Source organism: Triticum urartu, chromosome 2A (genome assembly GCF_056163025.1).
Source record: "Triticum urartu cultivar PI428250 chromosome 2A, HENAU_Tu73, whole genome shotgun sequence".
NCBI classification, from domain to species: Eukaryota; Viridiplantae; Streptophyta; class Magnoliopsida; order Poales; family Poaceae; genus Triticum; species Triticum urartu.
In genome coordinates this window covers 452,253,231-452,325,319 of record NC_141874.1, presented here as the reverse complement: position 1 = coordinate 452,325,319, position 72,089 = coordinate 452,253,231, and the positions used below count along the sequence as shown (strand labels likewise).

General features: G+C 46.1%; 2 protein-coding genes across 2 annotated transcripts; both read left to right on the top strand.

Moving 5' to 3' along the window:
• Positions 1-35,280: 35,280 nt before the first annotated feature.
• Positions 35,281-38,265, top strand: LOC125537795 (amino acid transporter ANT1-like). The gene is made up of 3 exons (XM_048701106.2): positions 35,281-35,716; positions 36,593-37,231; positions 37,474-38,265. The coding sequence occupies exons 1-3, from the start codon at positions 35,486-35,488 to the stop codon at positions 37,864-37,866; spliced, it is 1,263 nt and encodes a 420-aa protein (XP_048557063.1). The 5' UTR covers positions 35,281-35,485; the 3' UTR covers positions 37,867-38,265.
• Positions 38,266-38,385: 120 nt separating this feature from the next.
• LOC125537796 (GDSL esterase/lipase EXL3-like) lies at positions 38,386-40,255 on the top strand. The gene is made up of 3 exons (XM_048701107.2): positions 38,386-39,046; positions 39,239-39,369; positions 39,510-40,255. The coding sequence occupies exons 1-3, from the start codon at positions 38,746-38,748 to the stop codon at positions 40,149-40,151; spliced, it is 1,074 nt and encodes a 357-aa protein (XP_048557064.2). The 5' UTR covers positions 38,386-38,745; the 3' UTR covers positions 40,152-40,255.
• The last annotated feature ends 31,834 nt before the right edge of the window (positions 40,256-72,089 follow it).

Sequence of the window (72,089 nt, the reverse complement as noted above, 5' to 3'; positions counted from 1 at the left end):
CTGAATTATGTGGCTTAAGTCGTCGGCATCCGGCGGTCGCACGTAAGTGCCCTGGAAGTTGTTGAGGAATGCGGCTTCCAGGTCCTCCCAAGAACCGATTGAGTCTGCTGGCAAGCTGCTAAGCCAATTCCGGGCCGGTCCTTTAAGTTTGAGCGGGAGGTATTTGATGGCGTGTAGATCATCGCCGTGTGCCATGTGGATGTGAAGGAGATAATCCTCGATCCATACCGCCGGCTCTGGGATTTTATGATCCATTACTTCATTCGTGAAGCATAGCGGGTGTGCGGTGCCTCTGTACTGGGCTATATCACGACGCAGCTCGGAAGAGCTATGTCTGTTGTGTTCGGCCCGGCCGGATTTGTTGTATCCGGCGTGAAGATCATTGCCACATTTCGTAGGGCGCCTGCGCGATCCGTAGATCGATCTTGTTTGTCTTGCCTTATCCTCCAGTATGTCTTGCAGGTCGGGCGCATTTTCCCGTGCCTTAGTTGAGCGGCGTCGGGGCATGGCTTGGGTGGAGGGCCGAGAGGCTTCTCTGTCGCGGCCGCGAGGTGGCCGGTCTGCCATGTCATGCGCTGGTGATGTAGGTGCTTCCTCCTCTGATCGGGGTAGCGGCCTGCGCTTCGGGTAACTCTTGGAGGGGCGTTCGAGTTCATACTCTTCGGCCGCAAGGACTTCAGTCCATCTGTCAGCTAGCAAATCTTGGGCAGCTCTAAGCTGTTGCTGCTTTTTCTTGAGGCTGCTTGCCGTGGCTAAAAGCCTGCGTTTAAAACGCTCTTGTTCGGCGGGGTCTGATGGTATGACGAATTCGTTGTCATCAAGGCTTGCCTCGTCTTCGGAGGGAGGCGTATAGTTACCATTCTCGACCTCTCGGTCTACCGCTCTCTCATGAGGGCTGGCTTCTCCATCTTCCTGTGCCGAATTTTGCTGAGGTGGGTGTTCTTCGACGCTATCCGGGGTAGTATTATCTCCCGTGCCGAAATCACCGTTTTTGCTTTGGCGGGATTTAGAGCGGCGCCGCTGACGCCGGCGCTTTGGCTATTTCTTGGGGGCGTCATCCCCCACTGTTCCATCGCCATCTCCATCTTTTGGAGTATCCACCATATATATGTCATATGACGAGGTGGCCTTCCAGCGCCCTACAGGTGCTGGTTCCTGTTCATCTCCTACATCGTCGTCCATGCCGTCGATGTCTTCAGAGCTGAAGTCAAGCATGTCGGTTAGATCGTCGACAGTGGCTACAAAGTGGGTGGTGGGTGGGCTTTGAATTTTCTCATCGTCCGTATCCCACCCTCGCTGACCGTAGTCCGGCCAGGGCTCTCCTGATAAAGAGAGAGACTTTAGAGAATTCAGGATGTCGCCGAAGGGCGAGTGCTGAAAAATGTCCGCGGCGGTGAACTCCATTATCGGCGCCCAATCGGATTCGATCGGCAGGGGCGTGGGGGGCTCGGAGTTCGGAGAGGAATCTGACTCCTTGGAGTCACGGGCCATGCGGAGTGCGGGGCTGGAGTACGGCTCGATCGCCTCTGAGATCGCAGCCCCTGAGGCAGCATCCAACCGCTAATCCTCGATCGGCGCAGTAGGCTCCGAATCAATGGTCAAAACCGATGCGTATGCGGCCTCCAAGGCGATGTTCGGCGGCAGAGCTATATCATGCCCATCGAGACAGTGCGGCGCGCTTGGCTGTGGCTCGAATCCGTCGAAGATCAAGTCCCCATGGATGTCAGCCGTGTAGTTTAGGCTTCCAAACCTGACCTGATGACCAGGGGCGTAGCTTTCGATCTGCTCCAGGTGGCCGATCGAATTGGCCCGTAGAGCGAAGCCGCCGAAGACGAAGATCTGTCCGGGGAGAAAAGTCTCACCCTGGACCGTATAGTTGCTGATGATTAAAGGATCCATCAGGCCTAAAGGCGACGACATAGAGGAACTCTCAATGAAAGCACCAATGTCGGTGTCAAAACCGGCGGATCTCGGGTAGTGGGTCTCGAACTGTGCGTCTAGGCCGGATGGTAACAGGAGGCAGGGAACATGATGTTTTACCCAGGTTTGGGCCCTCTTGATGGAGGTAAAACCCTACGTCCTGCTTGATTAATATTGATGATATGGGTAGTACAAGAGTAGATCTACCACGAGATCAAGGAGGCTAAACCCTAGAAGCTAGCCTATGGTATGATTGTTGTGTGTGGAGTTGATTGCCTATGGACTACAACCCTCCGGTTTATATAGACACCGGATAGGGTTAGGGTTACATAGAGTCGGTTACAATGGTAGGAGATCTTGAATATCCGCATCGCCAAGCTTGCCTTCCACGCCAAGGAAAGTCCCATCCGGACACGGGACGAAGTCTTCAATCTTGTATCTTCATAGTCGAGGAGTCCGGCTGAAGGTATAGTCCGGCTACCCGAACACCCCCTAATCCAGGACTCCCTCAGTAGCCCCTGAACCAGGCTTCAATGACGACGAGTCCGGCGTGCAAATTGTCTTCGGCATTGCAAGGCGGGTTCCTCCTCCAAGTCCTTCATAGAAGATTGTAAACACCAAGAGTAGTGTCCGGCTCTGCAAAATGAGTTTCCACATATTGCCATAGAGAGAATAATATTAACACAAATCAAATCTGCTACCGTATTCCGCAGTGCGTCATCACACTACGTCCAAGTCCTTTACTCGAATCGTTTTTACTTTTCCACCCCAGCATATTTTGCGAGGCGGTTTCCTTGGCACGTCTTGTCAAAGCAGAGATTGTGTACCCCCTTTGCGGGATTCTCATCAATACGGACGTGGGTAACCCAACCGCGCCATTTATCACGGCGCTTGGGAGGCAAGCGAGTTTCACCAGGCTGGTGGGGACGCACAACCGCATCCGCCCATATAAGGGGATAAGGATCCACCTTTTTACCTACGCCTTCTTCCTCCTTTGCCTATCCATCTCCTGCGCACTCGAGCTCCAGCACCCAAGCCCGCACTTCCCACCTCAACCTTCTCCAGCAATGTCCGGAGCGGGAGGCAAGTGGATGGTCTCCTCCATCAAGGAGGGCCATGTCAAAAAGCTAAGGAAGGCCGGATACTTGTCCAAAAACATCGCGCACCGGCTTCCCAAGGACGGGCAGCTTCTCCCCACCCCAAGGCCCCATGAGAGGGTAGTATTCCTTCCCCACTTCCTCCGCGGACTGGGTTTTCCACTCCACCCATTTGTCCGGGGGCTCATGTTTTACTATGGCCTGGATTTCCACAATCTGGCCCCGAACTTCGTCCTCAACATCTCGGCGTTTATCGTCGTGTGCGAGGCTTTCCTCCGCATCCGCCCTCATTTCGGCCTCTAGCTCAAGACCTTCAATGTCAAGCCCAAGGTGGTGTGCGGCAGCCAGGAGGAGTGCGGAGGCGCCATGGCGGGCAAGATGGCCAACGTCCTATGGCTTGAGGGCTCCTTCGTGGAGACCCTGAAGGGGTGGCAATCGTGGTGGTTTTACATCACCGAGCCGCGTGATCCGAACTGGATCGCAGCCCCCGAGTTCCGATCCAGACCCCCCACGCGGCTTATGTCCTGGAAAGAGACGGGCCTATCATGGGGTGACGAAAAAGAGGTGACCGGACTACAGACATGCATCCAGTCCCTGGTGAACAAGCCGATCAAGCTTGTCAATGTAGTCCAGGTTATGCTCGTCCGCCGGATCCTCCCGTGTCAACAACGGGGCTTTAATCTATGGGAGTTTGACTTGGCGTAGCACCAAACCCTTAACCGGATCTTCGACACGACGTATGAAGACGTCTGGAAGGTGCTAACCAAAGGCGCCGAGGCTCCCACATCCGCTTCCGAGGACCGCGGATACAGCTCGCGGCGTCACGCCAGCGAGGTAAGCTATTTTCACCTTTTACAGGATGTTAAGTTTCTTCATAGTTTGACTCTATGTGGGATCTAAACTCCCTCACCTTTGACAGGCTTGGCAGGCGCAGTCCGGATTGATTAATTGTCCGGCTCCCTTGCCCGAAGACCCAGCCCCTGCTCTCCTAGTGAAGCTGCTGGTTTCGGTGCCTTATGTGGTGTCGGAGAAGAAGGCCAAGAAGAAGAAGGCCACGGGGACTCGAAAGAGTACCCGTAATGTGGTGGTGTCGGACTCGTCATCCGACAAGTCCGAGACGCTCTCCTCCCGTGAGAACGAGGAGGAGGAAGAAGAACACTCTCCCCCTCTAGCGGGGGAGGAAAGAAAAGGAAGGCCGCCCCAACGGGGGAGGCCGAAGGGTCCAGGAAAAGGAAGACCCCTCCGCTGGACTACGCCCCCAACGCCGAAGAGGGCAAAGAGGAGTGGCCAGATAGGGCCAAGCATCCGGCGAAATCGTAAGTATTCAGATATCAGAGTAACTCATGACGTTCCTTTGTCGCACAGCTTTCCCTAATGTCGAACATAATTATGCAGCCCGCCCCGGGCCGAACTCAACGAGTCGTCGAGCGGCTCCCTGGATTCATCGGACGTGAACTCAGTTCCGCCCGCTATCTCCCCCCGCACTGCGGACGACGCCGAAGTGGCCTCGCAACGAGCTCCGGGGCAGGAGGAGGTGGTCCTGGAGGAGCCGCAAGGCGACCTCCCGGACCCCAGGAGTAAAGGGGACAAGACCCCCCAGGGCTCCAAGTACGGCTTCGTGCCGGACACCGTGCCGGAATCTTCAACAGTTCCGGACCACGGTAGGCGAACTCCTTCCAAGAGGAGCAAGCCTTCTGAGCCGGCGGCCTCCGTCCAACCGGAGGTGCCGGACAATCTGCTGGAGGTGCTTGACGGCGCCTCCATCGACGAGGAGCACCGTACTATTATGAGTATGGTGATCCAAAAGGTTCGGTCCGCCAAGAGCGGACTGAGTGAAGCTTGCGCTAGCCTTCTAACAGGCTTCGAGGTAAGTAAAAAATATGTAAGAATATAACCGCATAGATAGTAGCCCCTGATGCTCTGTTTGGCGTTCGGAAAGAAAAGCCGAATAGAGGATCTATTAAATTTCGCAGGAGTCTAACAACAAAGAGTCAATATGCGTATGCAGGCTTCGCTGCTAGCCACCGCCGCACTGACTGCGGAGGTGGGTGCCCTGAAACAGGGCCTCGAGCGGACCGAGCAAGAGCTCGGCATTGCCAAGCGGCAGCTCGAGGAGAAAGAAGGTAAGAAATACCTTACAGAAAAAGGTGCCTATAAAAAGGCTTGATTGCAAAACGAGTAACAGGATTGTACTGCTTATTGTAGGGGCCACGGCTGAGGTGGCGACCCTCAAGCAGGCGCTATCTGAGGCCGAAAAGAAAACGGCCGCGGAGCGCACCGAGCGAGAGAGACTTGGGGCTCAGGTCGGCGAGGTGCAGCAAGAGCTTCAGGCTCTCATGAAAAAACATGAGAGTTTGGAGCTTGAGTCAAAGGCGCAAGCATCTGAGCTTGCGACGGCCCTTGAGACTGCCAAGTCTGCCAAGGCCGAAGCCCAAAAGGCCCTCCAAGAGTTGGAGGAGATGAGGAAGATAGCAGCGGGTAAAGCATTCTTTATGCAAAGCAGAAATATGAAAGTAAACTACTTGTTACTTACCCGAATCCAGAGTTCTCCAAGGGCATTCGCAGATCTTCCCCGCAGCGTATCCGATGCTGCCGCATTCTACCGAGCTGAAGAGGGCAGCTCGACGGAGAAGGTGTTCTGGTCTCAGTATGCTGAGGCCGGACACCCTGTGCCCTTGAGCGACCAGCTGAAACAGCTGGTCGAGCTCCACAAGGCGGCTGAACAGGCCGTGAAGGGCTTGATAGTTCGGCTGTGGCCCGGAGAGGCCCTGCCTGGGAGCTACTTCGGGCTGGTGCGGCGGCTGGTGGAGGCCTGTCCAAGGCTCGAGGTCATCAAGCGCTCCGTCTGCATCGAAAGTGCCCGTCGGGCCCTTGCCCGTGCAAAGGTGCACTTGGGTAAGCTGGACGGTGAGAAGCTTGTGAAGGACGGGCCGCCGCCGGGGAAGGAGCATCGCAAGCCCGAGAACTATTACAAGGATGTTCTTGCAGGTGCCCGCCTTGTGGCGGATGAATGTACCAAGGATGTAATTTTTGAATGAACTCGCTCGTGTTTATCCTGTGCGCTCAAAACTTGTTCATATGCGCTAAGCAATGCTTATTGAATTTAAAATATTGTTTTCTGTGTGGCCGTTTATCAAAAATTGAGAGATGGCCAGTCGTCGGCTTCTGCCCCCATGCCACTAGTGCTGGGGTGTTCGGGATAAACCTGAGCGCTCTTTTTCCCATGGTTGGGTCCTTCGAGGGAGGCGCTCAGCACAATGAACCAGGCAATCGGACTGTACATTAGACAGCCTGTTAGATGGTATAGAAGAGGAATACAATCAGTCAGAATGACTATGTAATTTTGAATTGACATGTGTAATGCCTTCTAGCCGGATTGTAGATCGTTTGTCGTTGCCGACCTTTTCGCTTGAACCTCGGGACCTGTCGGTCTGGAGTGTGTCCGAATACCATAGCGGTTATATAAGAACCGTGGTATGCGTGGAGACCAGGCGTAGGGGTCATTAGTGCTTTATCAGACAAGTGCCCAACTAGTTATGTTATATTACATGGTTAGTAAGAAACATCTTCCAGAGAGAATAGTTCCGTTAGGGGTTCCTTTCGCTGGGAGGCATGCCCTAAAGTGCATGTCCGGACTGCGTAAAAAGACGCAGAAAAAAGCATCTGGGGGCGCATAAAATGAGTAAAAAGATCATCTTTTATCTCACCGACCGAATATTCCCTTAAGAACTCTAGCTTTCGGCTTCACCCAGTCTGAGGTACACATCCGGCTCACCCAGCAGTAACAATCGCAGAGGTGCTCCCTTTACCTCCTGGCCGAACAATTGGGAACGTAGGGGTAAGCACAGGAGCCAGGCAACCCAGCTTGGCCAAAACTTAAGTCATATCGATGCATATAATGGTGAAGAAAAAGGTACATGCGGAAGTTTGACGCATGTGTTGGGCGTGAAGCCCGTATAAATAAGCTTCTGTTAAAGAAGCCCCCAGGTTTAATGAGCGCGAGTGGCGCGTCACTAGATGAGCCTTTAAGGGCAGAGAGGCTATTTATCAAAGCCAAACAATACAAATAGTGCGGTAAGCAAAAGATATTGGACTATTCAGTATGTCCTGACCAGGGGCAGGCCGCGGAATTGCATTTGAAACAGGTATACCGCTCGTAAGAGAGACCACCTGGGAGTTCCATAATGCGGCATGGCTTGTCTGCCTCCTTGGATCTTGCATCGTTTGTGCGGAAGTCGAATTGCCGAACAGGTCGTCCGAAGTATGGAGTCCTGAAAGTAAGAAAAAAATAAAAAAAGAATCCGGCATCCCCTAGTACGTTTTAAGCCGTATTTTGGGCGTGCCGTTATTGTGCCCCTTCCCCTGTGCCCATGGTATTTCAAGGGCATAGTTATGTACGCGAGGTACTGGTTTCGCTATGTCGCGAAAGCTGGGGTTGGGGCCGCATTGCTAATCTTGCTCAGAGTGTGCCAGGCGGTCCTGCTGTGGGTTACTCCGGGCGCGCTTGGCAGTGTCTGGCTTTTTAATGGCCGGACTGGAGAATTGCCTGAGAAGGCTACTTTGTACCTCCGCTGCGAGAGCCGCCGTATGCTCCTCCGTACGGAGGGAGCGTTTGGTGTTTCCGTTAACCGTAATTACTCCTCGAGGGCCTGGCATCTTGAGCTTGAGATATGCATAGTGCAGCACCGCATTGAACTTTGCGAATGCGGTTCGTCCGAGCAGGGCGTGATAGCCACTACGAAACGGGACTATATCGAAGATTAACTCTTCACTTCGGAAAATGTACGGGGATCTAAAGACCACGTCAAGTGTTACTGAGCCTGTACAGTTGGCTTCTACACCTGGTATAACGCCTTTAAAGGTCGTTCTTGTGGGCTTAATCCATGAGGGATCTATGCCCATTTTCCGCACTGTATCCTGATAAAGCAGGTTCAGGCTACTGTCGCCGTCCATGAGGACTCTTGTGAGATGAAATCCGTCGATGATTGGGTCGGGAACCAATGCGGCGAAGCCTCCATGACGGATGCTAGTGGGATGGTCCCTTCGATCAAAAGTGATCGGGCAGGAGGACCATGGGTTGAACTTTGGGGCGACTGGCTCTATCGCGTATACGTCCCGTAGCGCACGCTTCTGCTCCCGCTTGGGAATGTGGGTTGCGTATACCATGTTTACCGTCCGCACTTGTGGGGGAAAGCCCTTCTATCCATTGTTGTTCGGCGGCTTGGGCTCCTCGTCGTCGCTGTGCGGCCCCTTGTCTCTGTTTTCGGCCCTTAACTTGCCTGCCTGCTTGAACACCCAACAATCCCTGTTAGTGTGATTGGCTGGCCTTTCGAGGGTGCCATGTATCTGGCACAAGCGATCGAGTATTCGGTCCAAACTGGACGGGCCCTGAGTATTCTTTTTGAATGGCTTTTTCCGCTGACCGGATTTATAGCCTTTGAATCCGGCATTGACTGTCGTGTCTTCATTGCTGTCGCTGTTAACGCGGCGTTTTTGCTTATTCCGACGTGTCCTGCCACTTTTATCCTTGGTATCCGAATTACCAGGGTTCTTTGATAAGTTGTTACTGCGAGCTAGCCAGCTGTCTTCTCCCGCGCAAAAGCGGGTCATGAGTGTCGTGAGGGCTGCCAAGGATTTCGGCTTTTCCTGTCCCAGGTGCCGGGCAAGCCACTCGTCGCGGATGTTATGCTTGAAGGCTGCTAGGGCCTCTGCGTCCGGACAGTTGACTATCTGGTTTTTCTTTGTTAGGAACCGTGTCCAGAATTGTCTGGCCGATTCCTCTGGCTGCTGAATTATGTGGCTTAAGTCGTCGGCATCCGGCGGTCGCACGTAAGTGCCCTGGAAGTTGTCGAGGAATGTGGCTTCCAGGTCCTCCCAAGAACCGATTGAGTCTGTTGGCAAGCTGTTAAGCCAATGCCGGGCCGGTCCTTTAAGTTTGAGCGGGAGGTATTTGATGGCGTGTAGATCATCGCCGTGTGCCATGTGGATGTGAAGGAGATAATCCTCGATCCATACCGCCCGATCTGTTGTGCCATCGTATGGTTCGATGTTTACGGGTTTGAAACCCTCTGGGATTTTATGATCCATTACTTCATTCGTGAAGCATAGCGGGTGTGCGGTGCCTCTGTACTGGGCTATATCACGACGCAGCTCAGAAGAGCTATGTCTGTTGTGTTCGGCCCGGCCGGATTTGTTGTATCCGGCGTGAAGATCATTGCCACATGCCGTAGGGTGCCTGCGCGATCCGTAGATCGATCTTGTTTGTCTTGCCTTATCCTCCAGTATGTCTCGCAGGTCGGGCGCATTTTCCCGTGCCTTAGTTGAGCGGCGTCGGGGCATGGCTTGGGTGGAGGGCCGAGAGGCTTCTCTGTCGCGGCCGCGAGGTGGCCGGTCTGCCATGTCATGCGCTGGTGATGTAGGTGCTTCCTCCTCTGATCGGGGTAGCGGCCTGCGCTTCGGGTAACTCTTGGAGGGGCGTTCGAGTTCATACTCTTCGGCCGCAAGGACTTCAGTCCATCTGTCAGCTAGCAAATCTTGGGCAGCTCTAAGTTGTTGCTGCTTTTTCTTGAGGCTGCTTGCCGTGGCTAAAAGCCTGCGTTTAAAACGCTCTTGTTCGGCGGGGTCTGATGGTATGACGAATTCTTCGTCATCGAGGCTTGCCTCATCTTCGGAGGGAGGCGTATAGTTATCATTCTCGACCTCTCGGTCTGCCGCTCTCTCATGAGGGCTGGCTCCATCTTCCTGTGCCGAATTTTGCTGAGGTGGGTGTTCTTCGGCGCTATCCGGGGTAGTATTATCTCCCGTGACGGAATCACCGTTTTTGCTTTGGCGGGATGTAGAGCGGCGCCGCTGACGCCGGCGCTTTGGCTGTTTCTTGGGGGCGTCATCCCCCACTGTTCCATCGCCATCTCCATCTTTTGGAGTATCCACCATATATATGTCATATGACGAGGTGGCCTTCCAGCGCCCTACAGGTGCTGGTTCCTGTTTGTCTCCTACATCGTCGTCCATGCCGTCGATGTCTTCAGAGCTGAAGTCAAGCATGTCGGTTAGATCGTCGACAGTGGCTACAAAGTGGGTGGTGGGTGGGCTTTGAATTTTCTCATCGTCCGTATCCCACCCTCGCTGACCGTAGTCCGGCCAGGGCTCTCCTGATAAAGAGAGAGACTTTAGAGAATTCAGGATGTCACCGAAGGGCGAGTGCTGAAAGATGTCCGCGGCGGTGAACTCCATTATCGGCGCCCAATCGGATTCGATCAGCAGGGGCGTGGGGGGCTCGGAGTTCGGAGAGGAATCCGAGTCCTCGGAGTCACGGGCCATGCGGAGTGCGGGGCTGGAGTTCGACTCGATCGCCTCTGAGATCGCAGCCCCTGAGGCAGCATCCAACCGCTGATCCTCGATCGGTGCAGTAGGCTCCGAATCAATGGTCAAAACCGATGCGTATGTGGCCTCCAAGGCGCTGTTCGGCAGCAGAGCTATATCATGCCCATCGAGACAGTGCGGCGCGCTTGGCTGTGGCTCGAATCCGTCGAAGATCAAGTCCCCATGGATGTCAGCCGTGTAGTTTAGGCTTCCAAACCTGACCTGATGGCCAGGGGCGTAGCTTTCGATCTGCTCCAGGTGGCCGAGCGAATTGGCCCGTAGAGCAAAGCCGCCGAAGACGAAGATCTGTCCGGGGAGAAAAGTCTCACCCTGGACCGTATCGTTGCTGATGATCAAAGGAGCCATCGGGCCTAAAGGCGACGACACAGAGGAACTCTCAATGAAAGCACCAATGTCGGTGTCAAAACCGGCGGATCTCGGGTAGTGGGTCCCGGACTATGCGTCTAGGCCGGATGGTAACAGGAGGCAGGGAACACGATGTTTTACCCAGGTTCGGGCCCTCTTGATGGAGGTAAAACCCTACGTCATGCTTGATTAATATTGATGATATGGGTAGTACAAGAGTAGATCTACCACGAGATCAAGGAGGCTAAACCCTAGAAGCTAGCCTATGGTATGATTGTTGTGTGTGGAGTTGATTGCCTACGGACTACAACCCTCCGGTTTATATAGACACCGGATAGGGTTAGGGTTACATAGAGTCGGTTACAATGGTAGGAGATCTTGAATATCCGCATCGCCAAGCTTGCCTTCCACGCCAAGGAAAGTCCCATCCGGACACGGGACGAAGTCTTCAATCTTGTATCTTCATAGTCCAGGAGTCCGGCTGAAGGTATAGTCCGGCTACCCGAACACCGCCTAATCCAGGACTCCCTCAGTGGTGGATTTGTTTTATAGAAACTATTGATCTCTCATGCTTCACTTAGATTATTTTGAGAGTCTTAATAGCATGGTAATTTGCTTAAAATCCTAATATGCTTGGTATGCAAGATTAATAATAAAACTTTCTTATGAGTGTGTTGAATACTATGAGAAGTTTGATACTTGATAATTGTTTTGAGATATGGAGATGGTGATATTAAATTCATGCTAGTTGAGTAGTTGTGAATTTGAGAAATACTTGTGTTGAAGCTTGTGATTCTAGTAGCATGCACGTATGGTGAACCGTTATGTGATGAAGTCGGAGCATGATTTATTTATTGATTGTCTTCCTTATGAGTGGCGGTCGGGGACGAGCGATGGTCTTTTCCTACCAATCTATCCCCTAGGAGCATGCATGTAATACTTTGCTTTGATAACTTGTAGATTTTTGCAATAAGTATATGAGTTCTTTATGACTAATGTTGATTCCATGGATTATACGCACTCTCACCCTTCCACCTTTGCTAGCCTCTCTAATACCGCGCACCTTTCGCCGGTATCATACACCCACCATATACCTTCATCAAAACAGCCACCATACTAGCCTATTATGGCATTTCCATAGCCATTCCGAGATATATTGCGATGCAACTTTCCACCGTTCCGATTATGACACACTCCATCATTGTCATATTGCTTAGCATGATCATGTAGTTGACATAGTATTTGTGGCAAAGCCACCATTCATAATTCTTCCATACTTGTCACTCATGCATCATTGCATATCCCGGTACACCACCGGAGGCATTCATATAGAGTCATATTTTGTTCTAAGTATCGAGTTGTAATTGTTGAGTTGTAAGAAAAATAAAAGTGTGATGATCATCATTATTAGAGCATTGTCCCAGTGAGGAAAGGATGATGGAGACTATGATTCCCCCACAAGTCGGGATGAGACTCCGGACAAAAAATAAATAAAAGAGGCCAAAGAAGCCCAAATAAAAAAAGAGAAAGAAAAGAGGCCATAAAAAAGAGAAAAGGCCCAAATAAAAAAATAAAAAAATGATAGAAAAAGAGAGAAGGGACAATGTTACTATCCTTTTACCACACGTGTGCTTCAAAGTAGCACCATGATCTTCATAGTAGAGAGTCTCTCATGTTATCACTTTCATATACTAGTGGGAATCTTTCATTATAGAAATTGGCTTGTATATTCCAATGATGGGCTTCCTCAAATTGCCCTAGGTCTTCATGAGCAAGCTAGTTGGATGCACACCCACTTAGTTTCTTTTTGAGCTTTCATATACTTATAGCTCTAGTGCATCCGTTGCATGGCAATCCCTACTCACTCACATTGATATCTATTGATGGGCATCTCCATAGCCATTGATACGCCTAGTTGATGTGAGACTATCTTCTCCTTTTTGTCTTCTCCACAACCACCACTCTATTCCACCTATAGTGCTATATCCATGGCTCACGCTCATGTATTGCGTGAAGATTGAAAAAGTTTTGAGAATGTCAAAAGTATGAAACAATTGCTTGGCTTGTCATTGGGGTTGTGCATGATTTAAATATTTGGTGTGGTGAAGATAGAGCATAGCCAGACTATATGATTTTGTAGGGATAACTTTCTTTAGACATGTTATTTTGAGAAGACATAATTGCTTTGTTAGTATGCTTGAAGTATTATCGTTTTTATGTCAATATGAACTTTTGTCTTGAATCTTTCGGATCTAAATATTCATACCACAATTAAGAAGAATTACAGTAAAATTATGCCAAGTAGCACTCCGCATCAAAAATTCTGTTTTTGTCATTTACCTACTTGAGGACGAGCAGGAATTAAGCTTGGGGATGCTTGATACGTCTCCAACATATCTATAATTTTTGATTGCTCCATGCTATATTATCTACTGTTTTGGACATTATTGGGCTTTATTATCCACTTTTATATTATTTTTGGGACTAACCTATTAACCGGAGGCCCAGCCCAGAATTGATGTTTTTTGCCTGATTTAGGGTTTCGAAGAAAAGGAATATCAAACGGAGTCCAAACGGAATGAAACCCTCCACCCTCGTACCCTCCACCCACGTACCCCCAAACGGAATGAAACCTTCCACCCACGTACCCTTCGAATACAACTTTCGGGAACATGATTTTCGGGAACTTTCGAATACAACTCAGGAGACCTGGACCCTGCGTCAAGAAACGTAATAGGAGGCCACGAGGTAGGGGGCGCGCCCTCCACCCTCGTCGGCCCCCTGTTGCTCCACCGACGTACTTCTTCCTCCTATATATACCCACGTACCCCCAAACGATCAGATACGGAGCCAAAACCCTAATTCCACCATCGTAACTTTCTGTATCCACGAGATCCCATCTTGGGGCCCAAGGTTGTCAGAATCGCGATTCCGTTATACGATTCTACGACTTTACGATCCAAACTAACCCCTATGATTCTATGATTTTAGTTCATAGAATCTACGTTTCTACGATCGTGATAGTGAAGATTCTACGATTTGCGATCTTACCATCGGAGCTCCGATCCAATTCAAAATCGTGATTCTGACAATCTTGTTGGGGCCTGTTCCGGAGCTCTGCCGGAGGGGGCATCTATCACGGAGGGCTTCTACATCAACACCATAGCCCCTCCGATGAAGTGTGAGTAGTTTACTTCAGACCTACGGGTCCATAGCTAGTAGCTAGATGGCTTCTTCTATCTTTTTGGATCTCAATACAATGTTCTCCCCCTCTCTTGTGGAGATCTATTCGATGTAATCTTCTTTTTGCGGTGTGTTTGTTGAGACCGATGAATTGTGGGTTTATGATCAAGTCTATCTATGAATAATATTTGAATCTTCTCTGAATTATTTTATGTATGATTGGTTATCTTTGCAAGTCTCTTCGAATTATCAGTTTGGTTTGGCCTACTAGATTGATCTTTCTTGCAATGGGAGAAGTGCTTAGCTTTGGGTTCAATCTTGCGGTGTCCTTTCCCGGTGACAGTAAGGGCAGCAAGGCACGTATTGTATTGTTGCCATCGAGTATAACAAGATGGGGTTTTCTTCATATTGCATGAGTCAATCCCTCTACATCATGCCATCTTGCTTAAGGCGTTACTCTATTTTTAACTTAATACTCTAGATGCATGCTGGATAGCGGTCGATGAGTGGAGTAATAGTAGTAGATGCAGGCAGGAGTCAGTCTACTTGTCTCGGACGTGATGCCTATATACATGATCATACCTAGATATTCTCATAACTATGCTCAATTCTGTCAATTGCTCAACAGTAATTTGTTCACCCATCGTAGAATGCTTATGCTCTCGAGAGAAGCCACTAGTGAAACCTATGGCCCCTGGGTCTATCTTTATCATATCAATCTCCTACTACTTAGTTATTTACTTTGCTATTTACTTTGCCTTTATTTTACTTTGCGTCTTTATCATAAAAATACGAAAAATATTATCTTATCATATCTATCAGATCTCACTCTCGTAAGTGGCCCTATAGGGATTGACAACCCCTATTTGCGTTGGTTGCGAGGATTTATTTATTTTGTGCAGGTGCGAGGGACTCGCGCGTAGCCTCCTACTGGATTGATACCTCGGTTCTCAAAAACTAAGGGAAATACTCACGCTACTTTGCTGCATCATCCCTTCCTCTTCGGGGAAAACCAACGCAGTGCTAAAAGAGGTAGCAGCATGCATGATACTAGCTATGATACCCCCTTACTATCAGCCTAGCAAAGAAGGTTTATAGATCATTTCTGCGTCGCTTTGTGAGTTTTCATCCGTTTGTTCGAGAAGTGGGGAGAAGTTTCAAACATTCCAGCCGCGAGGTGCGGCCACTTGTGTAGGCCTAGTTGGTATTTTAATTACAGGAAATTCAGATGGAGTTCGGACATAATCAACATCAATTTGTGCCCATGGCGTGCTCTCATGACCTCGTGGAAAAATATTGGTAAAGTTTGGCACAAGTTTTGATGACCGCTCCTTCCAAACCGAAGCATCTCACATGAAGGATCATGGTTTCCAAAAGGAGACGTGTCAATTCAAACTCCTATGGCCGGTGACTTCATCATTTGGCCTCATAAAAATTTCCAGGGTACCCAGTCACCATTATACCACGGGTTTGATTTTCTGGCGCATTTCAGGTATTGTTAGCTATATTTAAGACATTTTTTGATATTAACATGCATTTTGTGCATAAAAATAAAATTACAACCAGAACTGCATGTGCTGTCGAAAGGGATGAGGATCGTCGTTCGATCTGGGAGCATCCAACGGTGCAGATGTACAATCCGTGGGGTTTGGGTTCTGGCCAATCAGAAAGCACAACTCAGATCGTGGGTGGGGTTTGGTCGGCACACGGCTTTCCTCAACGAACCGTGTGCTATTCGCAAACCAGATTGCATATTTTTGTTCACACATACTGTAGTGAGGTCAATTGAGTTTGCTACCTCTATGATATAATAATAATAATAACAACAACAACAAAAAACAGTTCATATTCATTGCCTGAGCTGACTGCATATCTAGGTCAGCATATTAACGGTTCTTACATCAACAGAAAACCAGGCATAACTCACAAATTCAGTACACGCGACCATTCTAAATTGAACGAATTAACTTGCAGGGTAGGCATAAAGACTAGTCTTATGGCTTAATTCCCATGTACATGGGGGAACTGGGATCATTACGTTGACCCCAAATGAACTTGGGTTTCATGATGATTTTATGCTTCTCTGTTACACCGGTGCGTGATCCCTTGGCTGGCAACTCATCAAATTCATCGTACTCGTCCTCATCGGTAACATCGTCGACACCCAGTACCCTTCTTTTCCCATGCATCACTACATGGCAGTTCTTATGCAAGGGGTCTTCCACAAAGAAAATCTAGGTAGCATCGCTGGCAAGAATGAATGGTTCCGCGTGATATGCCATCGTTGTCCTATTAACACAGGGTTTTCCTATACTCATCAATCCTTACCCGACCAAGAGGGATCCATGCGCACCTGTATAATGCCACCTTAACTTTCACATAGTCAAGCTCCCAAATCTCTTTGATCGTTCCATAGTGTACCCTTTTATCAGCATCATTTACAGTCATGCATTCTATTCGAACAGAGTTGTTCTAATATGAGGTCTTCTGATCATGTTCCTCAGTGTAGAACGTGTATCCATTTATGTCATATGCTTGGCACGTCAACACCGTAGGTGATGGCTTTTGTGCCAACCATGTAGCAATGTCATCGATGGATCCTTGTGCCAAACAATTCTTCAGCCATTCAGCGTAGTTCTTAGTGTGCTCCTTCATGTCCACATCAGATGAAGGCACCATTGGTAAGAAGCTTTGGCGTATCTCCGCCAAGTGTTCTTCGGCATAAGCGCTGAGAACTGGGCTGCTAAGCAGTACCGTCAAATGGGCTTTCTCTGCCAATTCTCCGGGTGCGGCCATTTGCGTGCCAGCAAGGACCGGCTTACCTTCCAACCTTCCCTCATGGTGAGAGAGGGGAAAACCTATAGGTCTTTGTTTCATGTATTTGGTGCAAAAGTCAACCACCTCCTCCGCGGTATAACCTTGTAGAATGCTTGCCTCTGGATGGTTTCGTCCGACAAAAGTGCTTCAGTATTCCCATGAACCGCTCGAAGGGATACATGTTGCAAAGAAACACAGGACCACAATACTTTATCTCGTCGACAAGGTGCATAGTGAGATGGACCATGACATCAAAGAATGACGGTGGGAAAAACATCTCTAGTTGGACAATATTCTTGCAATATCATCTTGCATATGATCCAACTCTTCAGGATCTACAACTTTCTGCCATAGTTGGTTGAAGAAATCATAGAGGTCAATGAGTGTGTTCCTTATATCTTTGTCCATTAGATTCCTGATGGCCACCGAGAGGATTTGTGTCAACATTACGTTGCAATCATGTGACTTCATGTGTCCCAACTTCATTTTACCTGATCTCACATCCACGAGCCTTCTGATGTTCGCGCAGTAGGAAGAGGGTGTCTTAACTGACAACAAATAGGTGAAGAACTGTGTTGCTTCTTTTGTACTAAAATTGCAACTCTGGCGAGCTTTGATGAATTTGTCATCATCTTTTGCTTCACTCTTGTGTTTTGATTGATCAGCAAGCATATCGAGCCATGAACCGTCACCATCCTTTCTTTTACCTTTAATCTTGAGCAGAGTACCAAGGATGCTTTCACATACATTCTTCTCTACGTCCATGACATCGATGCAGTGACGTACACGTAGAATCTCCCAGTAAGGTAATTTCCAGAACACCGATTTCTTCTTAAACACTTGACCCTTGGGTGTTTGTTTCACCGTCAAAGGGTGGTTCTTGCCAAGAACAACATTAATTTTTTAGCCATGTTGTGGACCACCTCCCCTTCATAGGTTCTTGGGCCCACACCTGCCTCTACCATACCATCAAATTCAGCTTTCATCTTTCGGTATGGGTGAGTTTTCCGTAAGAACCAACGATGCCGCAAATACACGGTTTTGTGTGAGTTGGGAAGTCTTCTGCTAGCTGTCCTATCCATGCATGTGACACACCCTACATCTCCCTTTGTTTTTCTGCCCCGATGTGTTGCCTAATGCTAGCATATCTTGAATGGTGTGCACCAGCATCGCATGTAGATCGAAAATCTCCTTTCTGTAAGCATCATAGCATTTTACAGCAGGCGCATCTATCCACACTATCAGCAGTTCTTCTACCGGTAGCTAAAAGTAAATGTCGATGTCATTTCCAGGTTGCTTCGGGCCTTGGATAATCATTGACATCATAATGTATTTTTTTCATACACAACCAAGGAGCTAGGTTATATATGCACAAAAGCACCGGCCATGTGTTGTGATTGGTGTTCATATCACCAAAAGGATTCATAACGTCAGTACACTCCCCGAGCCTTATACTTCTAGGATCCTTGGCAAATTTTCAAACTTGTTGTCGATTAATTCCCACTGAGCCCCATCTTTAGGGTGCCTCATAAACTTATCCGCAATTCGCTCATCATGATGCCACCGCAACCTCTTTGCCTCTCTAGGGTTTGCAAAAAAAACGCCTCAACCTTGGAATTAAAGGCAAGTACCAAACAACCTTGAACGGGATTCTTGTCTTGATCTCGTCGTCCAATTTGTACTTGTCCTTTGCTCTCATGCGCTTGTATCATGCATGCTTGCATGTGGGACATGCACGCAAATCTTTGTACTCACCACGGTACAATATACAAACGTTCACACAAGCGTGTATCTCCTGTACTTCAAGTTCCAATGGGCAAACAATTTTCTTCACTTCATTCATGCTTCTGGGGAGCACATTATCTTCCGGAAGAATTTCTTTGAAAAGACCTAACATCTCTGTGAAGCCATTGTTTGATAGACCATTTGCTGCTTCAAATTTGAGAAGCGCCAGGGTGGCACTCAACTTGGAATATTTCTTTTTGCAACCTGGATACAATTCTTTCTTGGAGTCCGCATCAATGGTTGGTAGATTCTTGTACCCAATCATATCCTTTTTTGGGCCCTCGAAATCTGCAATCATAGCAGCAAAATCTGGCATATCAAGATCGTCATCATCTGCGTCAACGTCTTGGTTTTCCAGTGGGTGTTTCGAATTTCCGGTGTTCCATTGGTAGCTTGACGCCTCTGCCCCGATGTTAGATTCGACATCCATGTGACACTGATCGGGGTTTGGCATCTCGCTGCCCTGGGTCTCTTCATCCATGATCTCCTCTTCACCGTGTCTGGTCCAACGTGTATATCCATCCATGAATCCCCTAGAGACTAAGTGCAGCTGGACATTTGCAACTTCATGTGACTCTGTATTGGCACAATCAGTACATGGACACAAGATGTAATCTGCATCACCAATTCTCCTCTTCGTACTTTCAGCCAAATTCATGAACTATGTCACGCCACTGATAAAATCTGCGGTTTTCTGATTCTTCATCCATCGAGATCGTTCCATCTGCACGACTGAAAGTGCAACTATCCCTAGGTGGTTTTGGTAATTCATAACAACATATAGCTCATTGAGCTAATGCTATTCCAAGATAATTATTTCAGGAAAGCTCAATGATTGGCATGGCATGGATGTGAAAGTGGAACCCTCAAAATGCTAAGGAGAAAGGATTGGCTCAAGCTCAAAAGCTCAAGAATCTTCATTTTATATTTTAGTGATCCAAGATCACATTGAGTCTTTAGGAAAAGCCAATACTATCAAGGAGGGATGAGGTGTTGCTTAATGAGCCTCTTTCTTCATGTGCTTAGTGATATGCTCCAAAACCCTCAACTACTTTCCCATATCCACATATGACCTAAACCCTAAGCCAAACTCGGTCCTACCGATTCTTCCTATTCGGCGCCACCGAGTTTTCATTTGTCATAAGCCACTACCAAACCATAGCAATTTGGTCCTACCGATAGGGATCTCGGTCTCACCGAGATGGGGTTGCAAACTCTCTGTTTCCCTTTCGTAACTTTTCGGTCTCACCGAAAGAGCGAATCGGTCCCACCGAGATTGCAATGTAAATTCAGTGTTTCCCCTTTGTAACTTTTCGGTCTCACCGAAAGAGCAAATCGGTCCCACCGAGTTTGCCTGACCAACTCTCTAGTTAGCTAATTACCAAATTCGGTCTCACAGAGTTTGTGTAATCAGTCTCACCAAGATTACGTTATGCCCAAACCCTAACCATATCGGTCCTACCGAGTTGCATGTCAGTCCCACCGAAAATCTCTAACGGTCACTAGGTTTACATTTTCGGTCCGACCGAGTTTGTTGATTCGGTCCCACCGAGATTGGAAAACTGTGTGTAACGGTTGGATTTTGTGTGGAGGCTATATATACCCCTCCACCTCCTCTTCATTTGTGGAGAGAGCCATCAGAACACATACACCATTCCAACTCATATGTTCTGAGAGAGAACCACCTACTCATGTGTTGAGACCAAGACATTCCATTCCTACCATATGAATCTTGATCTCTAGCCTTCCCAAGTTGCTTTCCACTCAAATCTTCTTTCCACCAAATCCAAATCCTATGAGAGAGAGTTGAGTGTTGGGGAGACTATCATTTGAAGCACAAGAGCAAGGAGTTCATTACCTACACACCATTTGTTACTTCTTGGAGAGTGGTGTCTCCTAGATTGGCTAGGTGTCACTTGGGAGCCTCCGACAAGATTGTGGAGCTGAACCAAGGAGTTTGTAAGGGCAAGGAGATCGCCTACTTCGTGAAGATCTACCGCTAGTGAGGCAAGTCCTGTGTGGGCGATGGCCATGGTGGGATAGACAAGGTTGCTTCTTCGTGGACCCTTTGTGGGTGGTTGCTTCTTCGTGGACCCTTCGTGGGTTGAGCCCTGTGTGGACTCGTGCAACCGTTACCCTTGGGTGGAGCCCTGTGTGGACTCGCGCAACCGTTACCCTTCGTGGGTTGAAGTCTCCATCAACGTGGATGTAGGATAGCACCACCTATCCGAACCACAGGAAAAACATCCGTGTCTCCAATTGCGTTTGAATTCTCCAAACCCTTCCCTTTACATTCTTGCAAGTTGCATGCTTTACTTTCCGCTGCCTATATACTCTTTGCATGCTTGCTTGAATTATGTGATGATTGCTTGACTTGTCCTAAATTAGCTAAAATCTGCCAAGAACTAAAATTGGGAAAAGGTTAAGTTTTTATTTGGTCAAGTAGTCTAATCACCCCCCTCTAGACATACTTTCGATCCTACAAGTGGTATCAGAGCCTTGGTCTCCATTTGCTTTGATCTCCATAGCTTTGGTGGTCATAGCCTTGGTTTCACAACCTAGGAGAGTATGGCGTCTAGCGAGGGAAATTATCACCGTAGAGGTCCTTACTTTGATGGTACTAATTTTGCTAGTTGGAAGCATAAAATGAAAATGCATATTCTTGGACATAACCCCGCCGTTTAGGCTATTGTGTGTGTTGGCTTGCAAGGTGACTTCTTTGATGGGAGAGAACCAAACCGTGAAGCTACCGGGGATGAGTTGAAGATGTTGCAATACAATGCTCAAGCTTGTGATATTCTCTTCAACGGATTGTGCCCCGAAGAATTCAACAAAATCAGCCGTCTTGAGAATGCAAAGGAAATTTGGGACACTTTGATTGATATGCACGAAGGTACTGACTCCGTCAAGGAATCCAAGTTGGATGTGCTTCAAAGCCAACTTGAGAAGTTCAAGATGAAGGATGGTGAAGGTGTCGCTAAAATGTACTCTAGGCTTGCTCTCATCACAAATGAGATTGCCGGCTTAGGAAGTGAAGAGATGACCGATAGGTTCATCATCAAGAAGATTCTAAGAGCCTTGGATGGAAAATATGATACCGTGTGCACATTGATCCAAATGATGCCCAATTACAAAGATCTCAAGCCAACGGAGGTGATTGGAAGAATTGTTGCTCATGAGATGTCACTTAAGGATAAAGAGGAACTTCACAACAAATCAAGTGGTGCCTATAAAGCCTCATGTGAAGCCCCTACATCATCAAGTGAGAAACAAGACTTCAATGAAGAATTGAGCTTAATGGTGAAGAACTTCAACAAGTTCTACAAGAGTAGAAGCAAAGATAGAAGCTTCAAGTCAAGGTCCTACAATGACAAAAGATCTTCTAGTCGAGAGCGAAACTGCTACAATTTTGGAAGACCCAGACACTATTCAAATGAGTGTACGGCTCCCTACAAGAGAAGAGAAGATTCTCCAAAAAGAAGAAGCAAAGAATCACCACCAAGAGAGAGGAGGAGTAGAGATGATCGTTATGAACGAAGATACTCACGGAGAAGCAAGGATTCGGAAAGGAAGGAAAAATCATCAAGGAGCTACGCAAGACGAAGACATCAAGCTCATGTTGGTGAATGGGTATCCGGCTCTGACTCCGACAGCCACTCCGAGAGAAGTTATCACTCCGACTCCGAAGATACTCAAGATGAAGGTGTTGCCGGTCTAGCACTTGTGTCAACCAACTCCTACGACATATTTGACTCACCAAATGAAGGAATTGGAAGATGCTTCATGGCCAAAGGTCCTAAGGTAACACACCCCGAGTATGTTGATTTCAATAGTGATGAAGATGACTTGTTAGGTGATGATTTGCTTGTTGACAACTCTAGTGATGAATACTATGATGAAACGTCAATTAAACATGCTAATCAAGATAAAACGAATGACAATGATAAGGACAAGATTGAGGCTCTAACTAAAGAACTAAACACTCTTAAGTTAGCTCATGAAACTATCTTCGAAGATCATCGAGAACTTTTAAGAGCTCATGAGAAATTACGCTTTGAAAAGCTCAATCTTGAGCAAGAGCATGAGTTCTTAAAAGCAATCAATGATGATCTCCGCAAGAAAAGCTCTTCTTACATTGCCAAGCGTTTACTCTTATCCACTTACATGCCTCAAGTCAAGTCTAGTAACAAGAACAAGAAAGATTCTTCCTCTAGCAGTAACAATGATCATGCTAAATCCAATATTGTTGCTTCTAGTAGTTCTCTTGATTCCACTAATGATTCTCTTAGCCAAGTTACACTTGAGCAAGAAAATAGTTTATTGAAGGGAATTATAGAGAAAGGAGTGTACAAAAGCCTTGCCGGGAGTAAGCAATTCGAGGAAATTGTGCGCAAGCAAGGAATGCACCGGAAGAATCAAGGTGTTGGTTTTGAACGAAAGTTCAATGCCAATGGAGTTGAGTGGGAAGAAGATCAATACCCCAAGACAAAGTTTGTTCCTCAACAAGAGAAGTATGATACTTCTTTCAAGGGGACACAAGCTCAAGATGATCTTCCACCACAAGACTACAAGCAAGAAGGCAAGGACAAGCTTCAAGAGGAAATTGACGCATTTGAAGAAGTTCCTAAGACCTTAGTCAAGTGGATTCCCAAGACTACTTCAAGTTCCACTTCATCAAGTACGACTACAACTCCAAGGATTCCCATCAAGATGATGTGGATCCAAAAGAAGAAGAACTAGAGAGTTCTTGAGGGTGACTCCGCCAACATACTTCACTCTTATCATTTTGGCAAGAACAAGTGCAATCAACTTCCACATCTTGCACTAGTTCAAGGAGTCACAAACCCTCTTGTTGGTAAGACAAGGGACAAGGTAACCTAAGAGTTTTCATGGACATCATCTTTTGTGTGCATCACTCTATGTCTATGGATATCCTTGTTTGTTCCTTGTGGGACTAACCCATGTAGGCATTGAAAGTGCAATTCACTCAAATGGATAGCTCCAAGTGATCTACATCAACATTGAGCATCCACATCTTCAACATCTACATGAAGTCATCATCGACAAAACCCAAGGTTAGTTCATCCCTCTTAGGGGGAATATCACATCTAGGGGGAGCTTTACTCTAAGACTTGAGCTAAAGCAACTCTAAAGATGTGAACACAACAATGCTTTATGTAAAAGTGGTAACCCCACTTGAGCTTAAATGATGAGTATGACCTATGATCAAGTGTTCTCACTTGACTCCTAAGTCAATATACTCATATATAGATGACCTTGTCACCGCAAATTGCTTGATAGATGCTAGAATTGGTTGTGCATGCCTTGCCACATATTTCATTTGCCATCTTATTGTGTGAGCATGTTGGTTGCATATTTTACTCATTCGAGGACATCCACTTGTTGTTTTGATTGTTTGGTTTTATTTCCTTTTGCCAAGTGGATGGACAAGAATGCCTAAGTACCTCCTCTAGCTATCTATGCTTTTCTCGTCTCAAACTCTATTCATGCTGCATCACAAAATTTGATCAAGTCAGATTCGAACCACTCTGTGTGAGGAGCGCTCGGAGTCCCCGATTCCTCATAGACTTAAACTTCCAAAACCTCTTTATGATTCTCGGTCTGACCGATACCCCAATTTCGGTCCTACCGAGATCATTAAGTTGATCTAGGTTTTCGATCTCGGTGCAACCGATTTGAACATTTCGGTCACACCGAGTTTCAGTAACTGCCTGCAGTTATGAATCTCGGTGCCACCGAGTTGTTCCACTCGGTCACACCGACAGGGTCGGGCTATATATAGTCACGGGCAAAATTTTGGAAATTTCTCCAAACCCCTTCGCCCGCGCGATAGCCTGCTCTGCCCTCATGGTCTCCGGATCGTCTTCTCGACGCCAGCCGCCTCCAGTCGCTGGTCTCCGTCGCCGTCAATGGGAATTCTGCCCCGCCGTTGCCGCCGTAGCGAGTCTCCGCCGAACTAGGGTATGGACTCGATCTTTGTGCTATTCCCCAATCTGATTCCTAGCACATTGTGATCATATTGATTCTAGCCACGTTTGATAAACTTCTATCCAGTCAATGAACTCATAGATTAGGTTTGATTCGAAAATTCTAGGTTTAGGTTTCCGCCGAAACCATCTCGGACCCACTGAGTTGAAAAACTCGGTCCCACCGATTTGGCTTATGCCATTGCACAAGTGAGACTCGGTATGACCGAGAATTACTTATCGGTGTGACCGATTTTGGAACTCTGTGAAACCCTAGCAGTCTCGGTGCCACCGAACTGTGACTCGGTCCAACCGAGTTCACCAGTTCAGGTGCCAAAACTGCTTCGGTATCACCGAGTTTAAAAATCGGTAGATCCGAGATGATTTCAGTGGGAAACTAAAACTAAGTTTTTTGGATCATTCTTTTGCAAAAAATCTCTACATTTTGTGATGCTCATCCACTCTATCTCATCTATAACCTATTCACAGGGTCATCAGTCAGAGTTTGCATCATGTCTGATCAAAGTGATAGCCAGAACATGTCAGAGCAGCAGGTGCACATGAGTGAGGGCACTAGTCCCTCAAGTTCTTCAGATGAGGGCAGCAGGAGCACCCCTAGCAACTTGCCAAAGGCTGCCACGAGACAGAGGAAGAAGAGAACTTCAGACTCCGAAGATGAAGACTATGTGGCAGAGGAAGAGGCCACTTCCAAGCGAGTTGAGCCAGCTCAAGGCACAAAGCCAGGCCTAAAGATCAAAAGGCCAGCAGGCAGGCAGCCCATGTCAAAGGCAAGAGCCTCAACTGAGAAGCCTACTCCCCAAGAGCCAGTTGCTGCAGAAGGCAAGAAGAGGAAGGAAAGGGTCAAGAAGACCGTAGCCAGAGTGCTAGGAAAGGCTTCCATCATGGAAGAGGAAGAGGAAGAAGAGGTAGCTGCACCAGCACCCAAGGCACCCAAGCTGATGGGTGATGCCATAAGATCAGGGGCTACTGCATCTAAGCCCAAAGCTGCCTCCAAGCCCAAGTCTGCACCCAAGAGGAATACAAGGAGCATTCCTGCAGCTGAGAAGAACAAGGCCCTAGTGCCTGAGACTGTTGCTGAAGAAGAGGAAGAGAATGTTCTGAGAAATCTCAAGCCCAAGATCCCAGACCACAACGATGCTCATCCTGTGGCTGAGGACATGAAGCTCGGGAGAGATTCAGGGCTGAGGAAGTGGAGAGAAGCAGATCCGTATGCTTCAAGGAGAAGGACTGCCGTGGATTACAGATTTCACACCAAGGAACAGCAGGACTTCTATGAGATAGTGCTGCTAGATAAGAAGCCCATTGTCTGTGACATGAGATGGGTCGACTGGACCTACATGAGGGAGAAGGAGGAACACTACCCGGGAGTATATGACAGCTTTAGTGCTTGTGGAGTTGCTGACTTTGTTGGGCAGAAGCTCACAAAGTGGAACGAGGAACTGATCATGCAATTCTACTCCACGACACACTTTTACCCAGATGGAAAGATCACATGGATGTCTGAGGGTACAAGGTACCAATCTACAGTGGCTGAGTGGGCACAGCTCATTAATGCCCCAGAGGAGCATGATGATGACTTGGACATATATGCCAAGAAGAAAATGGACCACAATTCCATGTCCAATATGTATAAGGAAATTCCAAATGAGGCACTTGACACTTTCAAATTTGGCTCAGTGCACTATCTTCTGTCAGGACTGCCAACCATCAATTGGATCTTGAGGCACACCTTGTTGCCCAAGTCAGGTGATCACAAGATGATCAGAGGCCATGCGATCAACTTGCTACATGTATTTGATGTGCCTCAGAAGTTCAAGGTGATGAGCCTCATAGTGGAAACTATCAAAAGGACTGCAGCAGATCAGAAGAGGAGTTGCGGATATGCCCCTCAGATCCAGGAGCTCATCAACTCTAAGATGGGCACAGGCATATACTTATTGGACAAGGAACACCTGCCCATCCGTCCAGATTTTGAGGATAACCAAGTGGTCATGACTGAGAATGAGCCATCATCAGTTCAAACACAAGCAAAGAAGGAGAAGGCAAGAAAGGAGAAAGCTGCCAAGATGCCAACTCAAGAGGAGGCATCTGAGTATTTCTTGAAGACTAAACAAGAGCAGCTTGGTTACTTGATTGCATCCACGCTGAGGATTGAGCAAAGTCTGGCCACCCTCACTCAGAATCAGTAGAGCCTAGAGAGAATCATGGAACAGAAGTTCTATGACTTGGATGTCAAAGTAACGGAAGTTCAGTCTGCAGTGGAGCAGCTCCAGGAGGACATGCAGGAGAGGAGAGGCAGGACTACCACTCATGCCTTTGCCAGAGTGCCACGAGGCCCGAGGTCATCTGCCGTGCCAGTTGCTGACACCAGAGCCACCACTTCAGCACCAGCTACAGCCTCAGTTCTACCAGCTCCAGCATCTACTTCAGCTCCAACTCCAGCGTCTACTTCAGCGTCTACCGAAGCCTTCGTCCTTGGAGTGATCCGGACTCCACCACCACCAGAAGATCAAGCCTGAGCGTCGATCTAGCACTATGCATTTTCTAGGAACTTTTTGGTAACTTGTTGCCAAAGGGGGAGAAGATGTATAGATCATAGGCTTCGAGAGAGAGTGTGTTGCTTTTCTCTCTTACTTTATTTGGTGGTTTTTCGAACTTGTTTGCTTTTGAGTGCTTGAGATACTACGTCATTATTTGTGAGACATTGATGATCATGTGTTTGATCATAAGCTACACTTAATGTTTGCTTAATGCTATTATCTTATCTATCTTATGTGATCATTCACTATTCTTGGTGATGAGTGCATGTATTTCATTCTTATCATTTTAAGCGCTCCACCAAGATGTGTGTGACATGGAAGAGTAACCCATGACTCTAACTCCTTGTGCATTTGCAGTCCAAAGCAAATTTTAAATATGCACAAATTTAGGGGGAGCTCTTACTTATCACATACTTCTCAAAGCAACGATATATTTCATACTTATTATCATTTGTCGAAGCTTTGATCTATATGTTGTCATCAATTACCAAAAAGGGGGGAGATTGAAAGTGCAACTATCCCTAGGTGGTTTTGGTAATTCATAACAACATATAGCTCATTGAGCTAATGCTATTCCAAGATAATTATTTTAGGAAAGCTCAATGATTGGCATGGCATGGATGTGAAAGTGGAACCCTCAAAATGCTAAGGAGAAAGGATTGGCTCAAGCTCAAAAGCTCAAGACTCTTCATTTTATATTTTAGTGATCCAAGATCACATTGAGTCTTTAGGAAAAGCCAATACTATCAAGGAGGGATGAGGTGTTGCTTAATGAGCCTCTTGCTTCATGTGCTTAGTGATATGCTCCAAAACCCTCAACTACTTTCCCATATCCACATATGACCTAAACCCTAAGCCAAACTCGGTCCTACCGATTCTTCCTATCCGGCGCCACCGAGTTTTCATTTGTCATAAGGCACTGCCAAACCCTAGCAATTCGGTCCTACCGATAGGGATCTCGGTCTCACCGAGATGGGGTTGCAAACTCTCTGTTTCCCTTTCGTAACTTTTCGGTCTCACCGAAAGAGCGAATCGGTCCCACCGAGATTGCAATGTAAATTCAGTGTTTCCCCTTTGTAACTTTTCGGTCTCACCGAAAGAGCAAATCGGTCCCACCGAGTTTGCCTGACCAACTCTCTGGTTAGCTAATTACCAAATTCGGTCTCACAGAGTTTGTGTAATTGGTCTCACCGAGATTACGTTATGCCCAAACCCTAACCATATCGGTCCTACCGAGTTGCATGTCAGTCCCACCGAAAATCTCTAACGGTCACTAGGTTTACATTTTCGGTCCGACCGAGTTTGTTGATTCGGTCCCACCGAGATTGGAAAACTGTGTGTAACGGTTGGATTTTGTGTGGAGGCTATATATACCCCTCCACCTCCTCTTCATTTGTGGAGAGAGCCATCAGAACACATACACCATTCCAACTCATATGTTCTGAGAGAGAACCACCTACTCATGTGTTGAGACCAAGACATTCCATTCCTACCATATGAATCTTGATCTCTAGCCTTCCCAAGTTGCTTTCCACTCAAATCTTCTTTCCACCAAATCCAAATCCTATGAGAGAGAGTTGAGTGTTGGGCAGACTATCATTTGAAGCACAAGAGCAAGGAGTTCATTACCTACACACCATTTGTTACTTCTTGGAGAGTGGTGTCTCCTAGATTGGCTAGGTGTCACTTGGGAGCCTCCGACAAGATTGTGGAGTTGAACCAAGGAGTTTGTAAGGGCAAGGAGATCGCCTACTTTGTGAAGATCTACCGCTAGTGAGGCAAGTCCTGTGTGGGCGATGGCCATGGTGGGATAGACAAGGTTGCTTCTTCGTGGACCCTTTGTGGGTGGTTGCTTCTTCGTGGACCCTTCGTGGGTGGAGCCCTGTGTGGACTCGCGCAACCGTTACCCTTCGTGGGTTGAAGTCTCCATCAACGTGGATGTAGGATAGCACCACCTATCCGAACCACCGGAAAAACATCCGTGTCTCCAATTGCGTTTGAATTCTCCAAACCCTTCCCTTTACATTCTTGCAAGTTGCATGCTTTACTTTCCGCTGCCTATATACTCTTTGCATGCTTGCTTGAATTATGTGATGATTGCTTGACTTGTCCTAAATTAGCTAAAATCTGCCAAGAACTAAAATTGGGAAAAGGTTAAGTTTCTATTTGGTCAAGTAGTCTAATCACCCCCCTCTAGACATACTTTCGATCCTACAACGACACGAATGGTAATTGAAAACAATACAACAACATTAATACACGGATTAACTGCTACCCAAAGATGCATGCATAAATCACAAGGTTTTATTTTCATAATTACTGAGGGCGCTCCATGTTGTTATCCAGACGTGCAATGACAAAAAGTAATGGCCAGTCAATTTACACGCAGAGTACTAATACAACACTACCCTAAGGAATTGAATACCTTAATTAAGCACTCACGAAAATAATACCTTAATTAATTAGCTGTGCGGCGACCTCCACCCAGCAGAAAGGGAAGCGCGATGCGGCGACACACTGAGACAGCAGGGTCGAGGAGCAAAGCTTAGTGCAGCTGCCGCCTGAAGTTCGACCTCCACTATCCCGCCATCGACTGCGATGGATGTGCTCGAATCACGCCGCCGCCGACCTCGATGGTTGAGCTCCTCCTATCTCCTGCCGCAGACCGAGGATTGACCTCCTATGACGCCGCCACTGCCCACCGACCGAGGATTGATCTATTCTCTGGTAGCCGCTGCCTAGGCCACCGCCGCCATCTCTATATGCAGAGCAGCTGTTTTTTTGGCGGATATCTGTAGAGCAGTTGTTTAGACGGTATCACCGTAACTCAATTATATGGGCAGGGTAGTACATCACATACGGTTATGTAACGGCAACTGTGTCTAACCTACGTTGTCTTCTCACACGGTTTGGTGCGGAAATAGTGTTTGACGTTGTAATACCAAACACAAATGACATGTATAAACAGTGTGCCATATACAACATATAGTTCCATAAGTAGTTCCCGACCATTAGCTTATCCCCATAGTTTCCCCATTTCCCCCAAATCCCTACATAGCCTCCAAATTCCCTCGCGTGGCGTTGACATTGGGGGAATGCGGACGAGTGGTGTTGATGGTTTCGGTGCGGCTACTCCTGCTCGTATTGCTGCCACGACGGTGGTTGCCGCCGAGCACTTGCCTAAGGTCATCGGAAGGCAGGTGTACTACAGATCCGAATTGTCCTGTCAGGTTCCAATCTATCCCGATCATTTTAGCATGTCCAAAGTATAGTCCTTGATGAATCCGTCTTGAATGACACCCTCCACTCCCCCCAGGAAAGCGATCTACCGCCGGATCCGGAGCATGACTCCAGACTCCCGCAACACGAGTTCGACTTCGAGTTTTGCGCCACCGAGAAGTACCAAAACTGAGTTGTGTGCACGAGCACACTCCCACTTGACGTGTATGCACAGAGGGATTTGACATTGGCAGACGGTTTCTCAGTTGCCCCTTAGAGGTTAGTGCTAAGTTCATCATTTTACTTCAGTTAATGCCACCGCTCATCCTAAATACTATTTAACATTGGCATGGATATGAGGCTTGTGCCTTTGTTAACTGGCTGGATGAAGAATGGCATGGCAGGGATCGGAGTGTTATCACCAAGCTCGCAGAAGATAACGTAAAGCTGAAGAAGAAACTGGCTGATCTGGAATGTACAATCAGTACGGTGAAGCAAGAAAGAATCAATCACAAGCAACAGATGAAAGCAAGAGACAAGAAGGAACTAGCATGTGTAGTTTTGGTTGTCGCATTAGCCATGTTATATGCACTGTTTGCAATGATGATTAGGGATTTTGTTTGACAGTATTGCTAAAGCACATATAGATGTGCTCTAAGTAATGCACATCTAGGTCCTATGCCATTGATGTTACGCGAAGATTCATGCAGATATTTTCCTTTTTCTTTGTAGTTTGATTATTACTGGCTTTATCAATAAGAAAAGCTCAATGTATTGCTTGCCAACTATCCTACTCCGTTCGTACCGGTACCGGTGCATAATCCCAAAACTCGTTCCATCTTTTTGTCCTAAAAAAATAAACCAGCCAATAGGAGTCCTGCGAAACCCCGGGAATTTGGACCGACTAGGTACAAATAATTGCGGTTGATTATATCAGCGGTTAGATAATATGTCAACCCCTGCTTCAATTGGCATTTCCTCTTCTCTGCATACCCTGCTTAAGTGTCCACCATCTTCATCGTCCCCGGCAGGCCGCGTTACACACTAGCACACACTCTGCAGCCATGTCGAGCGACAGCGAGGACGACAGTTCGGCCAGTAGTGTGGCGCCCGATGATAGGTCAACATCGGAATCATCCCGCTCGTCTTCCATGAGTCCGGTGTCGAGCCCAGACCTTGATTATATCTGGATCATGGAAGGGACGCCGCCTCCAGAGTCGTCAGACGACAACCAGATGGACGAGGAGCCGTCGATGGACGGAGAAGAGGACGACAACGATGATGAGGAGGAATGGTCGAACAAGGAGGAGGAGGAGGAGGAGGAGGACGATAGCAATGACAATGACGACAGCGGCGGCGATGAAAAGCCAACCATCAGCGGCAAGAAGCGTGCTCACCAAGACGATGTCGTGGGGCCATCCAACAACAACAAGGACTAAATTAAGCAGACTGTACATATCCCTGTTTCCATTCGCTCATATTAATTTGTTATCTCTGTTTATCCTGTCAATCTCATCGCAGACGGTTATTAATAAGTATTCGACAAAGATCTTCTACATTATAGCCCACAGGTTGGTTTGTTGAACTATGTGCCCTGACGAGCACACAATTCACAAAAAAAGTCTGTATGGGCTGTCTATAATGATCGCACATAATTCTGATTACCGACCTGTTTGCCAGGCGGGTATCACACACATCTTGTTACGCCGAATCGTTTGTGTTCACCTCAATCATCGCAAACAGTTCATCGGAGCGAACTGTATGACGTATATCGCACACACATTGATATGGCTTCCCGTTTCTGTTGTTCTGTCTAATCGCAAACAGTTCGTATGGATCAACCATATGCTCAGCATCACACGCGCAACTAAAATCTGAACCATGTTTGATGTGCCCACCATCGCAAACGGTTTGCACCTTTTTTGATGGTTATTTTACACCATCGTTTGTGATTATTACATCACACACAGTTTCGTCGAAGGGTCTCTGATCGTAGTGTCACTTTAGCAGCATCCTGCAGTAGTGAGTGGATCCTCTCGACTTATTAATCGCCTTATCCTCTGTCTAGGAGTTGCAAGTAGTTTTTGGTGTTTGTAGTATGCTAGAGGCCGTGCATAGCACTGACTCTAGGGGTGGGCTGTGATGCGGTAGGAACGTGGCACGGTGTACCAGGGCACCCGTTTGGTGGGCTCGGGAACCCTGCACACATCATTTGGGGTTGTAGTGGAAACCCCGGCCGGATTTCCTTGCAGATGGAACCCGAATAGGCGATAAACCTGGACTAGAGACTTGTGTGGTTAGTCAGGTCGTGGCTGACACCCTCGCTGGGCTTCCGCTTGAAGGTTGCCGAGTACATGTCGTGTAAATGGCGATAAGTGGTGGGAGCGTGTGTGAAGAAGTACACCCATGCAGGGTTATAAATGATCTATTCGAATAGCCGCGTCCGCGGATATGGACCACTTGGAATGCTTACATTGTTCATAGATAACTGGAAGTGAATATCTAAAATGCGCAAGATAAGCGTGATTGCTATGGATGGCCTTCTCGTAGGGAGACGAGAGCGGATTCATAGTGGTGTATTGATATGGTGAATATGTGGACTCGTGTGCGCCACCTCAAAGGAAGTACTCGTAGTACAGGATAGCCACCGAGTCAAAACTGGCTTGCTGCAGTTAAACTCCACCACCCCCTTTGTTGATACTGATCCATAAGTAGTTAGTTCTGATGTAGGTCTTGTTGGGTACATTTGTAATCACGTTTGCTTTATTTATTTATTTTGCAGAGAGACTTCAGTCTCTCTAGTAGTTCCACGTGGGCTTCGACAATTAGCTTGGGATCCCAGACAGAGGTCTGGCTCCTTTGGAGGGTCTTATAGATAGACAGGCTTTATTGCCTTCTTTTTTTCAGATGTCTATACTCAGACATGTTTATGCTTCCGCCTGTGCTTGTTTCTTGTATGACTTGAATGTTGGGTCATGAGATCCATGTTTGTAATATCTGGCTCTTCGGAGCCTATTGAATAAATACTTTGAGTCACATAGTTTTGTTGTAATGCCTTGTTGTATTTGCACATATCGAGCATATTGTGTGTATGCTTTTGAAATGCTTGGTATGTGTGGGATCCGATAACCTAGTTATTTATTCTTGGTAGCCTCTCTTATGGGTAAATGTCTCCTGGTGGTCCCACTAAGCCATGGTAGCTTGATACTACTCCGGAACACATGGATGATCGACATGTGTCCTTCTTTGCTCATGTGTCTGTCCCTTCGGGGAAATGTCACGCGGTGTCTACCAGAGTCCTGTTAGCTTGCTACAGCCCGGATTCACTCGCTGCTAACCGACATGTGCATTGCTGGGTCATGTATGCCTGTCCCTATAAGTTAGTGCCACTTTGGGTTTACGACTAGTCATGTGGGCTCGGATTCTCTGTCATATGTATGCTAGCGACACTATCATATACGTGAGCCAAAAGGCGCAAATGGTCCCGGGCTAGGTAAGGTGACACCCGTGAGGATACCGTGCATGAGGCCGCAAAGTGATAGGATGTGTTACATGCTAGATCGGTGTGACTTAGAATCGGGTCCTAACAGTGCGATCAATAGTTGGCTCACCCTTGATAAAATGATGTGCCCCTTCGCCCTAGCTCATCAGTTGAAGACCGGGGTACCTCGTGACCTTTAAGGTGGTGACTCCCGAAATCTTCAAGTGGTTGTTTTCGACACCAATGGTGTTGAGATGATGGCCAAGTGAAATCCACACAGGAGACAATTGCCTTGGACCTTTAGGTTATTATCTTTTTTGTTGCGTGTTAGTTTACTTTAACGTTGAATTATTAGTTCAAGACCTTGAGACATATGACTATGGGCTAAGACTTTTGCATATGACTATCTTGAGTGCTTACGACTATGTTGTGCAAAAGGCTGAATGTTTGTAACCTCACCACTTCAACAAGAGATTTTACCAGACCGCATGTCTTGTGTATAACCAAACAACACTTCACATCTGCATACCATAGGCTTCCAACTAAACATCATTTTTTCGAATATATCCAACTAAGCATTGGGTGTGTTTCTACTCAGCCATGCGGAAGGGGAGTGAAAAACATGTTTTTTAACGGGTACTAGTAAATGCACACGTGCAATGCACGTTAATATTTAGGCAGTATATTAATTGTATGTGGATATTAGGCATGCTATTATTTGTGTATTAATCATGTAATTATTGCAATATTTGGTATGAATTGCACGTTAAATACGTTTAACGCTTGTCATTGGAGCAGTCTAGATCGTTGGATTGACTTAATTCGATGACCGAGATCAGTTGAATCTGTCTTTTTGGGTTTTTTATATTGACTAGTAAATCGGCACGTGCAACGCATGTTAAATATTGAGGCAATATATTAATTACGCGCGGATTTTAGGTATGCTATTATTTGTGTGTTAATCCTATGATTAGTGTAATATATTTGGTATGATATTAATTACACGTTAAACACGTTTAACGCTCGCTATTGGAACAGTCTAGGTTGTTAGATTAGCTTAGTTCAATGGCTGAGATCAATTGGATCTGCCTCTTTGGGTCTTTTTATATTAGTGTAGATATAGATATAGATATAGATATAGACTAGTAAATGCGCACGTGCCACGCACGTTAATATTTAGGCAATATATTAATTGCACGTGAATATTAGGCATGCTATTATTTGTGTATTAATCCTATGATTAGTGCAATATTTGGTATGAGTTGCACGTTATACATTTAACGCTCGTCATTGGAGCAGTCTAGTTCGTTGGATTAACTTAGTTCGATAGCCGGGATCAGTTGGATCTACCCCTTTTAGTCTTTTTATATTGGTATAGATATAAGATGTAGATTCATTCGGCTAAATCAGGCCACAGATACGAAATCCCATTCATATAACCAAACGGATTGTAAACTGATCATGCAACACAGGTTGTAGCACTCAGTATCGATTCGCGTGTGAGCGAAGCTTTTGCGTCCGACAGATATCCAGAAAGCTCCAACGTGATCCCATCCCGCTCACCATCCACGGACCACGGTAGTACAACGACGGCTCCTCCTCTCGTTCCCTCGTGCGCCAAACCAGATTCCAAAATCAAAATTCACTTCGAAAAGCTCCGCTACTTCTCTTGTCTCTGCGTCGCCGCCGCCACGGTTGTTGCTGCGGATGGCTGAGGCGAAGGGGGCGGCTGCGCCGCTGCTGGCGCGGGAGGATGGGAGACGGCGTGGAGGCTGGGGAGGAGCAACCTGGGCGCAGACGCTGGGCAACGTGGTGGTGTCCATTGTGGGCACGGGGGTGCTCGGCCTGCCCTACGCCTTCCGAGCCGCCGGCTGGGTCGCCGGATCCCTCGGCGTCGCCGCCGCCGGATTCGCCACGCTCTACTGCATGCTCCTCCTGGTCAGTACCGTACCTCGCATTAACACTACCAGATGCCATCTAAATACTAATACTACTACTTCTACCGTTCTACGGCCACATCCTGCATTGCATTCAGCTTAAGCAGATTGGGACTTGCTGTCCATGCCAAATTGCATGGTGTCTGTATTTACGTTTCGATTGAAGATTAATCGTAGCCGTACTACCATGTTGTTGTTATCATTCATACGCTAGAAGTACTATATTAGCGACAGGGTAAAGTATTTGGTCACTCGGGATAAATTTTTTGCGTCTTCGTGTTTAAGGACACTATTGATTTTTCATATGGGGATATCCTGTGCCCACTGCCCAACTTTAAAGTAAAGAGGCTTGCCACTTTCAGTATTTTCGTTCCATTTCCCATCAGAAAAATATGGTCCCATATTGTCTCCAGTATAACAGGAACGGTAACCAGGGTCGGTCAGGATTTTGCACACATAATAAGAAATAAAACCAAATGAAGCATGTAGTCCGAAGCACTCCCGGAATAGTGTCAGAATGGAAGCCTTATTCATGGTCATGACCAGCCTTATGGCATTAAGCCGTTAGCCTGTTCTTGGTAGTATTTCTGTAAACGTGGTAGTTTCTCCTCTCACATTCTAGTTAAATTGAATGGTCATACTTTCTGAACTGTGCTACTGTTCGTTGCTTCTTCAGCGTGTTGAATTTGTTGAACAGGACTTTGCCTGTTAATTTGTGTTTATACTTCACATTGATCAGCACACTGATGGTATGATAAAAAATGAACCGTGTATGTACTGTGCCGCATCTATGATTTTTACAATGTTATGAACTTCTGTTTTGATAGCAACAACTTTTTAGCTGCTTAATTTACTTGTTTCGATTTCTATTCTGAAGGTGGACTGTAAAGATAAATTGCAAGAGGAAGAAACTGATGAACCAAAGAATTATACATATGGAGATTTTGGTGAGAAGTGCTTTGGGACTATAGGTCGGTGCTTGACGGAAATTCTCATTCTTATCTCACAAGCGGGTGGTTCTGTAGCTTACCTAGTATTCATTGGTGAAAATCTGCATTCCGTGTTTAGCCAGTCGATGTCACCAGCTGGCTTCATCTTTGCCGTCCTATTGCCTGTGCAAATCGCGTTGTCCTTCATTCTTTCACTATCCTCTCTTTCACCATTCAGTATATTTGCTGATGTGTGCAATGTCCTAGCGGTGGCAATGGTTATCAGAAAAGATCTTCAACTAATTGATCATCCTTTTGCAAATAGAAGTGCTTTTAATGGGGTTTTGGCGATACCTTTCGCTTTTGGAGTCGCGGTCTTCTGCTTTGAAGGATTCAGCATGACACTGGCACTAGAATCATCAATGGCGGAACGTAGAAAGTTCCGTTGGGTGCTTTCTCAAGCAGTTGTGGGCATCATAGTTGTGTATGCATGTTTTGGAGTATGTGGGTACTTGGCCTATGGTGAGGCTACCAAGGACATCATAACACTTAATCTTCCCAATAGTTGGTCATCTGCTGCTGTTAAGGTTAGTGCAATTTTCATAATCTATATCGTGTAATTGTTTGTTGAAATATGCTATTGCTTCTCGTCAAATATTTTGTAGCCCCAGTACTTGATAATTGGTTGTATAAGGTCATAAAGTATGATTCAAGTGTGAATCTATTATATTTTGAGATTTGAAAAATTGTAAATCTTATTGCCGCATGATATCTAACATGCTGGAGTAGTGATCTTTGTATCCTAAAAGTTCAAAAAATCTACTGGCAGGTTGGCCTATGCATTGCACTAGCATTCACATTCCCAGTTATGATGCACCCGATTCACGAGATTGTGGAGACAAGGCTCAGATCAAGTGGATGCTTCCAGAAGCTCTCCCACGGGGTTCCTGGTGCCGAGTGGCTAGGCCTGCACTCGAGCCGCATCATCATGGTGACTATTTTAACTGTGATGGCATCCTGCATACCTGCATTTGGGTCCTTCGTCTCCTTTGTTGGGTGCACCGTCTGTGCGCTGCTCTCCTTTGTGCTACCCACCTTCTTCCACCTCAACATCGTAGGATCGTCAATGAGCCTATGGAGAAGAGTGCTGGACTACGGCTTCCTTCTGTTTGGCCTTGGTTTTGCTGGTTATGGAATATTCACTGCTCTCTCGTCACACTGACTGATGAAGTAATGACAAAATGTCCAAGATCTGCAAATTAGGGTTTATTTCTTCGGAAGACGTGTCTGGAGAGAAATATCTGCTGCCCTGGGATAACATGCATCAAATTGAGAAGACTTTCATACTCAGCTGATTATCCCCTGCCTTGGTTTGATTTGTTAGGTGGTGGTGTACTTTATATGTATCTTTACCTTTCGTATCATTTTTTTAAAATGTATTCATAGGAGGCAACATGATGTTTATCGTGATTTGGTTGTGATCCTTATCTGTCTGTTGTCAGGATTTCTGTTTTTGAGTCTGATAGTTCATACAGATGATAAGGAAGCACATGGGTCCATCAATGCTATTGTCCATGTGAAGCTGCAGAGCAAAGAAAATACTCACCAAATCTACTGTTCAGGTCTTTCTCCTTGTGAATAAATGGAGTATATTTTTTATTTGTCATTGCTGGCTATTTTGTCAAACTAATATAAGAATTAATTTTGTCACAAGCACGATATGCTCATGGAAGCCAAGTAGTTGCACGGTTCAATGTACATCGCAAGTTATAGCACTAAAGTGACTTTTCGCCAATTTTAGACACAGATGGTGTAATTGACTCATGAATTTTCCCTGCCTAGGCCTAGGTGGACCTGCCAAATTTAGCCACCGTCCCGAGACAAAGAAGAAGAGCAAGTATCGCATCACTGCACAAATGTCAACCTACAAGGACATGCGGGTGAGCACCCCGGGTCTTGCTGATCTTGCATGCAACTGCCGTGTTCTTTTAGACCAAATCACTTGGTGGAACGAGTAGGACACGGCCTATTTATCTACCATGGCGGACACCACATACCAGTCTCAAAAAGTGTGCGTCCACGGTTCTAGGCGTTCACCACCATGTATAACATGATCCCCGCCCTGCTAGTTCTCGCCGGAGTCATCACCGGGGTGCGTGCGGCAGCACCTCCTCCGGTGCCGGTGCCGGTGCCGCCGAAGGTTCCCACAGCTCCCCCGGCTACTGCCGGGCCGCTTAAATACCCCGCGATCCTTGCTTTTGGTGACTCGATTATAGACACAGGTAACAACAACTATATCAGGACAATCGTCAGGGCCAACTTCCCGCCCTACGGCAGGGACTTCCCCGGGCACAAGGCCACCGGCCGGTTCACGGACGGTAGGATCAGTGTTGACTTCCTAGGTACGTATGTATCACCGATCACACACATATATACGGCAATTACATATTTCCTCTGTCTCAAAATAAGTGACTCAACTTTGTACTAACTTTGTACTAAAGCTAGTATAAAGTTGAGTCATTTATTTTGGGACGGAGGGAGTATAATTAAGATAGTATCAGTCAGTGTGGATCACAATGGTTTTGTAAATGCAGCGGCGGCACTTGGTGTGAAGGAGAATGTCCCGCCGTACCTGAAGAAGGACCTCACCCTCGACGACCTCAAGACCGGTGTCAGCTTCGCATCGGCCGGGAGCGGCTACGACAACGCCACCTGCAAGACCATGGTACGTCGTCCTACGTACGCGTTCACCACATACACGAGCTCGCGATGCATGGAGCTAGCTAGATCGATGTAGGCACGCATGCATGCATGCGTGCAAATCATATCTACAGTTGATCGAGATCCCTGCCTGTATGCATGCAGTCGGCGCTGTCGATGGAGCAGCAGCTGAAGATGTTCCTGGAGTACAAGGCCAAGGTGGGGACTATCCCGGACAAGGCCCTCTACCTCCTCGTGTGGGGCAGCAACGACATCGTGGAGCACTTCACCTTCGGGGACCCCATGTCGGTAGAGCAGTACAGCGACCTCATGGTCCAGCGCGCCATCTCCTACATCCAGACCCTCGTCAGCCTCGGCGCCAAGAGGATCGCCCTGACGGGAGTGCCGCCGGTGGGCTGCTTGCCGTCGCAGCGCATTCTCTCTGGCGGGATCCGGCGGCAGTGCGCCACGGATCGTAACCAGCTAGCCAGCATGTTCAACAACAAGGTCAGGGAAAAGATGGCCATGCTCGGCGTCAAGCTCCCCGGCGTCACGCTCACATTCATCGACCTCTACGCCATCTTTGAGGACGTGATCCACCGGCACGAGGCGCTCGGGTTCAAGAACGCCAAGGACTCGTGCTGCGGTTTCCTTGGGCTGGCGGTAGCCGTGCTCTGCAACTTCGCCAGCCCGGTCTGCGCCGAACCCGCCAAATACGTCTTCTGGGACAGCTACCACCCCAGCTCTAGTGCCTACAAAGTCATCATCGACATGGTCGTCGAAAAATACTTCAGATACATGAACTAGCTAGCTATGAGTGGTAGAGGACAAAGGGGGAAAGGAGGAAAAATAAAGGAAGAACGCAATAACTCTGGAACTGACTAGCAATCAGTCCACAGATTTTGTTTTTAGTTTAGGTCGGAATTTTTGTCTAATAAGGGGTTGACACGTGGCGCTGATCTTTGAGTCGCTGTATGCAACAAATTCGACGGATTCATTCCCAGCAGGTTGCCTGGTCGGCCCGCTCCCAGCGTCCACTTGCCCATACACACATCCGCCCGCCCGCTGGATTTTGCCACCCCGATCCAGGCTAACGGGCCTGGTTCATTTTTGGAGGAAAAAATCCGACTCAGGGCCTATTCGGTTTGAAGGATTTTCATAGGAAACACATAGAAACAAGGATCCCGAAGGAAATTTCCTATAGATGCGTTCGGTTTGTAGGAAATGTGTATAGGAATTTCGTAAGAATATTATTCATTTCCTGTGTTTTTGGAGGAAATTACACATCCACTCAAAGCTCATTTTGTGCGTAGAAACGAGGCGAGCCAATTCCTTAGGGTGGCAAGTGCCATCCTATAAAATTCCTATACTAGTCCTAATTCCTACGTTAAGAAATCCTCCAAACCGAATGAGCCCTCAGTAACGCCCGCCCACTACCACCCCACTCGACCACAAAAGGGTAGGGGAAGACCACAAAGGGTAGGGGCGGGCCCAGGATTGGGATAAGCCCCGGGCCCTAGGCCAGCTACAGTGCATCTACAGTGAATAGTGTAGACAAAGAGGACAAAAACAAGCCAGGCTGAGCAGGCCCTGATTAAAAGAAAACAAGAAAAAGACAATGTTGGCATGTAGTTTGGTTGCCTGCATGTGATGTCTTGTCATCGTGAAGTAATTTTCACTCGGTGTTTGGTTGCATATATGCATGGTGATTAGTAGCTAACAACTGCACTTAAGAGGCAGGGGAGTGAACCCTCGAGTTGCAGCAGACTGGCTCACTCGCGCGCTCGTCGGAGCTGTAGTAGCTGGGCTCGTCCGCGCGCTCGAGAGAGCTGCAGCAGTTGCCCGGCTCACCCAACCAAGCAGCGCGTCTCTATGAAGCAGCTGCACGTCGTGCGTCGGCGAGTCCGACCACCGCGCCGTCATGGACCTCCATGTGACCGTGCAGACCATCGAGAGGGCCGCCGCGGTGGGGGAGGCCCTCCTCGACTAGCGCGATATGAAGCGTGCCTCCCTCCCGCATCAAGCAAGCCCAGCAGCTCCGTGGCTTGTGGAGGGTCGAGGCCATCTGCATCTGCTACTCGTGGAGGGCGGAGGCCACCTGCATATGTGTGCGCGGGGGGCGGGGCAACGGCGGCACATGCGCGCGCCGGGGGCGCGCAGACGGCGAGCGGAGGGCAGCGGCAATGGGGGGGGGGCAAGTGCACGCAGGCCGGGCAGGGCAGCGTGCGCGGGGGCGGGGCAACGTGGGGAAGGGGGAGTGCGTGTGCGAGTGGGGCAGCGCGCGTGGAGGACGGATGCCATCTGCATCTGCAACTCGTGGAGGGCAGAGGCCATCTGCAACTCGTGGAGGACCTCCGTGTGACCGTGCAGACCATCGAGAGGGCCGCCGCGGTGGGGGAGGCCCTCCTCGACTAGCACGATATGAAGCGTGCCTCCCTCCCGCATCGAGCAAGCCCAGTAGCTCCGTGGCTTGTGGAGGGTCGAGGCCATCTGCATCTGCTGCTCGTGGAGGGCGGAGGCCACCTGCATATGTGTGCGCGGGGGGCAGGGCAACGGCGGCAGATGCGCGCGCCGGGGGCGCGCAGACGGCGAGCGGGGGGCAGCGGCAATGGGGGGGGGGGCAAGTGCATGCAGGCCGGGCAGGGCAGCGTGCGCGGGGGCGGGGCAACGTGGGGAAGGGGGAGTGCGTGTGCGAGTGGGGCAGCACGCGTGGAGGACGGATGCCATCTGCATCTGCAACTCGTGGAGGGCAGAGGCCACCTGCATCTGCAGCCATGGCCGCGGGCGGCAGGGCAGAGGCGGCAGCTGCCGCGTGAGCGCGTCGACGGCAAGCGGGGGCGGCGAGCGCGGCGAGAGAAGGAGGAAGAGAGTGAGGGGATAAAGTGATTAACAACTAACACGTTTCCAGGGAGCCACCCATGTGCGCTTCGTCCCATCACATGAGTCAGGGCAGTTTCTAGCGAGTCTGGCCCAGAAGTGCTTTAAGAATCGTGTGATGCAGGCATAATAGTATACACAGGTAACCAAACAGCCGAACATAAAAAACACGCTGCATGTATCAAGTCTGATTGGGATTTTGTGTGCAACCAAACGTGCCCAAATTGAATATCACAGGTCTTCTCAAAAAGAAAAACTGAATAGCACAGCGGAATTTGAAAAAAAAATGGAAGAGAAAAGGAGCTGACCTGAAATCAGACTTACAGGATGTGGCACGTTGATTTATCCCCAATTGAGGGTTTATTGTTGCTATGTGTAATATACAAGTTGGTAATGCTTGTGGACAACATTATTATTTAGACTAGCCACATCCATTATAAACTTCTACGGCGTGCTTCCACAAAAATGAAAAATGTGGCTGAAAACACAAACACAAAAGACACACATGTGAATCTTCTTTGTTGTGATGGAACACATACAAACCGCTTCCATAAAAACATGCAAAATGCGGAGATTAGAGCAACTCCAACAGGCTGACCCAAACGGACGGTGATTTCGTCCGCTTTTTGTCCGTTTGGGTTGGTCGCCCGCCTAGCGTCCGCCCTGTTTTTCATATGGGTCGGCTGCGCGCCTAACGCGCCGACCCATATGTGCAGGCGTGGCCGGCTGGCAAACTGTCGAACCTTGGCAAACTGTCGAACAGCTTGCGGGTGTCGAAGAAGGAGACGGCCGGCGAGGGGAGATGCGGCGCCCACAGACCAGCTAGCTGCCCTGCCGGCGTCCGACGAGCGTGCCGGTCGGATGTGGCGGGGGCGACGAGGCGTCTTCTTGGTCGCGGGCGGCTGTGCGGTGGGGAAAGCGGCGGCGGGAACCAGTTTGCTCCCCGGCGGCAAAACAGCGACGGCGGGGGGCGACTGGGGGCTGGGGCGGCGTGCTGGACGGATGTGGAGGCGGCGACAGCTGGAAGAGTCGCCGGCGCGGTGACGGAGGAGGCGGGGCGAGGGTTGCGGGGAGACCAATGTGCCACAGACCAGCGGGCCCGGAGACAGGAGTAGGTGAGCGCGCGCGCGTCCGTCGCGTGTCCTCACCGACGCAAATCAGAGTATCAGACTCAAAAAGAGCCGAAAATGGGTCGCCCGCGGACGAAAAACGGACGCACGTTCATTTAGGTCGGCACGTTGGGCCGCCTTTTGTGCCCGCGCCGACCTAAAAGAACGGCCGTGGACGAAATGGATCGTCCCATTGAAATTGCTCTTATATGTACAAGCACTTGTGCCAAGCCCCATTCCTACCGAAATAGAAAAAATATAAAAATTTAGAAACATAGCTAATTTGAACGACTTCGAAACTGCACAAAGCACTGACTAAAATTACAACAAAACTCCCAAAAACTAACCTTAAGAAACGATTATTCAGAAACATGAGAAGACACCCATCGGCCATCGCTGAACTGGTGTATCACAACAGCTGATATAACCAATTGAAACTAGCTCTCATCACAGTGTCCTGTGAAAAAAAATTGCTGCAACGAATGATGACAGATTAAAGGAATGAGACTCCTGCTTAGTTATGTACAATAGCTTGTCAATAAGTCTTCTAACTTCTACTAGAATGCTAGTTGATAACACTAGAAGAAGGTATCGACTGCCAAAAGGTATATATCCAGACTATGGCTTGCCATCCCGACTACACGATGAATCAAAAATATGGTGACACTATATATGATTACCGAAAAAGGCTTTTATCCCGTTATATATATAAAGCAAAGATCAATCATAGTCCAAGTACAAACGCACCCTATGACAACACACGCACATACTCAAGGCGGGATACATACGCGCTGAGTGCAGCAACATCACCCCTAACACTACAACGTGAACACGCCACCGCGAAGAGATGAAGCCGCAAATGACGAACCGTGAGGTTCAAGGCGGCGCCTCCAAAAAGGTTATGACGCCAACGCGCCACCACCGCCCGACCCGGGGTTTAGAGTTGCTTAGATGTGCCCAGCGCTGCTGCAGTCGGAAATGGATTCGGACGCGCCGCCAGCCGCTGATAAGTCTCCAACGTATCTATAATTTTTTATTGTTTCATACTATTATATTATCAGTTTTGAATGTTTAATGGGCTTTAATATGTCCTTTTATATTATTTTTGGGACTAACCTATTAACCGGAGGCCCAGTGCCAGTTTCTGTTTTTTTGCCTATTTCAGTGTTTCGTAGAAAAGGAATATCAAACGGAATCCAAACGGAACGAAACCTTCGCGAGAATCTTTCTTGGAACAAACGCATACCGGAAGACTTGGAATGGAAGTCTGGAACTCCGTGAGGCATCCACGGGAAACTAATGTTGGAAATATGCCCTAGAGGCAATAATAAATTAGTTATTATTATATTTCCTTGTTCATGGTAATCGTTTATTATCCATGCTAGAATTGTATTGATAGGAAACTCAGATACATGTGTGGATACATAGACAACACCATGTCCCTAGTAAGCCTCTAGTTGACTGGCTCGTTGATCAATAGATGGTTACGGTTTCCTGACCATGGACATTGGATGTCATTGATAACGGGATCACATCATTAGGAGAATGATGTGATGGACAAAGACCCAATCCTAAGCCTAGCACAAGATCATGTAGTTCGTATGCTAAAGCTTTTCTAATGTCAAGTATCATTTCCTTAGACCATGAGATTGTGCAACTCCCGGATACCGTAGGAGTGCTTTGGGTGTGCCAAACGTCACAACGTAACTGGGTGGCTATAAAGGTACACTACAGGTATCTCCGAAAGTGTCCGTTGGATTGGCACAAATCGAGACTGGGATTTGTCACTCCGTGTAAATGGAGAGGTATCTCTGGGCCCACTCGGTAGGACATCATCATAATGTGCACAATGTGATCAAGGAGTTTATCACGGGATGATGTGTTATGGAACGAGTAAAGAGACTTGCCGGTAACGAGATTGAACAAGGTATCGGGATACCGACGATCGAATCTCGGGCAAGTGTCGTACCGATAGACAAAGGGAATTGTATACGGGATTGATTAAGTCCTTGACATCGTGGTTCATCCGATGAGATCATCGTGGAACATGTGGGAGCCAACATGGGTATCCAGATCCCGCTGTTGGTTATTGACCGGAGAGTCATCTCGGTCATGTCTACATGTCTCCCGTACCCGTAGGGTCTACACACTTAAGGTTCGGTGACGCTAGGGTTATAGAGATATTAGTATGCGGTAACCCGAAAGTTGTTCGGAGTCCCGGATGAGATCCCGGATGTCACGAGGAGTTCCGGAATGGTCCGGAGGTAAAGAATTATATATAGAAAGTGCTATTTCGGCCATCGGGACAAGTTTCGGGGTCACCGGTATTGTACCGGGACCACCGGAAGGGTCCCGGGGGTCCACCGGGTGGGGCCACCTGCCCCGGGGGGCCACATGGGCTGTAGGGGGTGCGCCTTGGCCTATATGGGCCAAGGGCACCAGCCCCAAGAGGCCCATGCGCCAAGAGATGAGAGAAGGGAGAGTCCTAAAGGGGGAAGGCACCTCCGAGGTGCCTTGGAGAGGTGGGACTCCTCCCTGGCCGCACCCTTCCTTGGAGGAAGGGCCAAGGCTGCGCCTCCCCCCTCTCCCTTGGCCCTATATATAGTGGGGGGAAGGGACGGCAGCCCAACCTAAGCCCTGGCGCCTCCCTCTCCCTCCCATGACACATCTCCCTCCTCCCGCAGCGCTTGGCGAAGCCCTGTTGGAATCCCGCTGCTTCCACCACCACGCCGTCGTGCTGCTGGATCTCCATCAACCTCTCCTTCCCCCTTGCTGGATCAAGAAGGAGGAGACGTCGCTGCTCCATACGTGTGTTGAACGCGGAGGTGCCGTCCGTTCGGCGCTAGGATCATCGGTGATTTGGATCACGACGAGTACGACTCCATCAACCCCGTTCTCTTGAACGCTTCCGCGCGCGATCTACAAGGGTATGTAGATCCACTCCTCCCTCGTTGCTAGATGACTCCATAGATAGATCTTGGTGACACGTAGGAAAATTTTGAATTTATGCTACGTTCCCCAACAGTGGCATCATGAACTAGGTCTATGCGTAGTTTCTATGCACGAGTAGAACACAAAGTACTTGTGGGCGTTGATTTTGTTCAATATGCTTACCGTTACTAGTCCAATCTTGATTCGGTGGCATTGTGGGATGAAGCGGCCCGGACCGACCTTACACGTACTCTTACGTGAGACTGGTTCCACCGACTGACATGCACTAGTTGCATAAGGTGGCTAGCGGGTGTCTGTCTCTCCCACTTTAGTCGGATCGGATTCGATGAAAAGGGTCCTTATGAAGGGTAAATAGCAATTGGCATATCACGTTGTGGTTTTTGCGTAGGTAAGAAACGTTCTTGCTAGAAACCCATAGCAGCCACGTAAAACATGCAAACAACAATTAGAGGACGTCTAACTTGTTTTTGCAAGGTATGCTATGTGATTTGATATGGCCAAAAGGATGTGATGAATGATATATGTGATGTATGAGATTGATCATGTTCTTGTAATAGGAATCACGACTTGCATGTCGATGAGTATGACAACCGGCAGGAGCCATAGGAGTTGTCTTAATTTATTTATAACCTGCGTGTCAACATAAACGTCATGTAATTACTTTACTTTATTGCTAACCGTTAGCTGTAGTAGTAGAAGTAATAGTTGACGAGACAACTTCATGAAGACACGATGATAGAGATCATGATGATGGAGATCATGGTGTCATGCCGGTGACGATGATGATCATGGAGCCCCGAAGATGGAGATCAAGAGGAGCAAAATGATGATGGCCATATCATGTCACTATTTGATTGCATGTGATGTTTATCATGTTTATACATCTTATTTGCTTAGAACGACGGTAGTAAATAAGATGATCCCTCATTAAAATTTCAAGAAAGTGTTCTCCCTAACTGTGCACCGTTGCGAAAGTTCGTCGTTTCGAAGCACCACGTGATGATCGGGTGTGATAGATTCTTACGTTCGAATACAACGGGTGTTGACGAGCCTAGAATGTACAGACATGGCCTCGGAACACATGCAAAACACTTAGGTTGACTTGACGAGCCTAGCATGTACAGACATGGCCTCAGAACACAAGAGACCGAAAGGTCGAGCATGAGTCGTATGGTAGATACGATCAACATGAAGATGTTCACCGATGATGACTAGTCCGTCTCACGTGATGATCGGACACGGCCTAGTTGACTCGGATCATGTAATCACTTAGATGACTAGAGGGATGTCTATCTGAGTGGGAGTTCACAAGATGAACTTAATTATCCTGAACATAGTCAAAAGGTCTTCGCAAATTATGTCGTAGCTCGCTTCAGTTCTACTGTTTAGTTATGTTCCTAGAGAAAATTTAGTTGAAAGTTGATAGTAGCAATTATGCGGACTAGGTCCGTAAACTGAGGATTGTCCTCATTGCTTCATAGAAGGCTTATGTCCTTAATGCACCGCTCAGTGTGCTGAACCTCGAACGTTGTCTATGGATGTTGCGAACATCTGACATACACATTTTGATAACTACGTGATAGTTCAGTTAAACAGCTTAGAGTTGAGGCACCGAAGACGGTTTTGAAACGTCACGAAACATATGAGATGTTTCGAGGGTTGAAATTGGGATTTCAGGCTCGTGCCCACGTCAAGAGGTATAAGACCTCCGACGATTTTCTTAGCCTGCAAACTAAGGGAGAAAAGCTCAATTGTTGAACTTGTGCTCAGATTGTCTGAGTACAACAATCATTTGAATCGAGTGGGAGTTGATCTTCCAGATGAGATAGTGATGTTTCTCCGAAGTCATTACCACCAAGCTGCTAGAGCTTCGTGATGAACTATAATATATCAGGGACATATATGATGATCCTTGAGATATTCGCGATGTTTGACACCACAAAAGTAGAGATCAAGAAGGAGCATCAATTGTTGATGGTTGGTGAAACCACTAGTTTCAAGAAGGGCAAGGGCACGAAGGGATACTTCATGAAACGGCAAATCAGCTGCTGCTCTAGTGAAGAAACCCAAGGTTGAACCCAAACCCGAGACTAAGTGCTTCTGTAATAAGGGGAACAGCCACTGGAGCAGAATTACCCTAGATACTTGGTAGATGAGAAGGCTGGCAAGGTCGATAGAAGTATATTGGATATACATTGTGTTAATGTGTACTTTACTAGTACTCCTAGTAGCACCAGGGTATTAGATACCGGTTCGGTTGCTAAGTGTTAGTAACTCGAAATAAAAGCTACGGAATAAACGGAGACTAGCTAAAGGTGAGATGACGATATGTGTTGGAAGTATTTCCAAGGTTGATCAAATATCGTACGCTCCCTCTACCATCGAGATTGGTGTTTGCGTTGAGCATAGACATGATTGGATTATGTCTATCGCAATACGGTTATTCATTTAAGGAGAATAACGGTTACTCTGTTTATTTGAATAATACCTTCAATGGTCTTGCACCTAAAATGAATGGTTCATTGAATCTCGATCATAGTGATACACATGTTCATGCCAAAAGATAGTAATGATAGTACCACCTACTTGTGGCACTGCCACGTAAGTCATATCGGTATAAAACGCATGAAGAAGCTCCATGTTGATGGATCTTTGGGCTCACTCGTTTTTGAAAAGTTTGAGACATGCGAACCATGTCTATTGGTGTATATGCATGAAGAAAATCCATGCAAATGGACCGTTTGGACTCACTTGATTTTGAATCATTTGAGACTTGCAAATCATACCACATGGGCAAGATGACTGAAAGCCTCGTTTTCAGTAAAATGGAACTAGAAAGCAACTTGTTGGAAGTAATACATTTTGATGTGTGCAGTCCAATGAGTGCTGAGGCATGTAGTGGATATCGTTATGTTCTTACTTCACAGATGATTTGAGTAGATGTTGAGTATATTTACTTGATGAATCACGAGTCTGAATTATTGAAAGGTTCAAGTAATTTCAGGGTGAAGTTGAAAGATCGTCGTGACAAGAGGATAAAATATCTATGATATGATCATAGAGATGAATATCTGAATTACGAGTTTGGCACAGAATTAAGACATTGTGGAAATTGTTTCACAACTAATACAGCCTGGAACACCATAGTGTGATGGTGTGTCCGAACATCATAAACTGCACCCTATTGGATATGATGCATGCATACCCTGATGTCTCTTATCGAATTACCACAATAGTTTATGGGTTAGGCATTAGAGACAACCACATTCACTTTAAAAGGGGCACCACGTAATTCCGATGAGATGACACCGTATGAACTATGGTTTAGAGAAACCTAAGCTGTCATTTCTTAGAAGTTTGGGGCTGCGACGCTTATGTGAAAAAGTTTCAAGCTGATAAGCTCGAACCCAAAGCGGATAAATGCATCTTCATAGGACACCCAAAACAGTTGGGTATACCTCCTGTCTCAGATCCGAAAGCAATAAGGGATTGTTTCTAGAATCGGGTCCTTTCTCGAGGAAAAATTTCTCTCGAAAGAATTGAGTGGGAGGATGGTGGAGACTTGATGAGGTTATTGAACCGTCTCTTCAACTAGTGTGTGGCAGGGCACAGGAGTTGTTCCTGTGGCACCTACACCAATTGAAGTGGAAGCTTATGATAGTGATCATGAAACTTCAGATCAAGTCACTACCAAACCTCGTGGGATGACAAGGATGCGTACTACTTCAGAGTGGTACGTAATCCTGTCTTGGAAGTCATGTTGCTAGACAACAATGAACCTACGAGCTATGGAGAAGCGATGGTGGGCCTGGATTCCAAAAATGGCTCGAGGCCATATAATCCGAGAGAGGATCCATATATGAAAACAAAGTGTAGACTTTGGAAGAACTACTTGATGGTCGTAAGGCTGTTAGGTACATATGGATTTTAAAAGGAAGACGGACAATGATGGTAATTATCACCATTAAGAAAGCTCAACTTGTCATTAAGATGTTTTCCGACAAGTTCAAGGAGTTGACTACGATGAGACTTTCTCACTCGTAGCGATGCTAAGAGTCTGTTGGAATTATATTAGCAATTACTCCTTTATTTGTGAAATCTTGCAGATAGGATGCCAAAAACCATTGTTTCCTCGACGATTTTTGAGGAAAGGTTGTATGTGATACAACCGGAAGGTTTTGTTAATCCTGAAAGATGCTAATAAGTATGCAAAGCTCCAGCAATCCTTCTAAGGACTGGAGTAAGCATCTCGGAGTTGGAATGTATGCTTTGATAAGATGATCAAAGTTTTGGGTGTATACAAAGTTTATGAGAAACTTGTATTTCCAAAGAAGTGAGTGGGAGCACTATAGAATTTCTGATAAATATATGTTGACATATTGTTGATCAGAAATGATGTAGAATTTCTGGAAAGCATATAGGGTTATTTGGAAAGTATTTTTCAATGGAAAGCCTGGATTAAGCTACTTGAACATTGAGCATCAAGATCTATAAGGATAGATCAAAATTCTTAATGGTACTTTCAAATGAGCACATAGCTTGACATGATCTTGAAGGTGTTCAAGATGGACCAGTCAAAGAAGGAGTTCTTGCCTGAGTTGTAAGGTGTGAAGTTAAGACTTAAAGCTCGACCACGGCAGAAGAAAGAGGAAGGACGAAGGTCGTCCCCTATGCTTTTGTCATAGGCTCTATACGGTATGCCATGCTGAGTACCGCACCTGATGTGTGCCTTGCCACACATCTGGCAAGAGGGTACAAAGGTAATCTAGGAGTAGATCACCAGATAGCGGTCTAAATTATCCAACCCATCACCGTCCAGCAAGCCTACGATGGAATTACTCATGCACGGCGGTGAGCATCATGAAAATTGGTGATGGAGGATGGTTGATGACGACGACGGCGACGAATCCCCCTCTCCGGAGCCCCGAACAGACTCCAGATCAGCCCTCCCGAGAGGTTTTAGGGCTTGGCGGCGGCTCCGTATCGTAAAACGCGATGAAATCTTCTCTCCTATTTTTTTCTCCCTGAAAGCACATATATAGAGTTGGAGTTGGAGTCGGGAGGTCTCCAGGGGGCCCACGAGGTAGGGGGCACGCCCTAGGGGGGGGGGGCGCCCCCATCCTTATGGAAAGGGTGTGGGGCCCCTGGTCTTCATCTTTGGCGAGGATTTTTTATTATTTATTGTAAGATATTCCGTAGAGTTTCAGGTCATTCCGAGAACTTTTGTTTTCTGCACATAAAACAATATCATGGCAATTCTGCTGAAAACAGCATCAGTCCGGGTTAGTTCCAGTCAAATCATACAAGTTAGAGTCCAAAACAAGGGCAGAAGTGTTTGGAAAGTAGATACGACAGAGACGTATCAACTCCCCCAAGCTTAAACCCTTGCTTGTCCTCAAGCAATTCAGTTGACAAACTGAAAGAAATAAAGAAATTTTTTTACAAACTCTGTTTGCTCTTGTTGTTGTAAATATGTCAAGCTAGCATTCAAGTTTTCAGCAAAGATTATAACTAACCACATTTGCAATAATTCTCAGGTCTCATGATTACCCATATCAATAGCATAATCAACTAGCAAGCCATAATAATAAATCTCGGATGACAACATTTTCTCAAAACAATCATAATATGATATAACAAGATGGTATCTCGCTAGCCCTTTCTAAGACCGCAAAATATAAATGGAGAGCACCTTTAAAGATCAAGGATTGACTAGACATTGTAATTCATGGTAAAAGAGATCCAATCATAGTCACACCCAATGAAAACTAACAATAATGAATGCAAATGACAGCGGCGCTCTCCAACTGGTGCTTTTTAATAAGAGGATGATGACTCAGCATAAAAGTAAATAGATAGGCCCTTCGCAGAGGGAAGCAGGGATTTGTAGAGGTGCCAGAGCTCGGTTTTGAAATAAAGGTGAATAATATTTTGAGCGGTATACTTTCATTGTCAACATAACAACCAAGAGATGGCGATATCTTCCATGCTACACATATTATAGGCGGTTCCCGAACAGAATGGTAAAGTTTATACTCCCCCTCCACCAACAAACATCAATCCATGGCTTGCTCGAAACAACGAGTGCCTCCAACATACATTAGGTCCCAGGGGGAGTTTTGTTTTGCAATTATTTTTGATTTAGTTTGCATAAAGCATGAGACTGGGCATCCCGGTGACCAGCCATTTTCTCGTGAGTGAGGAGCAGAGTCCACTCCTCTTGAGAATAACCCGCCTAGCATGGAAGATACAGGCAGCCCTAGTTGATACATGAGCTATTCGAGCATACAAAATAGGATGATTATTTGAAGGTTTAGAGTTTGGCACATACAAATTTACTTGGAACAGTAGGTAGATACCGCATATAGGAAGGTATAGTGGACTCATCTGGAATAACTTTGGGATTTAAGGGATTGGATGCACAAGCAGTATTCCCGCTTACTACAGGTGAAGGCTAGCAAAATACTGGGAAGCGACCAGCTAGAGAGTGACAACAGCCATGTACATGCATTAAAATTAATAAACATTGGATGCAAGCATGAGTAGGATATAATCCACCATGAACATAAATATCATGAAGGCTATGTTGATTTGTTTCAACTACATGCGTGAACATGTGCCAAGTCAAGTCACTTAAATCATTCAAAGGAGGATACCACCCCATCATACCACATCATAACCATCTCAATAGCATGTTGGCACGCAAGGTAAACCATTATAACTCATAGCTAATCAAGCATGGCACAAGCAACTATGATCTCTAATTGTCATTGCAAACATGTTTATTCATAACAAGTTGAATCAAGAACGATAAACTCATCATATTTACAAAAACAAAAGAGGTCGAGTTCATACCAGCTTTTCTCATCTCAGTCAGTCCATCATATATCATCATAATTGCCTTTCACTTGCACGACCAAACGATGTGAATAATAATAGGAGTGCACGTGCATTGGACTAAGCTGGAATCTGCGAGCATTCAATAAACAGGAGAAGACAAGGCAATATGGGCTCTTTTGTCAGATAAACAATAATGCATATAAGAGCAATTTCAACAATTTAATTATGGTCTTCTCCTATCGACCCCCAAAGAAAGAAAAGAAATAAAACTATTTACACGGGAAAGCTCCCAACAAGCAAAAGAAGAACAGGAAATATTTTTGGGTTTTCTTTTTTAATTACTACTACAAGCATGGAAATTAAATTAATTAAAAGCTACAACTAATTTTTTTGGTTTTTCTTAAGGTCTATTAAACACACAAGAAGAAAGCATAAAAGAAATAAACTAGCATGGATGATACAATGAAAAAGTATGAGCACCGACATCTAGCAATGAGTGTGTGTGAACATAAATGTAATGACGGTGAGAAATACGTACTCCCCCAAGCTTAGGCTTTTGGCCTAAGTTGGTCTATGGCCACGGCTGGCCTGGCTGATATCCATAATAATAGTTGTTGGGGTCGTACTGTGATGCAGTGGCTATCGCCTCCTAAGCTGCAGTGTGGCGACGAGTGGCCTCCGCTCTCCTCTCGTACTCATCTGCCTCCTCTCTAGAAATAGTATATCCTCCTCTTGCCTGATAATCAAAGAAAGCAGAAGCAGCGAGAGTAATACGGACAGCACGGCGTCTGTCAAAGATTAGTCGGTAGTGGAGAGGTGATTCGTTCCTCTCGACAAAATGGTGAGAAACCATAGAATCAAAATCTAAATAAGCAGGAGGCAACTCCATGTCTCCTTCACGAACGTCTATGTCAAGAAATTTAGCTAAGCGGGTTGCATAAATTCCTCCAAAGAAATCTCCATTATATCTATTATGATGCAACCTACGAGGTACAATGGCTCCCGTATGATAAGATTGGTCTCCCGACACAGCACTCCTGAGAATGCTAAGGTCAGGGACACACATGTGACATGCTTCATCCTTAGCATTTATGCACCTACCTATGAAGAGAGCAAAATAATGTATAGCAGGAAAGTGGATGCTCCCTATGGTAGCTTGCGTTATATCTCTAGATTCCCCTACAGTTATACTAGCAAGAAAGTTTCTAAATTCAGATTTAGGGGGATCCCTAACACTACCCCATTGTGGAAGTTTGCAAACAAAAGTGAAATCCTCTAAGTCCATGGTATAAGATTTGTCATAAAGATCAAACATGACTGAAGGAGAATTGCGCAAAGATGAATACTCAAACCTCCTCACAAAAGAGCTTATGAGATCATGATACTGGGAGCATTTGTCTGCCTCAAAGTCCTCAAGACCGGCATTACGCAAATATGCGTTAAATTCTTCTTTAATTCCCGCTCGATCCATAAAATTTTTAGAAGGCCACTCACAAGGACGCACTGGAGCGTCTCTTGGTGGCTCTTCATCAGCATCACGCATTGCAAGCCTGGGTCCTTGCTTCCTTGAAGAACCACCTTGGAACATTTTCCTAAGCATATTTCTTCCTCTGAAAGATTCTGAATTTTTTTAGTAACTTCAAAATAAAAGTAAACCAAACTCAATAATATTGATAGCAACTACTCCTACAAGTGCCTAGAGCCTATATCATGCATCAAAACTACTTTTGACCATATAAATTTGACATGCAAGCTCAAGAACAGGGTCACCTAAGCAGCAAAAATTTGCAATGAATAAAGCACTAGAACAAAAACTAATTGGAGCAATGGAGGAGTCACATACCAAGGAACAATCTCCCTAAGCAGTTTTGTGAGAGGTGCTTTGTGCAAGGAGATCGAAAATGGCAGCAAAGAGGGCTGGAACTCGTGCTTGAGTTGGTTTTTCGTGTTTGTGGGAGGAAGAAGAAGAGGATGAGTGCAGGAATAAGTGGAGGAGGGCTACTGTGGGCCCACGAGGCAGGGGGGCGCGCCCTAGGGGGGTGGGCGCGCTCTCCACCCTCATGGCAAGGTGGTTGGCCCCCCTGGTGTGTTCTTTGTTCCATGAATCCTCAAATATTCTAGAAAAAATCATATTTAATTTTCAGGGCATTTGGAGAACTTTTATTTTCGAGGTATTTTTATATTACACGGATAATCAGATAACAGACAGAAAATTATTTATTTTTACTTTAATTCAACTAAAGAACAGAAAGTATAGAGAGGGTACAGAAGGTTGTGCTTCTAGTTTCATCCATCTCATGATCATCAAAAGGAATCCACTAACAAGGTTGATCAAGTCTTGTTAACGAACTCATTCCGAATAACATGGAACCGGAGAAATTTCGAATAACACTATGTTACCTCAACGGGGATATGCATATCCCCAATAATAAGAATATCATATTTCTTCTTGACAGTTGGAAAAGGAAATTCAAAACCTCCAAATATAATCGATGGAATTTTTCTGATAGAATTGATACTATGAACTTGAGGTTGTTTCCTCGGAAAGTGTACCGTATGCTCATTACCATTAACATGAAAAGTGACATTGCCTTTAGTGTAATCAATAACAGCCCTTGCGGTATTCAAAAAAGGTCTTCCAAGAATAATAGACATACTATCGTCCTTGGGAATATCAAGAATAACAAAGTCCGTTAAAATAGTAACGTTTGCAACCACAACAGGCACATCCTCACAAATACCGACAGGTATAGCAATTGATTTATCAGCCATTTGCAAAGATATTTCAATAGGTGTCAACTTATTCAAGTCAAGTCTACGATATAAAGAGAGAGGCATAACACTAACACCGGCTCCAAGATCACATAAAGCAGTTTTAACATAGTTTCTTTTAATGGAGCATGGTATAGTAGGTACTCCTAGATCTCCAAGTTTCTTTGGTATTCCACCCTTAAAATTATAATTAGCAAGCACGATGGAAATTTCAGCTTCTAGTATCTTTCTTTTATTTGTAAAAATATCTTTCATGTACTTAGCATAAGGATTCATTTTGAGCATATTAGTTAATCGCATATGCAAAAAGATTGGTCTAATCATTTCAGCAAAGCGCTCAAAATCCTCATCATCCATTTTCTTGGATGGTTTGGGAGGAAAAGGCATGGGTTTCTGAACCCATGTCTCTCTTTCATTACGATGTTTCCTAGTAACAAAATCTTTCTTATCATAACATTGATTCTTTGATTGTGGGTTATCAAGATCAATAGCAGGTTCAATTTCTACATCATTATCATTACTAGGTTGAGCATTACTATGAACATCATCATTAACATTTTCATTAGGTTCATGTTCATTGCCATATTGTGTTTCAGCATCAGACATAGAGATATCATTTGGATTATCAGGTGGTTCAGCAATAGGTTCACTAGAAGTTTGCATAGTTCTATCATTTTTCTTTTTCTTCCTTTTAGAAGAACTAGGTGCATCAATATTATTTTGTAACGCCCTCGATGCGACTATATCTCCCATGTGTCGAAGCACGACTTAGAGGCATAACCACATTGAAAGCAATGTCGCAAGTGAGGTAATCTTCACACAAACCCATGTAATACATAAGGGAAAAGAGATACATAGTTGGCTTACAATCGCCACTTCACACAATACATGAATAAAACATTACATCATCCAGATACAAACAAGGTCCGACTACGGAACCAAAATAAAAGAAGAACCCCAAATGCTACACAGATCCCCGATCGACCCCAACTGGGCTCCACTACTGATCGACTAGAACGAAACAACATAAAGGACAAGATCTTCATCGAGCTCCTCCTGAGCTTGGTTGCGTCATCTGCACGGACTCATCGGCACCCGCAAGCTGGTTTTGGAAGTATCTGTGAGTCACGGGGACTCAGCAATCTCGCACCCTCGCGATCAAGACTATTTAAGCTTATGGGTAAGGTAAAAGTATGAGGTGGGGCTGCAGCAAGCGACTAGCATATATGGTGGCTAAACATACGCAAATGAGAGCGAGAAGAGAAGGCAAAGCACGATCGAGAAACTATGATCAAGAAGTGATCCTAGAACAACCTACGTCAAGCATAACTCCAACACCGTGTTCACTTCCCGGACACCGCCAGAAAGAGACCATCACGGTTACACACGCGGTTGATGCATTTTAATTAAGGTCAACTTCAGGTTTTCTACAACTGGACATTAACAAATTCCCATCTGCCCATAACCGCGGGCACGGCTTTCGAAAGTTCAAATCCCTGCAGGGGTGTCCCAACTTAGCCCATCACAAGCTCTCACGGTCAACGAAGGAATAGACCTCCTCCCAAGACATTCCGATCAGACTCGGTATCCCGGTACAACAAGACATTTCGACAGGGTAAAACTAAACCAGCGACACCGCCCGAATGTGCCGACAAATCCCCTTAGGAGATGCACATATCTCTTTCTCAGGGCACACCGGATCGTCCAAACTTCTGGTAGGCCAGCCCAGAGTTGCCCCTGGTGGCCACCGGCGGCTGACAAGTTGGACCAACACTCAGAGGAGCACTGGCCCGGGGGGGTTAAAATAATGATGACCCTCAGGAGCGCGACTCCCAAGGGAAAGGAAAAGGCTAGGTGGCAAATGGTAAAACCAATGTTGGGCATTGCTGGAGGAGTTTTACTCAAGGCGAACTGTCAAGGGGTTCCCATAATAGCCCAACCGCGTAAGGAACACAAAATCCGGGAACATAACATCGATATGACGGAAACTAGGGCGGCAAGAGTGGAACAAAACACCAGGCATAAGGCCGATCCTTCCACCCTTTACCAAGTATATAGATGCATTAATTAAATAAGATATATTGTGATATCCCAACAAGTAAAACATGTTCCAACAAGGAACAACATCTCCATGTTCCAACAAGGAACAACATCTCCATGTTCCAACAAGGAACAAACTTCAATCTTCACCTGCAACTAACAACGCTATAAGAGGGGCTGAGCAAAGCGGTAACATAGCCAAACAACGGTTTGCTAGGACAAGGTGGGTTAGAGGCTTGGTTCAACAATATGGGTGGCACGATAAGCAAGTGGTAGGTATCGCGGCATAGGCATAGCAAAAGAGCGAGCATCTAGCATAGCAAAGATAGTAATGATTTCGAGGGTATGATCATCTTTCCTGAGATCCCGCAAGGAAGAAGAACGAGTCCATGAAGAAGAAAAATGGACGAAGTCAAACGGATCCTCACAAACGCGACGTTACCGGAACCAACCCGAAGAAGCAACACCGGAAAGAAGCACACAAACATAGTAAACAACCACCACATAATCATGGCATGATGCACAATCAAGTATGATGCATGTCCAGTTTAATGATTCATGGCATGGCATGGCAAAATGCAACAAACAACACTACAAGTTAAGTGGAGCTCAATATGCAACGAGTTGCATATTGACGGAGCACCACATCAATTATTTAGTTCGATCTCGTTTATGTACCCAACAATATTAAATGTTGTTAAACATGGCAAGAGGGTGAAGCAAAAGAAAACTACCCATCTAGTCAAGTTTAAATGAGGCCGGGAACAACAAACAGCAAATCCGGAAACTCCTCATGTGCATATATTAGGTTAGGTCCTGTTCTGCCCTAAACCATATTTTAGAGTTGTTAGGCATGCAAAACAATGTCACCATGATAAACTAGGCAAAATTCTACCCCATATACATATAAAGTTTATTTAATTCGGAGCTACGGTTGAATAGTTATGAATTAAATCATTTTAGCAAGTTATTTAAGCAAATTTAAACAGACAGCAATTTAAACATGTTAAACATGGATGAAAGTGGCATATTATGAAACTAGATGAAATTCTGGTCATATTTCATATATAAATTATTTACATGCGATGCACGGTTTGTGAGTTAGGATATGCATCAAACTTAGGGGGTTTTCTGTAAAACAGGCATTCTCTGGAATAATAGACAAAATCGTCCAGAGGAAAAAACATGACATGGGCCAAAACTGTTTGGGCCAGATGCACAGGAGACTGGAGGGAGGGGCTGCTCACCCATGGGCCATGGCCCAGGTCGGGGGAGAGGCTTGGCAGGTCGTGCGCTTAGCGCGCTGGGCCTTGGCGCGGGACGCGGCCCACACGCGTGGTCAACGGATCGGAGCAGTGCGACGAAGGACGTCGAGAACGGCAAGTCCAGCAGAGCAGCTCCGGCGGCGACGCTCCGTCAACGCAAGGAACAGCGGGGAGGCTGGGAACGGGCGCAGAACCGACGGATCCGGAGTGGAGGAGGCCGGATCTGGCTCCGGGGGTCCATTTCCGGCGACGGCGAGGATGGGAAGCTCTGGGCGGCGGCGATCCCTGGTGATGGGATCCTGTGGGGGAGAGAGAGATCGTGAGGGAGATGGAGGAGAGGCAAGGAAGGAAGGAGGAGAGGCAGGGGCGGCGCAACCTGGCCGGAAGTGGTCGCCGGCAGTGACTCCGGCGAGTCGGCGGGAAGGAGCAGACGGCGAGGTCGAGGTCGAGGGCCTGGGTCCAGATCGGGAGCGATGGAGCGGGAGATGCGGGGCTGTGACCGTGCGGGCCTGGGCGGGCCTCCCGCGGGCCACGGCGGAGTGGGGAGCCCGGGGCCACGTGGCCGGCTTGGGGTGACAACCTGCCACTCACGAGAAAAGAATTGGATTGATAAGAACAAGAAGACGAGGAACTTGTTCATCGGAAGGATAAAGAAGAACTTGGGTCATTTATAAGCACCATAATAGCAACAATCCTTAGGAAAAGCTTTAGGTGAAATATAACCCAAGATAACTCCAACGAAGAGGTTGATGGATTTAAAATATGTCATACTTGATAACTTGTGAATCATGAAACACGAAGGAAAATTATCAAGAATGATGTAAAAGCACCTCCAATGATACGGTAGAACGAATTGCACTCCGGATTGCAAGATGAAGAATGCTTGAACTCCTCAGAAAAGAATCTTGAAGAACACTTCGAGAAGGAATTAAATCCTTTATGAAACATCATGTAGAACCTTCATGAAGAACTCCGTTAAACAAAAGAATTATCAAACAGAAAGAAATGGTAGTTGAGAACACAAGTTTGAACCTTGTAAAGATTTAGATAAATCTCCGTGGTGATATAATTGCGAGAGCTTGGGACTCCGGGAAAGAAAAATGAATCAAGTGAAACCGAGAATTTGATGAGCCTCCGGAATAAAGAATTAATCACATGGATGAAGCAAGAATAAGAATTACGTTATGCGTATCCTTCACCAATTAAATTGATGACACTCAATGGATTTGGCACACTACTTATTCTCGTAGAAAGGATTAAGATAGATATAGCGCCAACTTGGGAAAATATTGAACGAACCACCGGTAGGATAGAAATAACGACTGAATCAATACAATAACAAAGGAATAGAAATCTTGAGCGAGCCACCGGTAAGAATTGAAAAAGAACGAAGAAAAGATAAATAAACACCGGGAAGAATTATGAAATGAACGAGGAAAATATAAAGAAACACCGGGAAGAATTAGAAAACGAATGAAGACGCTTGAGGGAATTTAGATACATGAGAACGAAGAGATCATGAACTGATTAGAGAATACTTGAGCGATGCACCCGTAAGATTTGGAGAATGAGGGCTGAAAACTGAGAATGAATAAATCTTCTAAAATGATGGGCTTCGGAGTAAGAAATGGAAAACAACTCATGAAATGCTCCGGATAGGTGAAAAGAATACTCACAATCAAAACAATTATGAGAGGATGGCCTTGAACTAGAACCACGAATCTTAAAGAGAATGGAGCAAGATTGAGAGAAAATTCTTCTTCGGTCTTCAAAATCTGAGAATTACGACGAGAAACACCACCATGAATTGTTGAGACACTCCGGAATGAAGAAGAATAGACAAGTTGAACCAATGATGAAAAGAATTTGACAGATCTTGGAGAAAACATTTGGCTGATGAAAAACTTCATTCTTACGTCAAACTTCGAAATGGATTTGAGAATAACTCCGGTAGAAATTGGAAGAGTCAGGTAAGATCCTGGGAAAAGACCTGTGGGTTAGGGCCCACTCAAAAGAAACACCGTTGAACGATTGCTTGAAGAGGATATAGCACCGGTTGAGTTAAATAGCTTGTAAGATATAGCATCCTCAAAAGAGCTTGAACGGAAGGAGAGTGGAAACACGAATCTTAAAGATATCTTGAGCACTCCGGAACAATAGGATAGCGAGAGGTGAACGATTAAGAATTGCACCGGCATGAGAAAACATTGAAAACGAGGAAAGGGATATGATCAACAACAAAACTTGAATGGAATCCACCGGAGAAGAAAACGAGTGAAGAGTGACGAACTAGTAGAACATCTTCATGGAAACCACCGGGTAAGAATATTGACGAAAAAGAATGGAGAGACTTCTCATGAATAAAAGGATACTTGATTAAGACATATGAGTCCTTGATGAAAAAGGGTGGGTGGGAGGGAAAACAAAGGCAACTTGGGGACGGATGAAACAAACACCGTTGAGAAGAACTGATAATTGATCTTGCGGATGTTGCAATGATCGGATCCACTTGAAGAGAAGTACAGCGGTTAAAAAGGATTGACATGACAGACTCGATGATCGAGAAGGATTAGTATTCACATAGGAATATGAGAACACCACTTAGATAAGGGATGGAATCAACATTTGACTTCGAAGCAACTCGAATACCACAGCTCAAAAACAAAACAAAGGATTGGCTTGCAGAATAAGCCAGAACAAACATATGATAGAGATTTCGTCCGAAGTTTTCGTGGTGGGGCCTACACGGGCTCGATCGTATAGCACCATCATGTACAAGGCAGTGCACATGACATACGAAGCATCCCCGAGTCGGCATAGCCAAGGACTCTTTAAGACACAACGAGACCACTGTAAAATCGACCGTGAATAGGCGGACCACTAGACGTCGAACCCCAATTTCATATCATACATATGTCGGAAAGATATCCTAAGAACTACTTGAATTCCCACCTATGAAACTCCCGAACCTTTCTGGTTATGCAATCAGGTGTTGGGGATACAGGGGAAGCATAATATCTCACCCAAACTAACAAATCTTACATCCAGCTGTATCCATCCTTCAACACATAACCAAGAAACCTTCGGAAATCATCTACCTCAACCTTCGAAAAGCATCCGTTATACAAGTTATGGTGATACTCCCGAACTCCCGCCCTAGTATTGGGTGGCGTCGAGGTTATCTCACCAATGAACTGCATAAAAGAGATTTTCGATGTCGGCGTACTAAACTCAGGTATTCCAGAACTGCAACGATAAAATTATGACGACAACACCTCAGAGCTCAACTCCCCGGGACACTTCCACAAAACCCCTGACAGGAGGCACCAAGACAATGTTCTCATCATAAAACCATCGGAACGATTCCAAGATACCCGCGTGATCCTAAATTTTTTTTAGTGAAATTTGAGAAGAGAATAGTCAAAACTCTACGTCAGGATGTCTTACCAGAGCGATGAAGAGACTGGGAAGTAAAAGAATTCCTAGACTCTCCGATATATAATTCCTAATTGACTCAAAACATTTTTCTAGACTCAACAACAGCTACTAAAAACGATCAAGCAGTGGGGGCTCCTAAGGTCGGGGAAGGCTCTGATTACCAACTTGTAACGCCCTCGATGCGACTATATCTCCCACGTGTCGAAGCACGACTTAGAGGCATAACCGCATTGAAAGCAATGTCGCAAGTGAGGTAATCTTCACACAAACCCATGTAATACATAAGGGAAAAGAGATACATAGTTGGCTTACAATCGCCACTTCACACAATACATGAATAAAACATTACATCATCTAGATACAAACAAGGTCCGACTACGGAACCAAAATAAAAAAAGAACCCCAAATGCTACACAGATCCCCGATCGACCCCAACTGGGCTCCACTACTGATCGACTAGAACGAAACAACATAAAGGACAAGATCTTCATCGAGCTCCTCCTGAGCTTGGTTGCGTCATCTGCACGGACTTATCGGCACCTGCAAGCTGGTTTTGGAAGTATCTGTGAGTCACGGGGACTCAGCAATCTCGCACCCTCGCGATCAAGACTATTTAAGCTTATGGGTAAGGTAAAAGTATGAGGTGGAGCTGCAGAAGCGACTAGCATATATGGTGGCTAAACATATGCAAATGAGAGCGAGAAGAGAAGGCAAAGCACGATCGAGAAACTATGATCAAGAAGTGATCCTAGAACAACCTACGTCAAGCATAACTCCAACACCATGTTCACTTCCCGGACTCCGCCGGAAAGAGACCATCACGGTTACACACGCGGTTGATGCATTTTAATTAAGGTCAACTTCAGGTTTTCTACAACCGGACATTAACAAATTCCCATCTGCCCATAACCGCGGGCACGGCTTTCGAAAGTTCAAATCCCTGCAGGGGTGTCCCAACTTAGCCCATCACAAGCTCTCACGGTCAACGAAGGAATAGACCTCCTCCCGAGACATTCCGATCAGACTCGGTATCCCGGTACAACAAGACATTTCGACAGGGTAAAACTAAACCAGCAACACCGCCCGAATGTGCCGACAAATCCCCTTAGGAGATGCACATATCTCTTTCTCAGGGCACACCGGATCGTCCAAACTTCCGGTAGGCCAGCCCAGAGTTGCCCCTGGTGGCCACCGGCAGCTGACAAGTTGGACCAACACTCAGAGGAGCACTGGCCCGGGGGGGTTAAAATAATGATGACCCTCAGGAGCGCAACTCCCAAGGGAAAGGAAAAGGCTAGGTGGCAAATGGTAAAACCAATGTTGGGCATTGCTGGAGGAGTTTTACTCAAGGCGAACTGTCAAGGGGTTCCCATAATAGCCCAACCGCGTAAGGAACGCAAAATCCGGGAACATAACACCGATATGACGGAAACTAGGGCGGGAAGAGTGGAACAAAACACCAGGCATAAGGCCGAGCCTTCCATCCTTTACCAAGTATATAGATGCATTAATTAAATAAGATATATTGTGATATCCCAACAAGTAAAACATGTTCCAACAAGGAACAACATCTCCATGTTCCAACAAGGAACAAACTTCAATCTTCACCTGCAACTAACAACGCTATAAGAGGGGCTAAGCAAAGCGGTAACATAGCCAAACAACGGTTTGCTAGGACAAGGTGGGTTACAGGCTTGGTTCAACAATATGGGTGGCACGATAAGCAAGTGGTAGGTATCGCGGCATAGGCATAGCAAAAGAGCGAGCGTCTAGCATAGCAAATATAGTAGTGATTTGGAGGGTATGATCATCTTGCCTGAGATCCCGCAAGGAAGAAGAACGAGTCCATAAAGAAGAAAAACAGACGAAGTCAAACGGATCCTCACAAACGCGACGTTACCGGAACCAACCCGAAGAAGAAACACCGGAAAGAAGCACACAAACATAGTAAACAACCACCACATAATCATGGCATGATGCACAATGAAGTATGATGCATGTCCTGTTTAATGATTCATGGCATGGCATGGCAAAATGCAACAAACAACACTACAAGTTAAGTGGAGCTCAATATGCAGCGAGTTGCATATTGACGGAGCACCACATCAATTATTTAGTTCGATCTCGTTTATGTACCCAACAATATTAAATGTTGTTAAACATGGCAAGAGGGTGAAGCAAAAGAAAACTACCCATCTAGTCAAGTTTAAATGAGGCCGGGAACAACAAACAGCAAATCCGGAAACTCCTCATGTGCATATATTAGGTTAGATCCTGTTCTTCCCTAAACCATATTTTAGAGTTGTTAGGCATGCAAAAAAATGTCACCATGATAAACTAGTCAAAATTCTACCCCATATACATATAAAGTTTATTTAATTCGGAGCTACGGTTGAATAGTTATGAATTAAATCATTTTAGCAAGTTATTTAAGCAAATTTAAACAGACAGCAATTTAAACATGTTAAACATGGATGAAAGTGGCATATTATGGAACTAGATGAAATTCTGGTCATATTTCATATATAAATTATTTACATGCGATGCACGGTTTGTCAGTTAGGATATGCATGAAACTTAGGGGGTTTTCTGTAAAACAAGCGTTCTCTGGAATAATAGACAAAATCGTCCAGAGGAAAAAACATGACATGGGCCAAAACTGTTGGGCCAGATGCACAGGAGACTGGAGGGAGGGGCTGCTCACCCACAGGCCATGGCCCAGGTTGGGGGAGAGGCTTGGCAGGTCGGGCGCTTAGCGCTCTGGGCCTTGGCGCGGGATGCGGCCCACACGCGCGGTCAACGGATCGGAGCAGCGCGACGAAGGACGTCGAGAACGGCGAGTCCAGCAGAGCAGCTCCGGCGGCGACGCTCCGTCGATGCGAGGAACAGCGGGGAGGCTGGGAACGGGCGCAGAACCGACGGATCCGGAGTGGAGGAGGCCGGATCTGGCTCCGGGGGTCCATTTCCGGCGACGGCGAGGATGGGAAGCTCCGGGCGGCGGTGATCCCTGGTGATGGGATCCTGTGGGGGAGAGAGAGATCATGAGGGAGATGGAGGAGAGGCAAGGAAGGAAGGAGGAGAGGCAGGGGCGGCGCAACCTGGCCGGAGGTGGTCGCCGGCAGTGACTCCGGCGAGTCGGCGGGAAGGAGCAGACGGCGAGGTCGAGGTCGAGGGGCTCCTCCCCTCGGTCCAGATCGGGAGCGATGGAGTGGGAGATGCGGGGCTGTGACCGTGCGGGCCTGGGCGGGCCTCCCGCGGGCCACAGCGGAGTGGGGAGCCCGGGGCCACGTGGCCGGCTTTGGTTGGCCGCGGGCGCTGCTGGAGCGGCGGCTGGCCACTGGCAGCGTGCCAAGTGGCAGGGACGAGGTGGCCGGCGGTGGAAATAGAGGAGAGGAGGTGGGAGGCGGCTGGCTGATGATTGGGGCACGGATTTCAAGGGGGAGGAAGGAGAAGGCCAAAAATGGCAAGGGGGGCTGCTATATATAGCAGGAGGAGCTAGGGTTGGGGGTTTTAGTCCGTTCCGGAGCCGTTCGATCTCGATCGGACGACCCGGAGCGGAGGGGGGGTTAGATAGGTGGGCTAGTGGGCTGTGAAGAGAGGTTGGGCTGAGATGAGAGGAGAGGAGTGCAGCCCGGCAACTGTTTCCGGAGACCGAAAACGTTCGACGTTAGACCGGCTACTATTGCCGCTATATTTAACGGTTGGACTATCAAACGAACTCCAAATGCGATGAAACTCGACAGGCGGTCTATCTACACTAAAACAAGACCACATGCCAACTTTCAACCCATTCTGAGAACATTTTCTGGCCACTTATAAAATACTATCTCAGACATGCCGCGGGCGCGTGCAAGTGTGTGTGGGCTCCGAACGGACAACAGAGGGAACTGGGGGAACCCGGACGGATGCAGGTTTTGAAAACATGATAATGCAATGCACATGATGACATGATAAGATGCAACACGCAAGCAAATGACAAGGCAACAACAGCGAATAACTGGAGGACACGTGGCACATTGGTCTCGGGCGTTACATATTTCTCTGAGATTCTTTCTCAATTCTCTTAGGGTGGCCTTCAGAATACAAAGGTTCCTGAGTCATTCTACCAGTTCTAGTAGCCACTTTAACAACATAATTATTTTTCTTATTATTCATCTCATTGAGCAAGTCTTTTTGAGCTTTAAGTACTTGTTCTACTTGAGTGGTAACCATAGAAGCATGTTTGCTAACAAGTTTAAGTTCACCTCTAATATTAGCCATATAATCACCCAAGTATTTAATCATATCAACATCTTGTTTTAATTTTCTACCAAAATAAGCATTGAAGTCTTCTTGCTTAAACATAAAATTATCAAATTCATCCAAGCATCGACTAGCAATTTTAGCAAGAGGGATTTCAGCTTTATCATATCTATAGAGAGAATTTACCTTTACTACCTGTGTCGGGTTATCGAGGTCTGGAGGTTCTTCGATAAATAAAGGATCAAGATCATATGTTTCTTCGGCAGGCGGTAAATTAAGACCATGTATTTCTTCAATAGGAGGTAAATTCTTAACATCTTCAGCTTTAATACCTTTTTCTTTCATAGATTTCTTTGCCTCTTGCATATCTTTGGGACTGAGAAATAGAACACCTCTCTTCTTCGGAGTTGGTTTAGGATTAGGATCATTAATTGAAGCAGGAGCTGGCTCAGGAGCTGGCTCAGGAGGTGCCCAATTATTTTCATTTGTCAACATATTATTCAATAAGATTTCAGCTTCTTCCGGTGTTCTTTCCCTGAAAAGAGAACCATCACAACTATCCAGGTAATCTCTGGAAGCATCAATTAGTCCATTGTAAAAGAATCAAGTATTTCATTTTTCTTAAGAGGATGATTAGGCAAAGCATTAAGTAACTTGAGAAGCCTCCCCCAAGCTTGTGGGAGACTCTCTTCTTTAATTTGCACAAAGTTGTATATTTCCTTTAAAGCAGCTTGTTTCTTATGAGCAGGGAAATATTTAGCAGAGAAGTAATAGATCATATCCTGGGGACTACGCACACAACCAGGATCAAGAGAATTAAACCATATCTTAGCATCACCCTTTAATGAGAACGGAAATATTTTAAGGATATAAAAGTAGCGAGATATCTCATCATTAGTGAACAGGGTGGCTATATCATTTAATTTAGTAAGATGTGCCACAACAGTTTCAGATTCATAGCCATGAAAAGGATCAGATTCAACCAAAGTAATTATATCAGGATCAACAGAGAATTCATAATCCTTATCAGTAACACAGATAGGTGAAGTAGCAAAAGCAGGGTCAGGTTTCATCCTAGCATTTAGAGATTGCTTATTCCATTTAGCTAATAACCTTTTGAGTTCATATCTATCTTTGCAAGCTAAAATGGCTAAAGAAGCTTCTTGATCAAATAAATAACCCTTAGGAATAACAAGTGATTCTTCATCATCACTTTCATCATCATAATCAGATTCAATATTTTCAATCTCTCTAGCCCTAGCAAGTCGTTCCTCGAGAAAACCACCAAGTGGCACAGTAGTATCAAGCATAGAAGTAGTTTCATCATAAGTGTCATGCATAGCAGAAGTGGCATCATCAATAACATGTGACATATGAGAACGAATAACAGAAGCAGGTGTAGGTGTCGCAAGCTTACTCAAAACAGAAGGTGAATCAAGTGCAGAGCTAGATGGCAGTTCCTTACCTCCCCTCGTAGTTGAGGGATAAATTGTTGTCTTAGCGTCTTTCAAATTCTTCATAGTGTCCAGCAAATATAAATCCCAAGTGACTCAAAGAATAGAGCTATGCTCCCCGGCAACGGCGCCAGAAATTAGTCTTGATAACCCACAAGTATAGGGGATCGCAACAGTTTTCGAGGGTAGAGTATTCAACCCAAATTTATTGATTCGACACAAGGGGAGCCAAAGAATATTCTCAAGTATTAGCAGCTGAGTTGTCAATTCAACCACACCTGGAAACTTAGTATCTGCAGCAAAGTGTTTAGTAGCAAAGTAATATGATAGTGATGGTACGGTAACAAAAGAGTAATGAAAGCAAAGTAATCTTTTTAGTATTTTATAGTGATTGTAACAATAGCAACGGGAAAGTAAATAAGCGTAAACCAGTATATGGAAAGCTCGTAGGCATCGGATCAATGATGGATAATTATGCCGGATGCAGTTCATCATGTAACAGTCATAACATAGGGTGACACAAAACTAGATCCAATTCGTGAATGTAATGTAGGCATGTATTCTGAATATAGTCATACGTGCTTATGGAAAAGAACTTGCATGACATCTTTTGTCCTACCCTCCCATGGCAGCGGGGTCCTAATGGAAACTAAGGGATATTAAGGCCTCCTTTTAATAGAGAACCGGAACAAAGCATTAGCACATAGTGAATACATGAACTCCTCAAACTATGGTCATCACCGGTAAGTATCCCAATTATTGTCACTTCGGGGTTAACGGATCATAACACATAATAGGTGACTATAGACTTGCAAGATAGGATCAAGAACCCTCATATATTGATGAAAACATAATAGGTTCAGATCTGAAATCATGGCACTTGGGCCCTAGTGACAAGCATTAAGCATAGCAAAGTCATAGCAACATCAATCTCAGAACATAGTGGATACTAGGGATCAAACCCTAACAAAACTAACTCGATTACATGGTAAATCTCATCCAACCCATCACCGTCCAGCAAGCCTACAATGGAATTACTCACGCACGGCGGTGAGCATCATGAAATTGGTGATGGAGGATGGTTGATGATGACGATGGCGAAGAATCCCCCTCTCCAGAGCCCCGAACGGACTCCAAATCAGCCCTCCTGAGAGGTTTTAGGGCTTGGCGGCGGCTCCGTATCGTAAAATGCGATGAAATCTTCTCTCCTATTTTTTTCTCCCCGAAATCAGATATATAGAGTTGGAGTTGGATTCGGGAGGTTCCAGGGGGCCCACGAGGTAGGGGGGCGCGCCCTAGGGGGGGACCCACCCTCGTGGAAAGGGTGTGGGCCCCTTGGTCTTCATCTTTGGCGAGGATTTTTTATTATTTATTGTAAGATATTCCGTAGAGTTTCAGGTCATTCCGAGAACTTTTGTTTTCTGCACATAAAACAACATCATGGCAATTCTGCTAAAAACAGCGTCAGTCCGGGTTAGTTCCATTCAAATCATACAAGTTAGAGTCCAAAATAAGGGCAAAAGTGTTTGGAAAGTAGATACGACGGAGACGTATCATCCACCAACGTACTTCTTTCACCTATATATACTCTTATACCCTAAAAACATCAGGGGGGATCCACGAAACCACTTTTCCACCGCCGCAACCTTCTGTACCCGGGAGATGCCATCTGGGGTCTTTTCCGGCGATCTGCCGGAGGGGGATTCGATCACGGAGGGCTTTTACATCAACACCATTGCCTCTCCGATGATGTGTGAGTAGTTTACCACAGACCTTCGGGTCCATAGTTATTAGCTAGATGGCTTCTTCTCCTTCTTTGTTCTCAATACAAAGTTCTCCTTGATGTTCTTGGAGATCTATTCGGTGTAATACTTTTTGCGGTGTGTTTGCCGAGATCCGATGAATTGTGGATTTATGATCAAGTTTATATATGGATAATATTTGGTTCTTCTCTGAATTCTTATATGCATGATTTGATATCTTTGCAAGTCTCTTCGAATTATTGGTTTAGTTTGGCCTACTAGATAGATCTTTCTTGCAATGGGAGAAGTGCTTAGCTTTGGGTTCAATCTTGCGGTGTCCTTTACCAGTGACAGTAGGTGCAGCAAGGCACGTATTGTATTGTTGCCATCGAGGATAAAAAGATGGGATTTGTATCATATTGCTTGAGTTTATCCCTCAACATCATGTCATCTTGCTTAAAGCATTACTCTATTCTTATGAACTTAATACTCTAGATGCATGCTAGATAGTGGTCGACGTGTGGAGTAATAGTAGTAGATATAGAATCATTTCGGTCTACTTAACACGGACGTGATGCCTATATTCATAATCATTGCCTAGATATTCTCATAACTATGCGCTCTTCTATCAATTGCTCGGTAGTAATTTGTTCACCCACCGTAATACATGCTATCATGAGAGAAGCCACTAGCGAAACCTATGGCCCCCGAGTCTCTTCCTTATTATATTGCATCTCTTTTTATTTACATTGCATCTCGTTTACTATTTTGTTATCTTTACTTTCCAATCTATACAACAAAAGTACCAAAAATATCTATCTTACTATCTTTATCAGATATCACTTTCGCAAGTGACCGTGAAGGGATTGACAACCCCTTTATCGCGTTGGTTGGGAGGTTCTTGATTGTTTGTGTAGGCACTAGGTGACTTGCGTGTTATCTCCTACTGGATTGATACCTTGGTTCTCAAACCTGAGGGAAATACTTACGCTACTTTGCTGCATCACCCTTTCCTCTTCAAGGGGAAACCAACGCATGCTCAAGAGGTAGCAAGAAGGATTTCTGGCGCCGTTGCCGGGGAGATCTACGCTCAAGTCAAGACATACCAAGTACCCATCATAAACTCTTCTCCCTCGCATTACATTATTTGCCATTTGCCTCTCGTTTTCCTCTCCCCCACTTCGCCTTTGCCGTTTTATTCGCCCATTTTCCATTCGTCTATTTTTGCTCCCTTCTTGTGTGATTGTGTGTTGGATTGCTTGTTTGTCATGATGGCTCAAGATAATACTAAATTATGTGACTTTTCCAATACCAACAACAATGATTTTATTAGCACTCCGATTGCTCCTATTACCGATGCTGAATCATGTGAAATTAATGCTGCTTTGTTAAATCTTGTCATGAAAGATCAATTTTCTAGCCTTCCTAGTGAAGATGCCGCTATCCATCTAAACAAATTTGTTGATTTGTGTGATATGCAAAAGAAGAAATATGTGGATAATGATATTGTTAAATTGAAGCTATTTCTGTTTTCTCTTAGAGATCGTGCTAAAACTTGGTTCTCTTCTTTGCCTAAAAGTAGTATTGATTCATGGAATAAGTGCAAAGATGTTTTTATCTCTAAGTATTTTCCTCCCGCTAAGACCATCTCTCTTAGAAACGATATTATGAATTTTAAGCAACTTGATCATGAGCATGTTGCACAAGCTTGGGAGAGGATGAAATTAATGATACGTAATTGCCCTACACCTGGTTTGAATTTATGGATGATTATACAAAAAAATATGCCAGATTAAATTTTGCTTCTAGAAATCTTTTAGATTCGGCTGCGGGAGGCACTTTTATGGAAATCACTTTAGGAGAAGCTACTAAACTCCTAGATAATATTATGGTTAATTATTCTCAATGGCACACCTAAAGATCCACTAGTAAAAAAGTTCATGCGATTGAACAGATTAATGTTTTGAGTGGAAAGATGGATGAACTTATGAAATTGTTTGCTAATAAGAGTGTT

Excerpts from the sequence above, each read along its gene's own strand:
- LOC125537795 (XM_048701106.2), top strand. The coding sequence starts at position 35,486 with ATGGCTGAGGCGAAGGGGGCGGCTGCGCCGCTGCTGGCGCGGGAGGAT. Across the intron at positions 35,717-36,592 it reads TCTACTGCATGCTCCTCCTG|GTGGACTGTAAAGATAAATT; the intron begins GTCAGTACCGTA and ends TCTATTCTGAAG. Across the intron at positions 37,232-37,473 it reads GGTCATCTGCTGCTGTTAAG|GTTGGCCTATGCATTGCACT; the intron begins GTTAGTGCAATT and ends ATCTACTGGCAG.
- LOC125537796 (XM_048701107.2), top strand. The coding sequence starts at position 38,746 with ATGTATAACATGATCCCCGCCCTGCTAGTTCTCGCCGGAGTCATCACC. Across the intron at positions 39,047-39,238 it reads GATCAGTGTTGACTTCCTAG|CGGCGGCACTTGGTGTGAAG; the intron begins GTACGTATGTAT and ends TTGTAAATGCAG. Across the intron at positions 39,370-39,509 it reads ACGCCACCTGCAAGACCATG|TCGGCGCTGTCGATGGAGCA; the intron begins GTACGTCGTCCT and ends GTATGCATGCAG.